General features: G+C 49.0%; 7 protein-coding genes across 10 annotated transcripts in view; 2 read left to right on the plus strand and 5 right to left on the minus strand.

The window, feature by feature from the left end:
• Positions 1-18,817: 18,817 nt before the first annotated feature.
• On the minus strand, positions 18,818-25,956 carry LOC120953190 (rab11 family-interacting protein 1). Its single transcript, XM_040372939.2, has 4 exons — positions 24,827-25,956; positions 21,308-21,452; positions 19,613-21,235; positions 18,818-19,534 (listed from the first exon to the last, which is right to left on the minus strand). The coding sequence occupies exons 1-4, from the start codon at positions 24,855-24,857 to the stop codon at positions 19,528-19,530; spliced, it is 1,806 nt and encodes a 601-aa protein (XP_040228873.2). The 5' UTR covers positions 24,858-25,956; the 3' UTR covers positions 18,818-19,527.
• Positions 25,957-27,465: 1,509 nt separating this feature from the next.
• LOC120947696 (protein shifted-like) lies at positions 27,466-35,846 on the plus strand. 2 transcript variants are annotated; one of them, XM_040363410.2, is made up of 7 exons: positions 27,466-29,541; positions 31,280-32,095; positions 32,294-32,437; positions 34,619-34,819; positions 34,924-35,019; positions 35,096-35,299; positions 35,386-35,846. In XM_040363410.2, the coding sequence occupies exons 2-7, from the start codon at positions 31,672-31,674 to the stop codon at positions 35,475-35,477; spliced, it is 1,161 nt and encodes a 386-aa protein (XP_040219344.1). In that variant the 5' UTR covers positions 27,466-29,541; positions 31,280-31,671; the 3' UTR covers positions 35,478-35,846. The 2 variants fall into 2 exon arrangements, with proteins under 2 accessions (XP_040219344.1, XP_040219254.1); XM_040363320.2 differs by having other exon boundaries at positions 27,469-29,541; positions 32,294-32,479.
• A 1,721-nt stretch (positions 35,847-37,567) lies between these two features.
• LOC120947975 (5-demethoxyubiquinone hydroxylase, mitochondrial) lies at positions 37,568-38,849 on the minus strand. Of its 2 annotated transcripts, none has more exons than XM_040364023.2 (3): positions 38,549-38,849; positions 38,301-38,456; positions 37,568-38,214 (listed from the first exon to the last, which is right to left on the minus strand). In XM_040364023.2, exons 2-3 carry the CDS (start codon positions 38,443-38,445, stop codon positions 37,784-37,786), a joined length of 576 nt encoding a protein of 191 aa, XP_040219957.1. In that variant the 5' UTR covers positions 38,446-38,456; positions 38,549-38,849; the 3' UTR covers positions 37,568-37,783. The 2 variants fall into 2 exon arrangements, with proteins under 2 accessions (XP_040219957.1, XP_040219876.1); XM_040363942.2 differs by having other exon boundaries at positions 38,555-38,848.
• Positions 38,850-40,811: 1,962 nt separating this feature from the next.
• LOC120947857 (Golgi to ER traffic protein 4 homolog) lies at positions 40,812-43,044 on the minus strand. The gene is made up of 3 exons (XM_040363673.2): positions 42,906-43,044; positions 42,452-42,820; positions 40,812-42,352 (listed from the first exon to the last, which is right to left on the minus strand). The coding sequence occupies exons 1-3, from the start codon at positions 42,909-42,911 to the stop codon at positions 41,747-41,749; spliced, it is 981 nt and encodes a 326-aa protein (XP_040219607.1). The 5' UTR covers positions 42,912-43,044; the 3' UTR covers positions 40,812-41,746.
• Positions 43,045-44,278: 1,234 nt separating this feature from the next.
• On the minus strand, positions 44,279-45,662 carry LOC120947927 (tubulin-folding cofactor B). Its single transcript, XM_040363801.2, has 2 exons — positions 45,405-45,662; positions 44,279-45,270 (listed from the first exon to the last, which is right to left on the minus strand). The coding sequence occupies exons 1-2, from the start codon at positions 45,525-45,527 to the stop codon at positions 44,668-44,670; spliced, it is 726 nt and encodes a 241-aa protein (XP_040219735.1). The 5' UTR covers positions 45,528-45,662; the 3' UTR covers positions 44,279-44,667.
• A 1,051-nt stretch (positions 45,663-46,713) lies between these two features.
• Positions 46,714-49,228, plus strand: LOC120947790 (retinol dehydrogenase 13). Its single transcript, XM_040363546.2, has 3 exons — positions 46,714-46,832; positions 46,906-47,727; positions 47,800-49,228. The coding sequence occupies exons 1-3, from the start codon at positions 46,735-46,737 to the stop codon at positions 47,933-47,935; spliced, it is 1,056 nt and encodes a 351-aa protein (XP_040219480.2). The 5' UTR covers positions 46,714-46,734; the 3' UTR covers positions 47,936-49,228.
• Positions 49,229-64,898: 15,670 nt separating this feature from the next.
• The window catches only part of LOC120956030 (patj homolog), a 9,910-nt gene continuing 6,094 nt past the window's right edge, over positions 64,899-68,714 (minus strand). For both annotated transcript variants that reach the window (XM_040377403.2, XM_040377394.2), the window contains exon 3: positions 64,899-68,714. This exon is cut by the window's right edge and continues 875 nt beyond it. In XM_040377403.2, coding sequence (XP_040233337.2) covers positions 66,851-68,714 — 1,864 coding nt within the window. In that variant the 3' untranslated portion in view covers positions 64,899-66,850.

Genomic DNA, 68,714 nt, shown 5'->3' on the forward strand with positions numbered 1-68,714 from the left:
CCCGGCCGCTGGTTCGCCTGCGTGCACTATTGCGCAACCACGCTCGGCACTAGATCCACCTCACAAGCAGGCTCCGCGTTGATCTTAGCGTCGGTCCGGGAGAGAGAGAGAGAGAGAGAGAGGACCCGGGTGGCAGTTCATTACCACAATCGCCGCCGTGGCTGCAGCGATTTTGCTCGCGCGGTCGATGATGAATATGATGGGCCAACTGGTGGGGCCACCGGTGCTGGCAGCCGGAGCGTGAAGCCGTCAAGCCGCGATCGGCTCGGGTTCTTCGCCTGCGCCCGAGAAGCGCCGTTACTGGAATGATGTTTACGTGTGTGTGTGTGTGTGTGTGTATGTGTGGTTTTATTATTTCTGCGCACCTCGCGCTCGGCGTTGCGCGCTTTGGACAGGCTTGGGCAGGCTTCCCTGCTTCATGCCACCCACCTTCCATCCATCGTCCGAGAACCATTCGGATCTGCTTTAATTACACTCCTAATTAAGTGTTGACTTGCCGGTTGCCCTTTTTCGCTCTAGCAGCGCATTTGGCGCGGCGAATGAACAAGTGAGACCGCCGGGCGAACGAGCGATCGGGAGAAAGAGGGAAAAGAAAGAAGCTGGTTTGCAAAAAAAAAAAAAAAGAAAGAAAGATCTACAACAAGCTAGCAAACAATACAGAATGGCTCAAGCTCATGGGAAGGCATGTTTTGCATTTCGCTTCTTTCTTTTTTGTTTTGTTATTCCTGCTGGCTGATAGCGCTTGCAAGGGAACTGTGCATAAACACGCACGCAAACCGTGGCTGTGAACGACAGCAAAAACTTGCTACTTGATAAGCCTGCAGGGTGAAGTTAAAAAAAAAAAAGACAAGTAATGGAATTAAGCACTTTTTCCTAGTTCTATAGCAATAAATGTGAGTCGCTATCGTGTTTTGCTTAAACAAAATCAACATTTTCCAGTTTCCATCTCGTATATGCATGTACAAGGAGAAAATCCTCGAGAGACTTCAATTCGACAAAAAGGTTCGTCGCCTGCCCGAAATGGCATTGAAGTCTTTCGTTTTACATTTATATAAAATATTGGAAAAAAACACATTTTGCGCACGTTTTATGAAGCGTTTCGGTACGTACGGTCACTAGTACATTGCCAAATGATCACTCAACACTCATTTGCCTTGCTACTCTCCGAGTGCCAAATTGTAGTTGATTGCATGCAGATCCACTGCTGGGAAGATTCACTTGATGAGCAGCACCGTGTGCAGGCCAGAATTTGATTCCACCTTCTCTGAAAATCTCCCCACACAAACACACACACACACACACATACACAGACAACGATAGAAGATTACTTTTTTGTCGTGTTTTCACCCCACGGTTTCCTTCGGGGCGAGCTACTGCTGCTGGGCGAAGAAAACACAGAAGAAAGAGTTCTTGCTGACGTCTGGGAGAAGCAACACAAAAAAAAAAAAAAAAAACATAAACGCAAAAGAACAATTGAGCTCACTACATCGGAGCGGCCGCCGACCGCTTCCGCTAGCTTTTCCGCCCCATTCCTAGACGAGCTCGAGCTTGGTTCGTTCTTATTTCCCCCTCGCCCCTGTCTCCATTCTTACCCCGTCCAATTTGCGTTCTAATAGCGTTCTGCGCTCTTCGTGATGATTATCGTCGTCTTCTTGGCTAGCCTTCTTGCTTGCTTCCACTAGCACCAGGCTGGATCTGTAAAGGAGAGCCCGGAGCAAAGGTGCGGAGCGGATGGGAAGAAAAAAGTCGTAATAAAATAATTTACTGTACCGTGGAAGCACCTGAGCCGTGAAAAACGAACCTCAGCTACACGGCCCTCCCTCTCCGCCCTGCCCATACCCTCATACCCCACAGTCCCTATTTTGCACGGTAGAGACTGCTCGCTCGCCGAGATGGAAATGACGAACCGTGGAAAACTATGACTTGCTCGCTTGCCTTTCCTTCCCCTCCCCCTTTTTTTTATTCTACCCTGCTCGGGTTCGCGGAAATCATTGACCGCACTCTCGCGGGCTCTGGCTCCCCCCCACCCCTCACCCCCCTTGCAACCATCAGCCGACACAGCGCGTCCTCTGGTTAGATTATTATTATCAATTTTGTGCAACGAAGGAAAGCGTTCTTGCCTTCCCCACGCACCACCGCTGGCGCTGTGTGCGACCAAGCGAAGTTTTACCCCGTTTTAGGAGAGTTTTTTTTTATTGTTTTGTCTGCCCAAACATTGCCATTTACCGTCTGCCACGGCTAGAATCATGCGCCAAAGGTAAGGTACCACACCAGCCACACAAAATTGATGTCCTTCGAACAGGCTCAGCCAGCCAGCTGCTGAATGGAACCTCTAGCTCTAGAGCAGTGTGCGTCTATCGTGAGCGACCGCGACTGTCTTCCAAATCTTGCCCTACCCGCACCCGCTAGCGTGCATGGTAACGTGATCCTTTCCAGGACAGCCAGGACACAAACCTTTGCCCGCGCGGTAGGTCGTTAGCGGCGGCAGCAACAACAGCGACAGCAAAAAAAAAGGGATACAATCAAGCAAACAGCACACCGCTCCTAGCTGAAACTGTATAGCCCCCCCCCCCCCCCTCGTGTGTTGCCTTGGCTGCTTTGCTTTACCCTTTTTACGATGCACCCTGCGCTAAAACGAAAAAACCCTCACGCCCGAGTACCGTAAAGGGAATGGTTTTTTTTTTCGGCAAGCTTTACGCCGTTCCTTTCAACCCGCCCGCTCGGGTAGCCTGTTGCTCATATATTGCACCTCCCCTCGGTCATAAAAAAAAACAACAGCACAGAAACAGTAAAGGTTAACGCGAGGCAGGTTTAAGGAAAGGATTTTCCTGTAGCAATTATGATAAAATATGGATGGACACACACACATGCATGCATCGACAGTGCGAAAGGATCAACCGAAATCAGCAACACGGACTGAGTGTCCTTAAGTTAGCACCCCCTCCGAGAGGCGACGAACGGCAACGGGTTATGCTGAGGGTAGAAGGTGCTGTTGCAATTCTTTTTTTTTCTTCAATCTTCCTTTCTGTGTGTGTGTTCCTATTTTTTGCATATGCTAATACCGAAGACGTCGTAAAGATTGCCATTTCTTTTTAACGACATGGCTCAATTGGCGTTCAACGGGTTCGTCGCCTATTGCCCGTATGGTGCTGACGGTTTTTGGTTGTGGTGTTTTTTTTATTTTCTTTGCAAAATTGCACATACCTGCACGGTTTGCAGAGCGTTTTACAACCGCTCTTGCCTCACCATGCAGTGAGAGTGTTTGTTGTAGTTTGTGAAGAAAGCTTTCAAAATGCTGAAGATTGGCAAAAGGTTCGTCGTTTGTTCAAACAGCGCACACAGAGAGGGTTGTAGCGTGTAGAATTTTGATTGGTGGCTAGTGATACACGAAAGAATAACGATACTTTAACCAACAATCAGTAAAGCGCGTGCTAAGCACGTATTACGTGTCGGTAGGCGCGGTGTATGACACACTATTGCTTCGATCTTCCAAGAATCGAGGAAGAAAAAAAAAAAACATTGCAATCACTAAGATAAGAAAGAGCGCTTTTTTTGTATTGTTTAAAAGTCAAACGGTAACAGCTTTTTCCTGCGCATTGTTCGCTTGCTTATATAATTCGCCTACGCAGTAGGAAAGTAGCCGGAAGCCGCAGTCGACGGCAGGACGCATCCTTTCGCGCGCAATGTGGCAGAAGGTGGCAGTGCTGAGTCCCTTTCAACACTCCGGAAGCATTCCATTCCCTCCCACATCCCCTCACATTCCTCGCTTTCCGCCGTGCCAACAGCCCGTACCGTACCATCGACATCTGTTGCGCGCCCGAAAGTGGCGTGGCGAAGTGGTTCCGGCCCCGCGGGTTCGCGCGCTCTTCGGGGCAAATTGGGCCGAACACGCCTGCCAGCGAGTTCGTTGACTCACTTCCATAAGGTTCTTGTTACCCCTTGCGTTCTCTCCTATCCCCTTCCCCCCCCCCCGGCCTTTCTTCCTCCTCCCCAGCACCATCTTATTTCTTCCACCTTGAGAAACAACAAACGGTTCCGTTCCGTGCGCTTCGTTTCCATTCCATGCGGATGGCTTGTTGTTGTTGTTCTTGTTGATGGGTTTTTGCTTCATTCTTTTCATTTCTTTTCTTCGCCCGTCGAAGGAAATCGACGTTTCAAGCCACGTCACATAGTTTGGCACATCCATAGATACACACACACGCGCGCGCGCGTAGTGGTATGGCCAGCGATGGGACAAGGAGGAAGGGTATGGTTGCTGCTCGCGCGGACTTCCTGCGCGAACGTGTGCGAGAGAATGCGCGCGGGCAGCCCGCGGCTGGGGGAAGAAATGAAGCGCAAAAAGGGGTTCCCAGCTGGTGCCGGAAAGAGAGTTAAGTGAGCCAAAGCAAGTGGCGGTGGACAGTCAAGGGGGTGTTGACCGAGAGGGGGGGGGGAGGGGGGGGAGGGGGCAGTAAATGGGTAGCAAAGGGTACGACTTTAAAGGGCAGCCCCGAACCGGGCACTGTTGCTTCGCTGCTGGTCGCGAGGCCGAGCGGTGCAGGAAACGGTTAAATGTTTGGTAAGGTAGAAATACATTTTCATCTTCAATAAGTTTTCCTTCTTGTAAATATTGATGAATCAATCGGGCAGGGAGGAGAAAATGAAACACACACACAAAAAGACCAATTAAAGGTACGGGTTCGTCGCTTAAAACAGGCAAACCAAATCTTTCGTTGAAACTAAAGGTGGTTGGTGATTACGCGCTGGCTAACGTTTTAATCGGTTTCCGGGCATATGTTAGTGTAAGAATGCATGGATAAGAAGTACAAAAAGCTAAGAATAATAAAAAAAATAAAAAATAAATATATAAAAACAAATTAAGTTAACAATTGCATTTTTGTAGTAGATTTTCATCGAACAAACATTATACTTTAAGAAGTAAAATAAAACTGCTTCAAATCAACCAAACCGATATTTTAAGAAATGAAATCCTACCACAGAACGGTAAAAAATGCAAAATAAAAATGTAGTTAAAGTTTTCTGTTTTCATCGTCTTAAATCTCTCGGGTCGCTCAACTAAACCGCTGTCTTCCCTATTCCTTGGCACCGTTGCATCTGCCGAGTCCATTGTCACACACACACACACACACACACGCGCGCGCACACGCGCGCACACCGCTTCTTCTCTTTGGCATTTATTACGCCAAAGAACACGAGCCGGGAACCCCGCGACCGCGGTCTGCCTGATTACTGCCAATAAAATTAATTCGTCCACAACTGACGTTCGCAGCTCTAAAAATGAACCAATAAAAAATCGCACACACACACACACACACATACATATACTCACACATGCTGCCATGCAATCACAGCCGTGCAGAACAAGCAATCAAAGTAACAAAATGCGCACCAGCGTACGTGTGTATGTATGCTGATTATTCTTCATGCTGTTCTTCTTCTTCTTCCTTTTCGTCGTTTTCTTCCACTTTCCACATCCGTTACCGCTCACTTGCAGCGCTTTAGTTTGTTGAACTTTTCATTCGCGCGGCCAATTTCGGGTTCGTTTGCCGAAAACCCTTCCTTGCAAATATTACCCTCCCCTGCCGGGTGGTCGGGTACACTACACACACACACATACACAGACACCACAACCAAAAGTTAGTAGCAAATGGAGGGGGTGGGCTGGAAGGATAGCATCAAATGGGGAGAGGAGTGGGTTTTTTTTAATGGATGCGTGCGCCATTACTGTTCCGCCAACCCGGCCGGGCCAGCCATTTGTCGCGGTCTCCACGAGAAAATAGCGGAAATCCAGAGCAACAAACTTTTGCAGACACACACACACACACACACACATGCACGCACACGCCAATTTAAACATGCGCGAGGAGAAAGGGAAGGAGGCGAACAATGAGGTGAGTGGGGGGGAAAATTCTACTCCAAAAACAGTGGAAGTCACGCGTCGCAGAATGCTTGCCACCGTCAGCAAATATTCTCTTGTTTTTTTTTTTTGAGCGCAGGGGGGATATGGTAGCTCATCCTAAGCGAGCGCCATTTTGTGAAATGACATGGCCTTTTGGATACGTAAACTAGCTACTAGAATGTACTATCTGGCTGGAAATTACTTTAATATTGTGTATACGTATAAAAAGTAAATAGTAAAAATAGTATATACGCCTAGTAGCGCATATTACTTACTAGCATGAAGTTGAGTACACGTAGTACGCAATGCATGCCTATTTGAAGGAGCAAACTAAAAAAATCAAATAAAATCGAAAATAATAATCAGATATATGGGTTCGTCGCTTATCCCGAGCACAACAAGTCTTTCGTCTGTATTGAAGGTATTAAAGTGTTTTGATATTCGTTTTCGTTCGTCGACAGTTTAGTTTGTTTGTATCGCGTAAGTAATTGTTTCCTTGTGTAGGAAACATACTAGAAAGGAAATTTTCACAGAAAACGAAAACAATTCGTGTACGACTAATGAAAAATATGGGTTCCTCGCTTATGGCAGCCAGCGGCTGAAGTCTTTTGTTTAAACTTAAAGTAGTCGAGCATTTTCGCTTTCGTTTGTCGCCAGTTGCAATTGGTTGTTCGGAGTTAGTTGCTGCCTAGTACTACCAACGGTACCCATAATATGCTGATTTAGTTTTTCGAATCAAAACAAACGCCCAAACGGTCATCTTCATGCACGAAGCAGCACCAAAAAAAAAGAAGCAAAGCTTCCATCGTGTTTTCCAAAATTTTCCGACACTTGTACGTCTTGTCTTGTGTGGCTTTTACCCCCTGGTATCCTGCACTGCCCTTCTCCTGTTCAGCCGAACCCCACGGCTTGCTGCAATCAACTTGTGCTGGTGCTTTTCCTAACGGTACCATCGCGCTTTTATTACACTCTTACGCTTGTGTGTGAAATTCGAGCTAACCCTTTCTTTCCACCTCTCATTTGCTTTCTGTTTTTTTTTTTTTGGTGTGTTTGTGGGCTCTTCAGCACCATCCCCACGAAGCGATGGGATTGAATTGCAGCACCAGCAGCGGGCTAGAATTTTCTTAGCACTCTTGCCTTCCTTGTACCCTGCCTCTGCAACGTGTGGTGCAAAACTTCTTCATCGATCAAAACTCTGCGCTCCGAGAAAGGCTTCGCCACGCTCGGTGGGAAAATATGATAAGCTTACGTGCAACAATTAACTAACCTTTTTCGCTTTAAATGAACCTCCATTCTTGAGCGTGAGTGCGCACTCTCTCTCTGTCACACTCTCTGCTTCGCCCAAAAAAATAAAAGACCCTTCATTGCCTGGTGCTGTTGCTGCGTGCTTGCTGGGTTGAAAATTAATTTGCACCTTTAATTCAACCACTGTGACGTAGCAGCTTTCCGCCGGGTATGAAATTCTAGCCGGAGTAGATGAAAATCGGTGAAGAATTTCACGAAGCGGCCAACACGAGCGAAGGGAATAACAACGGAGAATAAGAACGGAGAGACGGAAAAAAACCTACCCAGAACAGAAAGATGAAGCGGGATTGAAAAGTGATAAATAAGAAAAGTTTAAGACCCTCCCAAAAAAAAAAAACTATAAGACTACTACCCCTTTTTTTCGGCGCTATGAGCTAAGGCGATGGGTTTTTGATTGATTTTTCCTCCACGTCGTGTGTTCTCTCTGCCTTTTCGCTTCTATTTTTATACCTCCCCCCCCCTGCCCTCCGTCCCGTGATGCGCGCCTCTACTCCAGCTGTTACATCGAGAAAAAAACCCGCAAGAAGCTTATGGAAACAGGCAACGGAACGGATCGACAGAAGCAGCAGCAAGAAGTGGAAGAATTTGTCGGTTTCCTACGCGCTAAGAACGCGCAGATTCGCCACGCAGCAGCCAGAAGAAACAAGAAAACAAGGAAATTGAGCAAAAGAGGGTGGGAGAGGGGGTAGTAGTAATTGCCGTGCATAAAAGCACACACACACACACACATCAGCCACCGGATGTGAGGCACGATGAGGAGCAACAGTCGCGCTTCCGTTAGGCGCGCGAGCGCGCGTGTTGCTCGGGTTCGTGTCTTGTTGCTCCTGTTGTCGTCTCGATTCCGGCTCGAAGGACCAGAGAAAGAGTGGCAGCAGCTCCAGCTCCGAACAGTAATCCGAACTGCTACCGGACGGGTAGCGGGCATTGAGACTCATAAAAAAAGGGGCCACAAATCGATAACGGGCCGCCCAACCTTCTTCGCCGCACACCTCCCGCAGAGACGGGTTGAAATTAATTTTTAAAAATCCCATCCCACCAACAAACCGCCTCCAGCTGACGTAATAAAGTGTCCTCCACAATAGAGCGGGGTAGTTCCCCCGTTGCAGGCGGCACCATTGAGATTCGCCAACTGCTCATCGCGCCCTCACGCCTTTATCCTTCCTCGGCTGTCGGCTGTGTCCTGCCTGGATCGGTTTCGTTCACAGCCTCGAAAGCTACCCCGGGGCCATCCTTTCCATTGGTCTGTTCCATTAAGAAAATGGCAACATTTTTGTTGGCAGGCAGAAAGGGCACCGCATCTACCTGCGCTCCCGCCCCTTCGGTGTCCCATAAAACAATCAATCAACAAGGCCTTGTGTTTAGCTTGCAAATATCAAAGCAAAACAAAACACCCCTGAACACCACCCCCGGAACGGTGCTTCGGGTAGGGAATGGCAAAAAAAAAAAACGGTGCCTAAATTGGTGATAATCAATCGGTGCTCGTGTGTGCACATGTGTGTGTGTGTGTGTCCCCTTTATCCCTTTCGGGGCCCGCAAAAGGACCTAAACCGGGAACGGTTGTGTACATTCACGAAATTCCTGCTCGCCGTGTACCCGTGTGTATGTGTGTAAAAAGCTCCCGAGACGAGAGAAGGGGGTTATAATGGTTTTTTTTTTTTTTTTTTTTTACTTCGGCAAAACACTTTCAACCGTTCACTGTCATAAAACAAGAAGCTGTAAATGGTGTTCGTATATGTTGTTTTGTGGCCATCGTCGTTGTGGCCGTGCATAGCAAACAACAGGGCGAAGCGAAACGTTGCGGGTGAGTGTACGGCCAACATTTATTGCAAAGAACCGTACCGTACAAATCGATTTTGCGAGCAAAAACAAAAAAGGGGTTTTGTTTCGGGGGTGTACCTACCGTTTGCAACAAACCCGAAACGATGCGTTTGGCGACAGAAATTTTCAAATCAAACAATGTGTACAAGCTTTCGGGATTTGAAGGCACAGCTCCGGGATGTGTTGAGCTGTGCTGGAAAAGGTAGTCGCACCCGGTTAGTCTTTGATCTGGTCGCATATTGTGGACAAGATTGTAGCCTTTGCTTTGCTGTCATCCAACTTATTGTAGCAGAGATGAGCAACTTTTTCAGGGCTCAAAAACATCGTCTTGGCGGGCCATAACACTATTAATGTCTATACGATATAACGATGAACCTTGCACGTATGATTTCTTAGTACATTCTGTCTTTACTAATTGAACTTCAATTGTCTGGCAACTATTGAGTTTGTGCTCTTATTCTTGGATCATTTTTCCATTATTTGCCAGCATTTTTTTGTTAGGAATTACTCTGCACTAATTAGAGCTAGGCAGTGTTAATTTCTAAGCTTTATCTTTTATATTTGTCAAACCTTCAAGGCGTTCAAATTATTTGAAATAAATAAATAAATAAAAAACCTTTCTTGACTACAAGTGCGGATTTCGATGGATTGTTCATACTTCCCGGGGATCACATGTGTCGCTCCTTGTTCCCCCAACTGTTTTACATTTGCAGCTTGAGCTCATAAAACCTTGGAACGGATTTAGGACTTTTTCCAGAACTTTCTCACCTTCCCGTTTTTTTGTTTCTGGGGTCGCTTATTGCGCATGGAGCATCAAACTCCAGACTTGTCAAGCACATGTTTACGCTATTCGACAGCCAAGATGTAACACATCAAATACTGGATGGCGATGGCGAATGTCTCGGCTGCGTTTTCTGGGGGTAACCGAACAACGAATTACTTCCTAATCGATCGCCGGGATCGGCACTTTGTAGTGTTTGCAGTGTAAGCGAGATAAGCGAGCGAAGTCTTCGTGGATAGCACCAGCTCAACCTCTGCAATGAATGGTGTGCAAGTTGTGCCTCGAAACGGTATAATCAAGAACCACAAGACTTTAATTCTAACCAATGGCACAGGCCACATGCTGCGCCCTCCAGAGGCTTTAGAACGCGCGCACCAATTATGCTGTTCGGCTTCGGCGACGATGAACAGCACCGCCAAGACGTGGCCACGCTGACGCCTGACTTTGATGGCGACGGTAATGATGATGAGCGTAAGCAATGCGTTGAGGCTCGAGGCCCCCGGCAAGACATAAAAGACCCCCCCCCCCATTTGCGGGACCTGCGATTTCTACACCGGTAGTTGCGCAATACACACTCCCCAAAAAAGGGTCTCCCGAGGGGTGGGTGGTAGCGAATGGAGGGAAGGACAATCGCACAACATTCGAGCCGACGTGCGTAGAATCCCCAAGCGCAATGTAAGCGCATGCGTGGACCGGGTTTAGCGCTAACCTCCTACCCCATACAAGCGACGAACCCCCTTATTTTTTAGGCCACCTCCCAAAGAACTCCAAGTACGCACACACACACACACACACACACACACACACACACACCCACACACACACATGCCGCCCAAGAACTGTCATTTTCGTGCATTCTTCCCCCCGTCCCCCGCAACATAAGCGATGGCCTTTTTTTTCTTCTCCCTTTATTCGGTTGGCTCGGCTGCTTGCGCTCTTGCCCGATCTGTGCCGGACGTTATTTTTAGAATTTTAATCAACACCGCCCCCGCTTTCTCCTCCTTCCTGGATGCGTACGGTTGGAAATGTGGGACAAACCGCCGGCCACCGGGACCACGGGCTGCCCGTTTGCTGAATACGAACACTAAAAAACTTGAATGCGTACGACGGCGACGAACCCGGTCCCCTCTTCGATCGTTCGGTTCGGCAAAGGTTCTCGGGCAACCGGGCAGCCGGCAGTATGAGAATGTTTTGAGCAGCGCAGTTTCTAGCGCAGTTCGGTTTCTTCTTCTCGTTCCCTTTTTCTCCGCTTCCTTCCTTAATTCTTTCGTTTTATGGACCGTCTGCACGTTCCTTCTTTGGTGTTCTTCAAGTGGGGCTTTTATTTATATTTTTTTTTGTGGGAAGATAATAGCTTTTCGGACGATTCGGCTTGGTTAACTTTCTAATTTCATTTCCAGAAGCTATGCGTCATCCGCTCGTGGGGCAGGGATGATGGGCGGGGCACGGCTCCGAGCTCTGCCGTTCTGAAGGAGTGAAGTGGACTAGTGACGTGGGGTCGTGTGACAAACGCATGACAGTAAGCCGAATAATTCGATCAACGATGATGGACAGGAAGGCTGAAGCGACGAACTCCTTGAGTGCTTGATGTTAGGAAGAATTGTTATTATTTAATGCAGTGACTGGCGTACAGGTAGGTGTGGAGAGTGTATTAATAAGTGTATAAATAATGTCTCTATATATGAGAAGTCTAAATGTATTGCTAATACATGCACTTTCCCACACGCAACCATGATTCTGTGACATTTAACGTAAGCTCTTAACATAACACGTAGCACAAAAACATCAGAAAATGCTTGAACCTAGAACAACTTGTACTATTATGAATGAATCTAACTTCTATTCCATCAAATAATGTACTGAAGCGAGCAGCAAAGCACGCCTGTTTGTGTAAGAACTTTTCGATATTCGCCGTCGAGACTGCTTCAAAGTCATCGCAGGCAGACATCGAGGTGAACGGAGCACGAATACGAAAGAACGAACCACACAAAATATAACGCTAGCAGGCTTGCGGCAAAAATCACGGAGCATCAACTGCGGAGAGCTGACGCCGCCTGCCCGTCAGGTCCGCCCATTCAGTCCCCCCATTATGCTCCCGATCCCAGGCACGCAAACACACTGTTACTGTAAAGTCGCGCAGAAGCTAGCCAGAAGAAGTGTTCTTATGGTTACGGGGGGTTCTACCCTTCTTTTTACACTAATTTACACGCGGACACACACACACACATACACACATACCCACTTCCCAATGGGCAGTTCGTGCTATCCCGGCACATCTTCAGCAAAGCGTGGAGCTGCTCGATTTTTGCTTACGTGGAAAGTGGAGGAGCAGGGAACACAGAACAGAAAGCAAATCAACGATTGCCCATGCTGGTGGGATAGAACACGAAAATAAGATAGAGAGATAGAGAGGAGAGAGAGAGAGAGAGAGAATGAGAGAAAGAGAGATAAATAGGACGGGTTGCGAAGGATTAGAGGATCGGTAGAGGACACACGGCTTATTCACTTTACGGCTCCAGGGTTTCCAGCCAGGAAGGAACAAAAATGGAATCTTGCTCCAGGTAGAACGAGAGCTACCTAGGCCCTCGTCCCGCTCCAGCACATAGAAGGCAACAGCAACAGAACGGGGCCGAAGGAAGATACATTGGGGCAGGAAGGACAAGAACGTTCGGTGTCTTGCAGGGGCACGACGTACACAGGTGAGGAGACTACAGTTATACAGCAACAGCAACAGCGGCGATGGAGACGGAAGGTGGAGGCAAACCGGAGGTTCGGACATCTGAGCAGGGTCTTCTTCTTTCTCTTCTTCCTGCGCTTCTTCTCCGCTTGCCACGGTGGATCATCGCCAAGAACCTGCCTAGAACCTGTACCCTGCGTAGTTGCGGCGGGACCGCAGGAGCGGTACCCAAGAACGGGGCCGAGAGAATGCGACCGGATTGATGTGCTGGTGGTTTTGGTGTATGCGTGTTTGCGTGTGTTGGTTCGAGCTTAGCATCAGCATAGGTTTGTTACCTCCACATCCACACACATGCGCCCGGACCCGATCCGGGTGGTTAGGGGAATTACGCTGTGTGTTTGTGGATGGTGGAGGCACTTTCAGACCGTTCTCTAATTTCTCCTCCTCAATGGCCCAAAATGGCTGGAACTTCTGGAACTACGGGTGCGTCTCTGGAGCTCCCCAATTTTGCGATGTTTTGCTGAAGAATGTAGAAAAGTTTGTAAACTATTCGAAGGTTAGCTTCCGAATCATGCAACGTATGCGTCTTCAAACATTTCTGATCCAAAATTCACGCAAATCCCAGTCTGGAGAGCTTTGAGTCTTCAACGATCGTATGTTCAAATGTCCAACTAATCACAAAAATTGTTTGGCCAGAAATTGAAGTTGAGGTAATACTGAGATTGAGCGTAAGTACAGATCCTGGCAAAGATTACAGTAAGATTGAGCAGTATTCTGTTCCGAAATGAATTCAAGTCTGAGTTCAACTGGCATAGATGCATCGACCAGTCTCTAGCAATCTCTAGCAATAAAATAGAATAGCTATTTATAGCGGAGAAGACGACGTTGACTGGAAAGATGCTTGAACAAGACGGCAACTGACATTGGAAATTACATCAACAACAAACAAACTAGCAGCTTGATCAGACATCTTCTCATGGACATCTTTTGCACTAAGAGATACTTCAAGTGGATGCGATCTTCAGCTCAGATCCAATCTTCACAAGGTATCTGATTGAACACATTGTAATTGGATGTTGGATAACATCTTGGAAGTTCCCATTTGATCGGAATCCCACAGAACCCTCGGTCTCAGAGTAACAGGATCTTAAGCTACTTATCGTATATATGCCCCAAGTTGAACGACCCAGAGGGTATAGTGCATCCAGTCATGGTGACTGCTCAGCTAAGGACGATATTGAGCGGAAGTAGGTTACAGCGCCACGCCGAAATCGTCGTCATATGAATCTGTGCCAATTGCGTAGCCTTCGACCAGCTCACTCACCTCAAAGGAAAGGGAATGGTGGTGAAGGGGAGGCGTTAGTCACCACCGAAACAGTTTCTAGTAGTGTTCGTCCAAGAATTCAATTAGACCCCGGGGAGCGGGCGAAACCATTTTGTGCCTGGCCCACGGGGACGCTCAGTCAGTCAGTCGCGCACCTCAGCTTCATCACGCGTGTGTGTGTGCGTTCTACCCGGGCCCGTTCTCTTCCACACATCTCCCAACGCCCACCATCCTCTCCCTACCCCCCCCCCCCCCCCCCACGTCCAAGAAGTTGTTCGGACCGTGCGGCGACGCAGGGCATTCTTCATCAACCAGTTCACCGAGTTCGTTTGAAAATGAAATCATATACCGTTACAATCGAAGAGCGCCGCGAGAGCCCAACTTGTCAATCAAGATTCTTCGCCTCCGTGTGTTTGCGTTTCGTTCTCACTCATCCTCCCGCCACCCCTCGTCATTTCAATATTCCTTACGCACCCTCTGTTCTGCACCTTAGAGTCAACCATTTTATTCGTTTTTTTTACCTGCACGTTTTTGTGTCTCTGTGTGTGTGTGTTCAACAGCAAAACAAAACTAAAGCACTATTATAATGAAGCGAGTCCAAGATTGTCATATTTTAATGTTACTGCGGGCCTACCTTGCAGGAAATTAATTACTTATTTACCATTTTTATTGCCAGCGCCACCATTTTGGCCGTGCGAGTTTTTTTTTTTTTTTTGCACTCAGGGTTCGTCGCTTGCGATGGTTTATTTTGTTGCCCGCCCGCTGTTGTTGCTGGTGCTGCTGTGCGCTTGTGTGAATATTCTAACACAAACACACTCACACGAAGCTTCCCACTTTCCCCCCGGATCGGTTGACTACATTTCTTCAGGTTTATTTCCCAGTTTTTACTTCAAACGGGGGAGTTGGAGGGCGCGAGGGGCGGAAAGGGCAAAACTCAACAGGGGAAGCAGATTCTTCAATTCCGACGAATCTTCCCCCAGGAGGCGCTGATGGTGGAAGTGGACAAGAATTCTCCCCATCTCCCCAGCGCGCAGTTGACTGGATTCTGGTTTTTATTTCCAGTTTTTTTTGTTTGTGTACCTTGTTTTGCTGCCACTTTTTCACATACCCCCCTCCCCCCCCCCCTCTTTCCTCCCCGTCATAGGGGTGAGCCTCCCCTCACTTCCACCAACGGGATTCACACCGCTCCGCTCCGAACTTCCGTTCTGTTCTGTTACTGTTTTATTCCTGTTTTTCGACCGCTCGTCGGCCGCTCGGAACATGTTCGTTTGCTGTTACCTTCTTCTGTTACCTTCTCTCTTTCTCTATCTCTCTCTCTCTTTATCTTTTTCCTCTCTTTCATTGCGTTTTGTTAAGCTTTTCTAGTCTTTTCTGTCCATTTTCTTCGCCTCTTTTAAGCCTTGCTTGTTTTCCCTTCTTCTTCTCCCTTCCCTTTTTTTACTATTTCCACGTTTTGTCTCGCCTTTCCTACATGCCCAAAAGGGGTTTTTTTGTTTGCTTTCAGCCTTCCCCGGGTTGTTGTTGTTTTTCTCTTATGCGCTCAAATTTGTTTACATTACGAGAACACTACGAAAACCTTAAAATGGGCAAGGCGTGGGGCGTGCTGAAAGGAACGGGAGTAAGGCAGGCGGAGTAAGCTTTTATAATTTGCTTACGAAAAAGTGATCCCCCCGGGATAACCTGACCGTGAGCATTTGGGGGCGTATGTTTGCTAGGGGTGGTAGTGGGTTGGGGATGGTGGGTGTTGTTATTTTTGTGAGGATGGAGAAATGCCTGAACCAACCCGTGTGTGTGTGTGTGTGTGTGTGTGCTGGGTGGGGGTTTTATATTTTGATTATTTTATTTTCGGCTCTTCATTTTCCTCTTCGTCGCGCCTGTGGCCCATTTCTTGACAATCTTTTTTTCCCCCTCTTTTACAAACGTCACTGTTATGGCGTTCGGTATGTGGGACAGGCCCGGCCTTTTGGGCCTTCGACCTTCGCTGTCCTGCATCTGTTTCGAGCGATTGTTTGTTGTTGTCCCATCCTGTCACCATTCCGGAACGTTCTGCGCAGTATCCTGGGCTGGACGGCGCAGCGTTACATCCCTTTGCAACACAACAACAACCCCGGTGTGCTCGCTAACTGTTTTCCCATGTTTTTCAACGCAATTTTCTAGGCCCATCTCCAAAACGGCAGGATGGTGGGGCCTTTTTGCGCATTACACTTTCCTTTGCCGAGCTTCTGGATGCAAGAAAGCGATAGAGAGAGAGAGAGAGAGAGAGAGAGAGAGAGAGAGAGAGCAAGAGAGAAAGGTAGCTCTAAGGCCAAAAAGTAACACATCACACCAGCCAAACACTGAGTATCCGTTGGGATAGGTGGCTGGCTGATGGGGGCCTGAAGAATGCGCCATCACACGAGAACGAAAACAGCGCCACTGTTCGCCAGGGTTCGATGACCTGCAGTGCTCGGGAGAGCGGCAGGGGGTGGACGAGCTGGTCCGAACTCCAATTTTAGGGGTGGTGGTGGTGGTTCACGTTCGATTCGATCGGATCAAACGAACGCAAAACCATCCGTCGTTGCTTTGTAATTTGATTTACGCACGTTGATGTTGTGCTATTGCGCAATAAACGTCACGTGTTGGTCTAATCTTGACAAATTCCAACTGGAATCTTTAGCTGAATCTCTGGAGCTCACAGATCACGTGCCTTGCATTGCCTGAAGTGCTCCAATTGCGCAGAGTTTGCCTTTTTTTTAGGGCCTAAACGGTACACGTAGTACACTCCCTAAACTGCTTCTACCAGCAGGCTTGCGGGTACGTTGTGTAGTAAGTTATGAGATTCCACGCAATGTTTATGAGCTCACGGAACACGTATCTAAGTGTTCCGTATCGTACATTGGCACCTTCCCGTCGCGCCCCGCCTTCCCGCTTTTGCCACCAGCGTGGCCGTCTGATGTCACACCAGGGCCATCGTTGCGTTGTTCAGACATTGGCAGGGCACTGCTGGAGAGTGACCTCAACCATCGACCAACGCCGTACCGTAGCCGAGGGATGTGCACACAGGGGAGGATAAACAGAACTCAACCCTCCAAACCACCCCCCCCCTCCCTCCCCAATTGACACCCACCATCACCACCCCGCTAGAAGATTTTGCGCGGATTGATGTCGCGAGCTGATGTTCGTGTGTTGCCAATGTCCCGTTAGTCACCGTTGACGCATGCACATACACACGCACACACACACACCGTCACGTACGCAAAGTGCAAGTGTGCGGAAGGGAGGGGACGGGGGTTGGGAATGTCCAAGTAAGAAAGAAAAAAAAAACATTGTTGTTATTGGTCGTTAGCGCGTTTAAATGCTCGTCTGTTTGGCCGGTAGCTCTCGCGACAAGCCGAACGATTTGCCTCGGTTACGACTGCACGCACTCGTATACAAGCGAGGGGAGAGGGGGGGGGGGAAAGAGGAGTGTTCTTCTTGGGCCGGGGGAGCATCTTCCCTTGCTGAAGGGAGGTTTAGAAGAAAAAAAACTATCGCAGGGGAAAGAGAAGGTTGTTGACGCAACCGGTTGCCTGCCAAGAACAGGCTGCAGCCTGGAAAATGGAATGAAGGGGGGGGGGGGGGGAAGAGCGCAGGACAGAGGGGTTGGGCAGAGTGGCACTGCAAGAACATGCTTGTGTCGCTGCATTGTGTAGCTAAATCTTTGTCCGCGATCGTCCAGAAATTATGTTGCACTAGCGGCTCACAGATGGCGCTGCGATACAGTGCGTCTGAACATGATAGCCGTCAAACAAACCAAAATTCTCGTGCTTTAAACAAACAAAATCAATAAAAAAAATAAAAATCGGTTTTCCTTTTGTTCGGTTTTAATAACATTTTCATTGCACAAACTGTTGGTCTCTAATTCAATATCCATAGCGTTATCCGTGGAAATCTAATCCAACGAAACGACGATAGTATCAAATTGAAGCTTAAAGTTCACTTCTAAAAAGAAATGCAAGTGGTAATGCACAACAAAGTAAGTGCTTCGGTTGAATTTTGCCTACAAAAGTGTGGTATGCTCGGAAAAAAAGATGCACCGATCGACACAAAATACAGGATCAGTCAAACCAATGCTGTAACAAGCGTAAAAACTCTAATTGGGTCTAACGCTTTCAACGCAAGCCATAGGACATAAAACGCCGAGAGTAAATCTTATAGTACCGATTGCCCCTTAAAACCAATAGGATTAAGCATGTGCAAAAGGGAACACGTGTCTAAGGACAAATGAAAACGGCGAAACGAGGTAAAATAAACTCTCGCAATCTGACGACGCATATCAAGTAAGATAGAGTTAAGTTTTTAGTTTGAATAAACACACTTGCAACTCAACATTCAACCCAAACGGTCATGCTGTATTTCGTCCCGGATTGTTTTCCTTCTTCAAGTTTTCAAGTTTTCTTGTCAAAATAATATCAATGGCTAATCCAAGATGCAAAACGAAAGAACTGAAACAAGAAGCTTAATTTTGAAATATACTTTGTTCTAGTTTTCCGCTAGACGCCACCAAAGTAGAGAGAGCCGATCATAACATGACAAAAAAATGGAGAAAAAATGTATAAATTAGGCTGTTTAATTTACACCTAAGCCTTACAGCTTCCAAACTTTCGATTTTAGCTAACATTTTGCACGTGTCAATCGTCCCAATTGATCAAGACAAGAACCATAGCAATCTCGTGTGATAACAGCTTAAATACCAACACCTGTGACCCTCTGATGAATCCAGTCCAACAAGAGCTCTATTTCTTCTCTCTAAGCCTTTTTTCCATTAAACCCGATAAAGTAATTTTCACTTTTTGCTTTAAAAGTTGTTAAGGCTGTGTTATTTAAGTAGTTAATAATTCGCGCAACGTTGTTTGACTTTCACTGGATGCCTTGGACGATTTAAACAGTATTTTTGTGCAATGTAAGGGACGCTTTTTGTGACTTACAAGACTAAGTTTTCTTTCGCTGCATGAAATCATTAGCACATCCACGAAACACACACACGCACGCATGTCTGTATTACACGTCACGTATTTAATAGTAAAAAAAAAATAATATTATTAATAACAATAGATAATATAGTAGATCATTCGCTGTGATTATGCTGTAGAAGACACGTCAAAACAGGTCTCACTGTCGATCGCACCCGCACAAATATCGCGATACGTTGCTCCGCGTTCTGCTGTGTTGAGTTAGTTGGTGTATAAAAATACGCTTTCATATTAATTTAAATACGCCCGCACGGGCGGCTTAAATCCTTCCTAAAGGTTCTATCATCGTTCGGTACCGGCTCTATTTTTTTTTTCGTTTTTATATATATATATTTTTTAAACTAGTCGCGTACAATCGCAATCGGCACATGTGGTGGTGCGTGCGAGACGCGGGAAGGATGGGGAAGGGAGGGGGAGTAGGTGGTATCCGCAAGAGATGGGCCAACTTTGCACGTTGTAACGATGCAAACGAACAAAAAAAATGCTTTCAGAGGGCTTGGTTTGGTGTACATAAGATTGGAATGGATTGGTCCCGGAACTAAAAACAATTCAAACAAACAATTCACACACATACATATACTATTCCCCGTTCGCCCCACGACACCCAACCGGCCACATCGCGCCGTTGCCAGCCCTGCAGCTTGCATGGCGCCGTTTTCCCTTCCGGTGGGACGCAATGGGGGGGGGGGGGGAAACGGTACCTCCTTCAGCTCGACCGGGAAGTCACCTGATTCATCCGCTGTGGGCGTGGGGAGCAAAAACAAACGGCATTAATGCACAGTTATCGAAGGGGAGGGCATCGAAGAGGCTGGCCTACCTTTTCGTCGGTGCCGCCTTCTGGTACGGGTTCTGCAGTATCTTCGGGTGGCACTCCATCACCTTCAGCAGCAGACTGTCGAGGTAGTCCTCGAGCTCCTTCACCTTCTGCTTCTGGTAGTGCACCTCCGTCTCGAGCGTGTGCGCAATCTTGATCACCTCCTCGCGCGACTTGCCCTCGTACTTGGCGAGCGTTTCCGGCGACACCTGGGCCAGCTTGGACTGGCGCTGGGAGGCGGCGGCAGCGGCCGCCGCCGCCGCTATCTGCTCCCCGTTCTCGCCCCCGATGATGATGCGCTGGTCGGCGGTGCCGCCCGACCCGTGCTGCTTCGACCCGTGGTGCTTCTTGTGGCCGCCCGCCATCATCGCACCGCCCGCCGTCGACGACAGATTCTCGAGCGAGTCGGCCCGATGGCCGCCGCCCCGGTGCTCCTTCACGAAGTGTTTCAGCTTCTTGGTGAAGCTCTCCTTCTCCGGCTTGCCGTCCGCGGGCGCGGGCGACTGCCGGCCCACGCTCGCCTGCGAACCGGCCCGGGGCAGCGCTTTCGGCACGGCGGCCGCCGGCGCTGCCACGCTGCCACGGTTCGCTTTGCCCTCCAGCTCGGGCGAGGTCGGTGCCGTCACCGAGCGGCCCTTCGCCGGCTCGACGCTCCCCTGCTGCTGCTGCTGCTGCTCCTGCTCCTGCTCCGGCTGGTCCACCTCCTCCCGGCGGGCCGACAGCATGACGCGCGAGCTTTCCCAGCTGCGCCGCTTCAGCGAGTCGGTGTTGCCAATGTCGAGATGCTTCCCGTACAGCTTCTGCTCCCACTCGTCCACCTTCTCGCCTGCCGGCGTCTCGCCCGCCACACTCTCATCCCGCTCCCGCATCGACCAGTCGGTGGTGCTGGTGTTGGGCGTTGTAAACGGGGCCGCCGCCGCCGCCGCCGTGGTCGTCATCGTCGCTGCCGGCGCGCTTGCCCGCAGATTCAGCGACCCGTTCGAGCTCTTGTGCGACAAGTTGTCCAGCACGAACTCGTCTTCGTCCTCGCTGATGACGCCCGGGTCCGCATCGCCGAACGTTTGCTTCGACTGCCGCCCGCCCGACGACAGATGCAGCGAGGCGGTCGACGGTGTCGCACTGCCGGCACCGCCCACGCCCGCCAGGCTCGAGTAGCTGCCGCTGTACATGGAAGAATCGTCCCCGCCGCCGCCACCGTCCCGCTCGTCCTTTCTGCGGCCCTCCTTCTTGCCGATGCCCGAGATGTGCATCTTCGAGCCGATCGATTTCGCGATCTTCTTCAGCCCTTTCCGCTTCTCGATCGCGCCGATGCTGAGCAGCGAGCCGCCCACGCTCGACGCGAGATTGCTGATCGAGCTCTTGCTCTTCTCCTTCTTGCTCAGGTCGGTCAGCGAGCCCGCCTTCACCGTGAACGAGATGCGCACCTCCAGCTCGCCCCGGTCCTTCTCCTTCTTCTTCTCCCGGTCCTTGCTCTCGAGCTTGTACCAGCGGGCGCGCGGCCGCTCGTACACCTCCATCTCGTTCAGCGGCAGCACGACGCGCCCGAGAAACTCGTCCATGCCGACGCTGTTGTGGTGCAGCGCGGTCAGCACCAGCTGGGCCTGGTTGCCCTGCGTCGGGATTTGCCTGCAAAGCAAGGGAGCATACAGTTTCACATGCTGTTGTACACAAACACGCACACGGGGCCTTATCACTTACAGCTCGCATTCCTCATTCCACATCACCGAGTCGGGCGCCTTCTGTTTGATCGAGGTTTGGTACTTCTCCTTGCCGAGCGCGATGATGACGAAGCAGTTGTTCGTGCCGCCCTTGCCCTTGATCAGCAGCCCTTTGGCGCGTTGCACTGTAAACAAAACAAAGCAAAAAAAAAGGTGGGATGAGAGGTGGGAAATTAATCTTTCTGCGTGCGCTGTTTTTCTTTTCTTTTTTGAGTCTTGAAATTAAATTTCTTCCCCAAAATCTCGCTCTCTTCATTTTAGAGTATTTGCTCTCTCCCCCCTCTTTCCTCTTCTTTCGGACAGGGTTTTCCAGGGGTTCTCATAGTTGTGGGACGCTTCCTTAACTCTTTCTTATGGGAAGTGAACTTCATATGATGGAAATTGGACTCCATGGCGCCTTTTTTGGGCAGACTTCTTGGAAATTCCTATTGGATTTGACAACAAATGTATTATACAGTCCAATTCCCATTACTTTCAGATCTTTTCCCATAAGAAAGAGTCAATAAAGTGTCCCACAACTATGGGAACACCTGGAAACCCCTGTATTTAGCCAAAATCTTAGCTATTATTCACGGCAAATAATCTGTGTGGGAAAAAAAACGATTGTGTGATGTGTTTATTTCTCAAAAAAAAAGCAACTTGAACCACCGAAATGGAATCAAAAAAGCGCTCACGGTGATGGTTGAAGATAGTTTAAGCAACGTAGTGCGAAACAAAAAAAAAAGCAAATTATTGTAACGAAGTGAACGAATTAAAGGAAAAAGAAATAATTTTGCTTCTCATTGATAGAGTTAGTTTTGCATGCGTTTCCCGATCAAAGTGAAGGGGGAAACGTTTTCCCCCATTTTTATTTCCTTCTTCTTCCGCTTCTAGAGAGTTCCCTGATAAATCTTAGCGAGGCAGCGTGCATATAAAACCAACCAGCGGGATGGAGATTCGAGTGGAACGAATTCGTGCGCTTTGAAGCAAGATAAAAATGAGGCCAGTTAAGGTAGATTGGGTACGGCGGGCCGCAACTGTTGTGCTACGATGATGGATCTGCCCGGTATCGCTTCATCGCTATGTGCCGGTGTAGAAGCATTGAAATTTAGTTTAGATGAAGTATAATTTACATTTTTTTGTAATGGATGCATTCAATGAAAGTTCAATGATCCTGTACTATTAAAAACAATATTTGGAAAAAAACAACTCTAACGGCCCTTTTGAAATATGCGAACATTATTGTTACCAAAATAAATTTTATTCCTAAACACATTAAATAAAATATCGATCAAAAATAAACTGCACGCAACAGCTCGAACTTTCGATCGCACCCAATGCACACACACACACAAAAGAACCGTACAATTAAAAATGACGGCACACTGGTTCCGGAGGTTCCGTGAGAGATTCGCCCCCAACCTCCACCACCGCCCTGCGGTGGAAACAAACGACCAATCTCCAGGCGCACCGTTTCCCCGTCGGTGCAAATCATAACCTAAATTAATTAGTAATCGTCCCCCTTTCCCTTTTCCCGCCCCCAATCCCCATCCCCATGTTTCGGCATTACTCTTTCCTTTCCTATTTGTGGCCCGGGAAACCGAACCGAGCCGGCTCGGGGAGAGAGAGAGAGAGAGAGAGGGAGAAAATCAAACAAACTAGAATGGTGGTGCGTTAAAGGCAAAATCTGCTTTACATACAACACCGTGCATAATCGTGTTTAATAAACTGCGTGTACCGTGTAGGCGCAGCAAACAAACAGCAAAAAAAGCTTCCTACTTCCCCCGAGACGGATTTGTGCCACAAGAGATAATTTAGTTTTTTTTTCTTTTTTTTTCGAAAAATATTTTCTCATTCCTTTACTAAAGCGATATCTGCTTTTTACACACAAAAGGTACAAAGGCAAATAATGTTGATAAATACATTTTTGAAACATTTTGTAACCATTTTTTTTCTCTTCAATTTGTCCTACATGTGTTTCACATTTTTGTACGAATTTTTTGAGCCGTTTCAACAGCTACAAAGGTGCGTGTGAGGTGCAAACATTGTGACACGCTCTCCAATATTGGTGCCTTAGCGGGTTAAACTTAGAGGCAACAAATGTATTGTCATCTCCTTAGACATTCTTCAATGCTTAACCATTACCCAGTTTGAACGATGCCACAAAGTAAGCTCGAAAGTTTATCGAACAGGGCGCTGTGCAACTGCTCGAGTACTGCAATTAAATTTACGCAAATCATTCACGACCCGTTGCGCCCAACGCGTGTGCCCAAAAGGGGGCGGGTGAATGCACATTCCTGACCATTGTCGTCCGGAGAGGTGTGGTGCGGAATCGCAGCCACCAAGCATCTCCTACCTACAAACTGTGGCCCCAGCTGGGAGGGTTCAAGTCATAGCGGGCGAACGAACGTTTTTTAAAGTGTTTACTTGCCGTCAGCCCTCGCCTTCTCGCCTTCGAGGCATGACTTCAGGTGCGCAAAGGCGGGATGGTTAGTGCAGGTGAGCGATAATGCCAAAACCCATACGCGAGAGGGTTGTACAAGATAAGGGTGGGCCTTTGAGAAGTGTGGCTGTTGAGATGATTCACACCCAACATCCACCCCGCCCAGCGCATCCGTCCATCGCAGGGCGGGCGCTTTTCGGCTCCAGCCACACTTGTGTATGTGTGTACGTCCCCGCCCGTGCGTGCGTGCGTGCGTGTAGCGGGGCAGGGATGATTCATCCGCAATACAATCGCGCACAGCGGGGATGGAATTTAGTGGTGGGACCTCGGAGCCGATTCCGGAGCCGATTCCGAAGCTGATCCCCAAGTTGAGTCCGGAGTCGATATCGGAGCCAAATCCGAAACTGATTCGAAAGTAAATTCCGAATCCGATTCCAGAGCCGAATCCGGAACTGATTCTGAAGCCGAGTCCGGAACTGATTCCAAAGTCAATTCCGGAACCGATTCCGAAGCCGATTCCGAAATCGATTCCGGAGTCGATCCCGAAGCCGATTCCGGAGCCGAATCCGGAACTGATTCCGGAGCCGATTCCGAAGTAGATTTCGGAGCCGATTCCGGAGCCAATTCTGGAGTCGATTATTTGTATATGTTGTATATTTCTAACTTCATTTTTCCCATCACTAGTTGGTGGAACGGGCTTGGTCACCAATCGGTGGCGAAAGAACGATGTACGAGGTGGAGGGGAGGGAAGGAAAGGGGTTGCAGGCGGTGGATGAGTTGTACCGGCCGTCCACCACATTAACGCATTCCAATACGTCTTCCGAGTGCCGTCCTCTTCCAGCACTCCAACGTCACCCCTTCTCGCATTCCTCCTCTTCTTCCTCATCCTCCTCCCGCAGCTGCTGCTGCTGCTGCTGCTGCTGCTGTGGCAGCTCCACCACTCTAAAAACTGTTGCATTTATTAATGTAGTTTCGCTTCTATTTGTTCAACCACCTCACCCCCCCCCCCCCCCCTCTTCACCACCCCTTTCAATCTCCTACCTTCCACTGGGTTGGCTACCGTTACGCCTGACTTACCTGTCACTTGAATGTGCGTCGGGCTCCACATTTTGGGGGCCTGCAGCGAATATGTTTTTGCTCGAAATTAATGCCAACCGCCTCCGGTCTCCCCTTCCCTGCACACGGTGTACACGACGCGGGTCCTACTACTACCCCGCTGAGGGGGGAGGGACGATATTGTTCGCTCCGGTTTTTCCTTTTTGCCGACGCTCCGGTATGCTGATCGTGGTGAAACAGCTGATTGGTGTGTGTGTGTGTGTGTGTGCGTTTGGGTGCCCCGAGCGGGGTGGTGGTCGGTTGGTGGCTGGCTGGTTGGTTGGCTGCGCACAGAAATCGCGGGCGCAGCGAAGCTCTAGGAGGACGCGGAAGCCGCAGAAAGAAGCACGCAAATTGAAGCACCAACCGACGACGACGACGACGATGACGAAGAGGCAGAAGAAACGGTCACTTTCTTTCCCTTCTCAGCAATGGCTGACCGCCGCAACGCCTGCCGCCACCGCTGTGCCGCCCGTGTACACCCGGGTGCGTATGTGAGTGTGCGACGCGAGCGAACACGTACGGAGACAGGTGCGTGGGGGGAGGCAATAGGCAAATGTGTGTTTGCTCATTCAAGTAGCACAAAGGAGGCGGATGCTATTGTTGCTTTCGGGTTTTGCCTTGACTTTCGACGGTTTACTATCACAGACTCTTCTTCCTTTTGAATATATATATATATATATGTGTGTGTTGTCCCTCTCTCTCTCACTACGGTTCGGGAATGGAAATGATTATCGGTTTCCTTCGCGGCGCCACTGGGACGGCTGGAAGATTGGTCACTTGGAGACACCGTTCGGGATATTGAGGTTTCCTTTGCCCCGTTACTATAAATCACAAATGGGTTAACAACACAGCAATGGAGACACACACACACTCAAAATGCGCGAACACGGGCGTGATGTTAATTCACGCAATGGGCACACACAGTCACACAAACACGCAACGCACTACTCACTACGCGGCCTACGGACACTACACGACACAGGTACGGTGAACCCAACCAAGAAGGCACAACAACAATGTCTCTCTCTCTCGGGCGTTCGGTACAAAAAAACAATGGCCAGCTCCAGGAAATATCTGGCACAGTGTGTGGCCTCGTTTATCCGGGATCATTAATCTGCCCCGGTTGTTCGGGCGGCCCGGTTGACCGGCTACCGACGTTTACGTGCGCTGCTTCAATTCTGCCGCGATTTGGACATATCGAAGCATAAAGGTGCTGCTACACGGAAACGAGTGCAAACAGATCTAATGGAGTGTTGGATTCATTTGGAATGGATCTAATGGACATGTTTGAACCTATTAGAATCGATGCAACGGTAGGTACTGTCGGAATGGTAGGTTTGTTCGGAACGGTGGGCTCGATTGGAACGATAAATTCGGACGGAACGGAAAGTTCGGTTGGAACGGTAACCTCAATTGAAACGGTATGTTTTGTTAGAACGGTAAGTTCGGTCGGAATGATAGGTTTGATTGGAATGGAAAGGTACGATTGGAACGGTAGGTTCGATCGGGGCGGTAGGTTCGGTCGGAACGGCAGATTCGGTCGAAACGATAGGTTCGGTGAAAACGGAAGGTTCGGTCGGAATGGTAGGTACAATTGGAATGGAAGGCTCAATTGGAACGATAGATTTGATCGGTACGATCGGATCGGTAGGGTAAATCGGAACGATAGGTTCCATGGGAACGGTAGTTTCGATCCATTGAAACGGTATGTTTTGTTAGAACGGTAGGCTCGGTCGGAACGATAGGTTCGATGGAAATGGAAAGGTACGATTGAAACGGTAGGTTCGGTCGAAACGGTAGGTTCGCTCGGACCGGTAGGTTCGGTCGAAACGATAGGTTCGGTCGAAACGATAGGTTCGGTAAGAACGGTAGGTTCGGTCGGAATGATAGGTTCGGTCGGAACGGTAGCTTAAATCGGAATGGTAGGTTCGATGGGAACGGTTGGTACGGTTTAGTCGAAATCGTAGATTGGGTTGGAAGAGATGAAAGCAGTATTGCGAACAGTAACATACATTTGGAGCCTGCAAAATTTGCCATCCCTAGTTCGCAGCCCTTGCAGCTAATAAAGGAAAATGTCACCAAAACTTAAAAAGGAACGGGTAGGTTCGGTATGTTTGCTTGATCGTTCCGACCGTTTCGACCGAACCTGCAGTTCTGATCAAGTCTCCCGATTCGACCGAATCTACCGTTCCGACAAACCTACTAGACTGGAAAAGTTGAACCTAGCTCCAAACGTTCTGTTTAAAGTACCGAACGAACCTACTATCGTTATCGTGGATCGTTAGGAAAAAGAGTAGAATTTCGTATTAATATTTAAAACGATAAGTCAAGCAACGTATTTAGGTTTTTTTTTTAATGCACAGTACCGAACAGCTTGCAGCACCATGGAACCGTATTGAAAGCTTTACATCCGCTCAACGAAAGCTTTTCGAAGAATTCCAATCTTACAATGGATGATTTCTTGTAATCTCGTAATCATCATTGTAAGATCAGTATTTAAATTCATTCTTTCACCTGTTGAATAATGAGATACACATTGTTATCCTTTGTTTTAGCAAGCTATTTTCATTTTCTTCTTATTATAGCCACCGTCTGAACATTGATCGAGGAAAAGCTTTAACAAGATTTTATTGCAGTTCTTTTATTGCAGCTCAGACAGCAACCCGGGCGGATACGTGTACGCTTTTGCCAAGGGCAACGGGCCTAATCTCCACGTGTACAGCAATATATCCCAACCCGGCCAGCACGGGATTACTGAAATGGGTAACGGAGAAAATTTAAATTCTTCAAAAGCTTTAACAAACACCACGCCGTGGAAAGCATTGCTCAAAGTGGCGAAATGCTACATTTTGGAAGTCGTTAAACTTTGATGCTTTGATGCTTAGAGCTTGCCAGCAGGAAAGTTTGCATCAGTGACCGGCGGCTGGTAGCGATTCCAGGTAAGCAAGGACACCCTAACGATCACCATCCACGAGCGGGACGGGGTGCTACACAAATTGCTGACCGCACTGTTGAAGATCAACCTTCTTCCTCTTCCCGCTTACGACGGATCGAACGACACGAGCACCGACTCTTGCTCTCTTTGTATTTCTCTCTCTCTCTCTCTCTCTCTCTCTCTCTCTCTATCCGTGTATCTCACTATATCTATTCTCCTGTCTACTCCCGTGTGTTCTCTCGCGCACGTGGTCTCTGTCTCGCGCACGATGCGTTTAAATCCCCGGCGGCACTGCGCATCGCTACTCCGTTCCCTCGTAGTGTCCGGAAAGGTGCTTTCCAGAACGCAGCAAGATATAAATCGCCCGCCCGCCCCGATCCCAGCGCGCACGCGTGTCTGCTCTTGCGCGCACACACACACACACACTCCTCGGCAGAATCGAAAGAAGACACGGGCATAAGAAGACAGCGTTGCGCCTCGGCCCGGAATAAATACTCAACGCAGCGGACGTCACTCGTGCCAGTTTTATAGCGCCCTCAGCAGCCACCGACACACATATCAGCCGGACTGGGGACCCGAAACGCGCCCAGCTTCGATTTCGAAAACCGTGCGATCGTGTAATCGGCCCATGCAGCATCGGCAGCATCGCATCGCAACATAATTCGCTGTGCGTCGCTCGTGTGTCTCCATAAATTTGTGCTACATAAATGCGCTGAAGTGTGCGTACGTGCGTGTGCCTATATTGATTGTGTGTGTGTGTGATAGAGAGAGAGAGAGAGAGAGTGCTTGGAGCGTCCGAGGCTAGACAAATTGGAGCAGTGACAACAAAAATGTAATGCACCTTCACGCCCACCCCCCAACCAGACCGACGGACCCGTGCACTGAAGGGGTTGAAGTGTAAGGTGACGGTTGCAATAAGGCTACCTACCCCTCGCTGATGCTAGCAACTATCCCCACACACACTCACGCAGTACACGCAGTTCAATACGGCAGTGGCCAGGACAGCAGGAGGAGATAACAACAAAAAAATGTTGGAAGTGTTTTAATTTTGGAGGAGCAAACTTTTCATCAACGCTCGTATCACCCCCGCTTGTATAAACCTTCGCGCACTGCACTGCCTCTTTCAAATCGCGAGATTAAAGGAGGACCCAGCGGTTCGCACCAAGCACCGCTAGCGAAGACACACGGTCTCACAATATTTGGTGGGTTCTTGCACACACAGCACACAAACACACACGCGAGAGATAAGGGACCAGTGTGCAGAGGCAATTAAAGAGAGTGGAGAAGCATCCAACAACAACAACAACAACAAAAAAGCGTTTATATCTATACACCCAGAACAAGTCGAGAAGTAACACCTTTTTGGAAGTCCCGTAATACACCTTCTTCCGTCTGGGCGAGAGGAAGTCTGCCAGCCTGTTGTGCCGATTTTATTATTTTCTGTTCGGTTGTTTGGTGGGCTTTGATCGTTGGATTTGGTCGTTTGTGTTGCTGTGTGTCCAGTCGCCAGCCACTTGCAACGGAGGAAAGCCACGACGACCTGCTGGAACGACTCCCCGGAGAACCGATCGTCACGACTGCTGCTGCTGCTGCTCCTGCTCGTCCCTGGAGATCGTCCCTGGGCAGCGGAGATCTGTGGGAGCGACCAGCGGCTATCAAACAACACTGCTGTCTACCTGCCCCGTGAGGCTGCACCGAGGAGGCCTCACCTCTACCTGTGAACCCAAGACCCACGCAGGTTTGCTCTGCCGCTGCAAAAGTAAGTATCCCGAAACGGAGCGGAGGTGTTGCGAAGAATTCGGGTTTTATGTTAGGGGTCGGTTGCTGTCTGCACTTTTCTTACTTTCTCTGCTTCTTTTTTTGTGTGTGTCCTTCTGACGGTTTATTTTCTTATTTACTTATTTTTGTTGTTCTTCGTTTTCAACATCTGACCCTTTTCGCCTTCTATTGCCACTCTTTTGTTTGCCTTTGGCCATTGAAACGGTGTGAAAACTTATGTGTGTAAAAAGTGTTCGCCTCATTTTCTTACCTCGATTCTACCATTGCTTGCGGGCCTCGTTAATGCGATTACGCAAATTGCTGTTTGCGGAATGGTGGGTTCGTCGCTTGCATCACAGTTTTATTTCTTTTATTGCCGAAGGCCACCGGAACTCTCCGGTTGTTTGAAAGTGACAATTTTGCTGTTTGCTCGTGTGTGTGTGTGTGTGTGTGTAAATATATTTGTGTGCGAGTACATGGGAGTATGTGTGTTTGTGTGCAAAGTTTATGATCTTACTGTTATCGATCGCAAACCAGCCAGCATGTGCACGGGATGTCTCTAGGCAAACAGAACCTTCCTGGTTTCCCGTCTCAAACGGGTTTTTCCTTCGCCTCAATCCCACTGCTTTACAAAGTTTCACAACAACAGAACCTGTGTGTGGCTGGCCCAAGTCGCAGCTGCATGGGCGTGCGGTCGTCCGTGTGCGGGCAGTTCCTGCAGCCCTTGCTCCCCCCCCCCCCCCCCCCCCCCTTGCGACTGGGTGACTTGGGAATTAAGCTATTAGGGTAATAAATTCACTCTCTACTGATGCTACCCTGCCCTACGGGTAAATCCCCCCCCCCCCCCCCCCTTTGGTGCAGCGCATTGGGACACCCGCAGCAACAAGCCGCATGGAAGAAGAGCGAAAGTGTGCAAAAGCCATCTCTAACGAGCAATAAAAAGTGGTTGACCGTCGCCGGGTCTCGGTTAGGTCCGAAACCGGCATCGTGACGCAGCCGCTATGCAACGCAAGTGGATCATTGGGCGGGATTGACACCACAAACCCACAAACCGACGCCTCGCTAGAACGCTAGATGCGGTCGAGTGGAATTGAACGCAACCGGAATCGTCGCTTCCGGGCACGGTTGCAGCTGGGAGGAGCGTGCCCGGAACGTATACCGCTCAATGCAATCCAAGAGATTGCCTCCGTTAATGGCTTAATGGTTGTTTTGTAATGATTGCATCACGTCTCGCCACAAGACGCTAAAGATATTTCTTTGCACCGATTCAAGCTGGTCGTAAATTAGGGCCTGTCTTGTGCATGGAGTATGGAGTCGGACGTTATCGTATTGAAGTTGCTTGAAATAACAAACATACGTGGGATTTAAAGAATATTTTCCGAAAAGCTTTCTATGTTTTAGATATTCTTTCCTCAGTTTTTGGCTTATCATGCTAAAGACCTCATTGGACGTCAGCGATATGAAGATATTGACATTGCTCTGTATTCTTCACTGGCTGCCAACGGTAGCAACTGCCAAGAAGCTTGTCTAATATAATTAAACGCATAATTGGACCGGCTTATAGATACGACAATCTATATATGAAAACCTAACATAGCTCCCCTTGTAGGTTCCAATGCATCTGTTATGTGAATATTGGTACTAGTGTAACATCTGTCATCACTATTGAACCTCATTCAAATTACAAACTACTTGATTAATGGATTTCATTTCTTCGTTTTGCTTTTTTTTCGCTACAGCATGTCTTCTAAGAAATCGGCGATGTGTAGAAGAAATTGTTCTCGATGAAGGCGTAAGGTTGTCACTAATGGATATGTAAAGTGCAGACATGAGTTTGAGAGCAAGAGAAGAAGAAAAGCCGTTTAACAGCAAACAAGAAAGCACATCGCCTACCCACTACATCGGTGAACAAGATAAAGCAGTTAAAAATAGCTAAGTCAAAGCAAAAGGAAAGCAAACTTGATCTTGACAGCAGCTGAAAGTTCGGGAGAAACAAAACAAAAGATAAGAAATATTGCCAGAGAGCACTAGAGCGCTAGTAGCCAACGAGCAGCAGAGCGACAGAACGAGATAAGCAGCAATCACCCGCTTAGTCTGCAGGCGACGAACCCCCGGCGCAATCCGAAACCAAATGATTGACACAGCGACCGGTCAGGCGCATCAGCAGGCGCTGCTGCTGCTGGTCGCGCTGGTCTGCACGCTGCTGCTGCCGGTGGTGCAGACACGCCAGGAGTACTACTACACCTACCAGGACCCGTACGAGGACGACCTGTCGCTCTGGATCAACGAGCAGCAGGTGAAGATCTTCAGCGGCGTCGCGATGAAGATCTACGCGATCGACAACGGGCGGGTGTCGCCGCACATACGCGACCCGAACTTCAGCCAGTATCTGCCGGTCATCCCGTCCGAGGTGAGCAGCGTCAACTTCACGTGGAAGGCGGGCTCGAAGAAGTACTACTACAACTTCGACCGGCTGATGTCGGTGGACGAGAGCATCCTCAAGCCACCGACAATCTCGATCAAAACGTCCGGGCGCGTGCCGAAGAACGCCAAGGGTAAGGCTACCACGCCAGGGCGCAAGGTAGCGTCAATGAACCCCCCCCTTTGCACACAAACACACATACACCTAAGACAGTAACTAATCGTGCTCATTTGTGCTTCTCTCTCTCTCTCTTTCTTCCTACTTTTTTCATCCTATCTTCTTGATCTCCAACTCCGTCAACCTCCACGAAAAACCCATCCCACGCGCGCAGAGTTCAGTGTGATCCTGCCATGCTCCGGTAATGTATCGGGCATCGCAATGTTCAGCATTGGACTCCTGATCCAAACGCGGAAAGGCAAACCGGTCCCCGGCACGCCTCTCCGCATCAAACTACGTAAGGAATGTGCACATAGAGGTGTGTATGAAAGATCTTCTACTCTAACATCTTCTTCGCAAGGTAGCGTATGCCTTTTTCTCGTATTTGCCTTTGTATTTGTATTTGTTATCTATTATGTTTGTTTCCCCGCCATCCCGACCCGCTCACTATCATACCCCTCCTCCCCCCCCCCCCACCCCGTTTTCCCACCTTACTCTACTGGTTCCATGTCCCTTCCTTGCTTGTCGCTTTTTATCAATTGTGGCCTGCTAACTACTGCGCTCTTCACATCACAATGCGATGATCGCCTGCGTTTCCATGCTGATCACGAAATACTACCCCGGGTTACTTGGTTGATCTGTGTGCTCCCGTCCCATTCCCAAATCGTGGGAACATACCAGTTAGAATCGGTAAAGTCCCTAAAGTCCAACATTCCAATGTCTGGGAAACGTGTTGCACATCCTGAATTGGGATGGAATCATTTGAACCATTCCAGAGTTTCCAGCGAGTTTCTAGACAACTGTCCAGACCTATTCCTGTCCGTTTTATGCACGCCCAACATCCTTCAGGTTCTTGATGAACCAGTGTTTGAGCCTTATCCCATTCCTTCCGGTTCTTCCTTCATTTCCGCAGCAGATCAACCGCTTCTACCCTCTGAGTTAGTGCATGATGGTGGTACACACACACACACACACGCTTTCAGGCTACCCTTTTGCATCCCTCGCTTGCATTCCCTTTCCTTAAATCCAACTTCCAAGTGTGGGGTTCTGTGGGGTCTAAGCTTGAGCTCTTCACCATAAGCTCCATTGCCTGTTTGGAGCATTCCGCTATATCCCACCGACTTTTATTGCAAATTTATTGCCGACCCCATAAACCCTTTCACTTGTGTGACTTTGCAGCATTACTTTAATGACGCTTTTATGACGAGTCGACCTAAAAAACCGGTCAGCGATGATTGTTTGATCGTTAAATTTGACAACAGCAAAGACATAAATTTTATTGGCTCAAAATATCCAACACCAAATGCTGCAAATTGATCCTGCCTGCTTGATCCTCCTACCTCACCCTCCCTTCCTATGCTGACTGGGACCTGTTTTTGGAAGATCGGACTTTCCATATCCAGACTCGGATTTGTGCGCCATTTATAAACAGCATGTTTAGTTTTTTGTTCGGCAATTGTGATACCGGCCATTCGATCGGATGCAAAATTTACCAGGGAACTATTTTTCTTTAAAAAAAAAAAGTAGCACACACACCCACACACTCGAAAGGATTTTGGAAAGTTCGAGTACGGAAATACCCGGAAGCACGTGCTTGCCTCTATTTTCCAACACGCTTTGTTCAGGGGACTTTTTGTTTTGTACAAAAGCAAGCTTTGCATGGTTGTTGGGGGTGGAAGACGTAGTAACAACAGAAGAAGAAGAAGAAGAAGAAGTATTTTTTCACCCAGCTCGTAGCAAAGGGCTGCGATGCTACCGTTGCTTTTTTTTCGCTTACGACGCAACTCAAAATAACAACCCGCGCAATCAGCCGCCACAACAATCCCACAGTCACAGCTTCCAATAGCTTTTTGCTTTTTTTTTCTCTCTCTCTCTCTCTCTATCTCTCTGTTGTTTTTTTGTTCTTTTGTTTTTTTTCTGTGTTTTATTATTTTTATTCTGTTTCCAACGTTGTGTGTTTTGCCGAGTTTATTTGAAAAATACTTTCTTAATTTTTATTCCCGCTTCTTTTTCGGAACACTGTGGGCTCTCTCACTCGGTGGGCGTAACAATCGTGCCCTCCCAACCCTATTGTTGGTTGCAATTTACTGGCTGGATTTCCGGGATTTTTTTTTCTTACATCTTCTGGGTTTTGTTTTTGGTGCGCGCCAATTGTGTCCTTTCTCCGCGTATGCCTGTATGCGTGTATGCGATCGTGTGGCTGTTTCGACCAATCATGTCCCTTCGTTTATCGTTCCACCTCCATTGCCTCCCACTTCCGGATCCCTTCCCAAACTCCCATTCCATCATGAAACAAAAAAAAAATGAAATTTAAATGAAAATTTTAAACCGAAACCGATACACACACGCACACAAAACGTATGTGCCCCCTTCCCTTCGATATAAACTATGCAACAACAAAAAAAACTCCGAAAACAAATACCCAAAAAATGGTAAAAACCAACGTCGGGACGATCCTGCGCCTACGATCAACGTTCAAACAACACACACACACCTAAAGGACCCGACCCGGAGTGTGACAAGAAGTGTGCAAACAAGGGCGTCTGCAACGAGGACAAGATCTGCCAGTGTCCGGAGGGCTACATGGGCCAGTACTGCCAGACGGCGCTCTGCTACCCGCAGTGCATGAACGGCGGCAACTGTACCGCACCGGGCACCTGCTCCTGTCCGCCCGGCTACCAGGGCCGGCACTGCGAGGGAGGTAATGTACCCAAACTGGCACACACACTCTCTCTCTCTCTCTCTGTCTCTCTGGACGCATCCGTCACAAACCTACCCATTTCCCAAACCCTCTTTCTTCGCCAGGCATCTGTGCCGAAAAGTGTCAGAACGGGGGCAAATGCATCCAGAAGGACAAGTGCGAATGCACCAAGGGCTACTACGGGCTGCGCTGCGAGTACTGTAAGTGTGGCGAGCTGCCGGGGGGGGGGGGTTGTTGGGAGCGAAGAATTAATCCAGCTGCATGCATCCAATTTAGCGAAGTGCGTCATACCGTGCCTGCACGATGGCAAGTGCCGGGGAGTGAACAAGTGCCGGTGCAAGCCGGGCCTGAGCGGTGACCACTGCCAGATCGGGCGCCGGCAGCGCTCGACCTGCAAGCGACCGTGCAAGCATGGACTCTGCCAGCCCAACCATACGTGCGCCTGCGACAGTGGCTGGTACGGGCGGCTGTGCAATCAGCGTAAGTATGCTCCCAGGCCGAACAGTGGAACCGCTAGCTAACCGATTTCACCTTCATTTTTCCAACTGTTTCCCTGCGCAAAATAGGCGAAAAGAAGCGCCGCAACACCAACGGAGCCGGCGGTGGTGGTGATACGGGCGGTGGCGGGGGTGGTCCAGCAAGACTTCCAAAGAAATAGAGCAAACATCCCTTTTGGGCTCGACGTCGCAAAGGGTTTCACGTGACAGCGAGATTAGTAGTGTGCACTTTGGCACAAGTCATTCAAGTCACTCGCGACTACTCACCTCAGTCAGGCCAGGTGTACAAAATGTCGAAGCAGGAGGAAGCCATACGGGGCGTCGCCGCCGCCGCCGCCACAGTGTCACTGGGTTGCTCCACCATATCTTGCCAGCGGGAGAAGCGCAACAGAAGCCACAAGGGCACAATTTACTAGTTGGATACGATATGCGAAACAAATGGTGATATAATAAAGTAATTTGCTGCATTCCTGTCTGGGTAGGGCGCGACGCCGGGACGCGCGCCCTGCTCGGTAATGTGTATACATCTACATTTGGTTTTTTTTTATATGCTCTCGGACTAGAATTTTGGAGAAAAGTTATGAACCTGACCACGTCCTTAGCAGTCCTATTACTAGCCGATGAGGCTCTGGATATGCTATCATTGACATTGGAACCTTCTTCTTTGTAAATTGGAATGGCTGAAATCATTTACGAATCGTTGTGCTTCCCGGCATATTAGGTTTTAAGGTATCGGAAGATTCGTAGGACTCGTTTAAATTAAATTTTCCGAAATATCTTTGCTTTCGACTCATAACAAACATCTAAAAATGTTCTCCCAGGCAATTCCATAACAATTTCGTTCTATAGTGCCTATGAACGACGCTCCAAATTATCGTTCTTAAGATCCAGAGATCTTCTCTTGCTCTTATTTGAGATTTGAGTTCTAAAGCAGCATAGTCCCACGGCGTATTGTTTTAGGGGTCATTTGTGTAGACCGTGGGTCTCCACAACTGATGAATAAAGTTGGCAAAAATCCGGTGTCAACTCCGTTCCGAATTCGAAAATTTCAGAACCGACTCCGGAACGTACACCATAATTATCCGTAGCCGTCCGGAATCTTCCGGAGTTGTCTGGGGTTGGAGTCGTTCGAATTCTTCGTTGGTCAGAGTCGTCTGGAGTCGTCTGGAGTCGGAGTCATACGAGATCGGAGTTATCCAGAGTCGGTGTCGACTAGAATCAGATTCGTCCGGAGTTGGAATCGACCGGAAATAACGGGAGTCGGAGTAAACCGATGTCAATCAGTCTCAGACGGTCGGCCCAAGGATGCTGTCGCAAATCATTATTGTCGTCGTTAAGCGCTATTCTTAGCAACAAAGGCCTGTTTACCAAGCGCATGCGAAAAGCGAAAGGCGAAAAATCCAAAGGAAATGAAATGCTGGTTCCAACTAGACACTAACTCTGGTCGATTACAGCTCCGCGACTTTGGTAAATTTTAGTCGTCTCTTATAAGTCTCATAAGAATTATATAACAACGTGGAGTAGGTGCTACGATTCCAGTAGCGAGTTCGGGTTGGGCCAGGTTCAATACCTGACGAGTAGGTTTAATCCAAGCTAAACTGATTTACCATGCATGCGTTTCCATAGCAACTGTTCAATTATAGGAATATATTGCTATATCTCAGTACATCTGGAAACTTGCTGAAAAGTATATCTGGAATACTGAATCTCCGATTCGTCGAATCTCAAACGAATCAAATCAAACTATGAAAAATAATGAAGCAAGGCATATGAGTGAATTCTATAATTAGACCAACCGTAAACGTTGAACATTATATTTGAATCACCAACCACAAACTCGAATATTGACAACAGTTAAGTCTCTCTAAGGTGAATCCTCAAGGAACTTGCAGTACAGAGAGCTATCCAACTTAGGATAAATAAATCAGCTCATTGCTCTGAATGTATTGCTCTGGGGTATCCGAGAAAGCAACTATGGGTATGATATGGCCTACTTTCACCACTGCGTAAAATCTGGTTTGAATTGCCATCCTATTTTCACCATCGAGAATTTAGGCAGTCTCATCGTATATGATTGATCATATCGCATAAATGATATTCACCCCCTGGTAACACATTCAGCTTGCAGAGTCAAAAATGTTCTTATTAAAGAAATAATCCATATTGAAGAGACTAGATCTTAGAGACATTTCACTGTATTCCCATTCTATACTTGTTAGCAAATGCAATTCAAATGTTTAAAGCTCGAAAATGCTTTTCTTACAACAACATATTTATTATAAACAACTAAAACCCTCTACACGAACGGTGCGCAATGGGGTTCACTGCACCGTACGAAACTATTCCGACGAAGAAAAGTACATAAAGCATTCTCGAATTCAAAGGGATGAAGTGCCTGCCTTCAGCTGCTCGCCCATTATTAAACGCTAAAACAAAGATCAACTCCGCCCTCCCGGGACCGCTTGTTTTACACCTTTTCCGCAATCTTGATCGCGGTGCGGCATCCGAACTTGATCACGTCCGTGAGGGCGCGGTAGAACGGGGCCTGTTCCGCCCCGTGCTCCAGCCCGGTGTCGTGATGTTCCTGCTCCTCGTCCCGGAAGCGCTGGATCTTGTCGAGCAGCTCCTTGTCGGTGAAGGTCGGATCGTCCATCAGCTTGCGCAGCTGGTCGTTGTAGTGCTCGACAATCACGGACTCGACCGCGACCGTGCACGCCATGGCGGCCTTCTCGCCGAGCAGCGCGGTACCGGCGCCGAGCGCAAAGCCGGCCACATTCCAGAACGGCAGCAGGGCGGTCGGGCGCACCCGGTACTTGTTGATCAGCCGGTCGAACTCTTCCTTGTGCGCCTTCTCCTGCTCCCACATGTGCTGGATCGTTTTGCCCGCCTTGGTGTGTCCTGCCAATACGGCAAAGGAGAGAGGGTTCGATAAATGCTGCTTCGGATGTGGTGTGCCTGTGTCTTGTTTCATTTAAGCCGCTTACCAAGGATGGCCATCTGTCCGCGGTAGATTTGGTTCGCTCCCAGCTCACCGGCATGGTCCACACGGATCACGCTGTCGACCAGCTTCGAGCAGCGCTGGGCCAGCAGTTCGCGGCCGGTATGAACACCTCGCGTGATTTGCAACATGTCTGTAAGTGCTGTGAAACGAGCCGGAAAAACACATTGCGTAATGTTTATCACACATCATCATCATAACTATATTAAAAGGACCTTTTTGCATTTTAACTACCCTTACCTTGCTGCTGCTGTTGTGTATATTACCACCACCAACGCTGGAGAGGATGCACCAGGGAAAAACACGCGTTTCCTTACGCTTTTTTAGGGCCGCGCCAGTTCGCAGGTGAATGAGGTGGAAAATTCCAGACCTTTTGCTGCTCCGATTACGGAAAAGCTGCTTCACAAAGACGAAATCGGAACCACTTCAGGGGTACAGTCGCGTAGTTTTTTTTCTTTATTTCAGGGGGTTTCTATGCAAAGAGCCGCCAGCGAGCGTCCGTGTGTGGAGACGAATTTCATAACAACAACAAATAGCAGCTGTCACGCGCTGTCACCGTGCGTCAGCTGTTGGCGGTTACCTACCGTGCGGCACGGTGTGCTATAAAATACGATATACAGACGCGTTTGCTGGAAAGCATTTCCGCGCAGGACACATTTGCCCACGTTTTTACATTGTGGGATTGTGACCAGTAGACTTGAAGCGTCTGGGCTTAAAGAAATTTGAATGGGTCGACTGGGTACATTTTTACTAGGGAAAAAAACAGATTCGCTCTAGTTTTATTCAGTTAAACATAAACAATGGCAATAAAAAACAATTCTGAAAAAAAATATTTAGACTTTGTTATTCTATTCCGGTGCAATATTGTTATGAGCATAAAATTAAATTCAGTTGGAATTTTAATACGATTTAAAAAGAACGTAAAGATGTTTGGTTAAAAACCTATCGGCTACCCAGAACCGACCAAAGTAAGCATCGAAAACCTTTTAACGAGACGATTGCCGAGGAATGTGGTTAAATATTCCTACCAAATGCGCTCGCGTTGGGCTCCCCTTCGATGAAACGATCTGAAATCCATCAAAAGTAGTCTTTATTTTTTCGCAAACAGTTTATGACTGTAGAAGACTTCCATCAGAGGACTGCACCAATGGAGGAGGTATGGGCTAAAAATCGCCATGCAGTGGAAAGCTCAGCCTCCGGCAGTCTGGGTGCTAGAATGAGGTCACGAACATCAGACAGGTTTGACTAGAAGGACTTTGCCTGTGGTTCATGAATAGGAGCATGGATGCAGGAGTACCACTCGGGGCACCAGGGCATAATGGTGGTTAAAAGTAACCAAGCTGCGGGTGATGATCAGCTTGGTGGCGTGCTCTTCCAGCACGGAGGGGAGAGCCTAACTCGAGTGTTTCATTTGGTGGTAGGCAAGGTTTGGGAGATGGAAGAACTGCCCAAGGACTGGATGACCGGTGTCGTTGTACCAGTCTTCAAAAAAGGCGACAGGTTGCCGTCTACAATATCTTCTTTCAACTTCCAACGGTTGCTTCCCCCTGGCCGAAAACTTTGTAGGGGAGTATCAAGCCGGCTTCATGGAGGGACGCTGTTCAGCTGTTCACACCTTGCAGATCTTGCAGAAAGGCCGTGAGTACAACTGCAGAACACATCACGTCTTCATTGACTTCAAGGCGGCCTATGACAGCCGCCGTATACCTTGGATCCCAAGTCACATGTGACTCTCCTTGGAAGTTCGGAGACGCAACCTCGTTCGAAAATCGCTCCTTCTGTAGTCTAAGTGGCTGCGAACTGGTCGAGTCTCCAGACGAACAAAACTGGCGCTCTACCGGACTCTAATAAGGCCCGTTGTGCTCTACGGACATGAGACATGGACCTTACTGGAAGACGATCTACGCGCACTTGATGTTTTTGAACGCAAGGTGCTATGGAAGGATGAGCTGTACGAGCTGGTGAAAATCGGGAGACTGAAATGGCTGGGGCATATAGCGAGGAGGCGTGTTAGCTATCCAGCCAGGGAGGTCTTCGAAAGGGACCCAACAGGCACGCGTGGGAGAGGGCGCAGCGAGTACAGTGGCTTGACCAGGTCGAGGCAGACTTGCGGAGGATCGATGTCTCGAGTTGGAGATCTGCAGCACAGGACCGGGCGTTATGGCGCCACATTCTGAGTCGACCGACGGCTCTAGTCCGTTATATATATATGCTTCAATTTATCTTGGTTATAATTTCTCAATTTATTCACTCCAAAACAAGAGCCTTACTCAGGGCAACAGCTAAAGCGACTGTGCGTGCGTAAGTACGAAGGTGAGTGAAAAGTGGTCCAGGTTCCAGCAAACGTGTCTCCCCATCCATGCTGTGTGTTTGCAATGCAGTTAAATTATATATTGCAATTAAATAGTTTCAAACGATACCATCATTCCCCGTCCAGGAATTTGCAGGAAAAAAGCTAAGCAAAAGTGATGCATACAAAAAGTAAAGCCGGGTACAGTAAGATGGATGGCGCTAACTCAAGCCGTAAATTCCTTCAGTTCAGCTCAATCGTCTTTCGTTATTTTTCTTCAGTTACAATTCAGTTACAATATCGTACACCTCCGTAACACGTGCTCTGGCGGGGAATGCCGCGATTCCCAGTGTATTATTGATTGTTTGAAAGCACGTGCACGCTGCGGATCCATTTTCCTTCGCTGGTCTCAGATTGAGTCTACAATAATTGTCTGTTCGTGCGGGTATGTGTGGTCTTATTAATCTTGTTTAAACAGTGCTATTGGTTATCTGATTCTGCCTCATTATTACAATTAGTGGCCCCTTCTATAATTTAAACCAGAATTGCCGACATTGCAGCCTATTAGGTGAATTATGACCGTTCGTGTACAAACCACGAGTCATTTAAAAATCGTTTTCTTTTCGTTTCGTGTCTGTTAGAAATGGGTTAAAGTACATTCTTGACCAAATATTTATAGTTCAGGCAAAACAAAATCAATCATTCGTGAGCTGATCGTGCCTGCGATATATCGGCGTTTGCCTATATTTGTTTCAGGCTGAATTAATCCTGGTTTGGCGTTCGGTTTTGTATTGGGTGTTGACGTGTGGGTTCAAGCCTAGAATGGACCGTCCCCCGCTACCAAGGACTGACATGAGTTCAGTCACCAACTGCCCACAAAAAAGATGGCTAGAACCGTACCCCCCCCCCCCCACCTCCAGTATTCGTAAGCTAACAATATCACCTCCACCACCAGCAAATTCGCACACGTTTCGCTCCTCCTCGCAAACATAAAATTCATATTCCCTAATCCACAATCACCCCTGCTTCTCTGTGCCTACGCTCCTCTCACATATTGTAACGACTTTCTGCGCGCCCTCAGATAGCGACACGTCCCGTCCGTGATCACAACAACAGCAACAACAAAAAAAAGAACCCCCAAACTAGTCCACCTCGCCGTGCATGGTCGTGCCCTCCTCGAGCTCGTCCTCCTCCAGATCGATGAAGAACTGCTGCAGCAGATCGCTGAACATGAAGTTGCGCTGCTCGTACCGGCTGCCGTCGAAGAACTTGACGCCAATCTTCTGCAGATACTTCTCGTAGGACGGGTCGCGATCGAGCGACGGTTTGTACAGCTCGCACAGCGCCCGGAACGTGGCGTACATGCGATTGTTCTGCTCGACCAGCGCCAGCAGGAAGTGGAGAAAGTTGAGCAGCGGCATCGCGAACGGCGGCTCCGTGCAGGCGATGCTAGCGTGAAACTTGCAGTAGGTGGCGAACGTGCTCGCGGCCGTTGCCGGTTCCTTCAGGGCGAGCTGCTGCAGCACGGTATGCCCGACGAACAGGTCCACCTCGCCGGGGAACCCCTTGGCGCAGCTGATCTCGATCAGCAGGAAGCCGCAGCTGACGCCGTCCTTGGCGAGCGCGAAGTGGCGCCGGGCCAGCGTCAGGTCCCCTTCGCGGTACAGGATCTGGGCGAACAGCTTGTGCATCAGCGGGTGGCCCGTCGGGGACGACACGAGCGAGCCGCTCCACTTCATGGCCCGGTCCTGGAGCGTTTGCATTGGAGGATCGTTAGAAGGGCACGAATTTAGATACAGAGAAATGGCCGGAAGGGGGGGGGGGATAAGGTACTGGGTTATACTCACAAGCAACGCTTCCCGATCGACGACGGTCGGCTTGATCTTGCTGACCAGCTCCGCCAGCCGCTTGATCCACTGCTCGGGCGTCTCGACCGTGCTGCCCGCCTTCTCGAGCGTTTGTATGATCAGCAGCCCGAGATCGGCCCCGCTGCTGTACTGTTCGTGCTCCAGCATCGTCAGCGCACCGTCGTACAGCAGCTCCAGCACGTCCGCGTACTTCCCCTGGGACACGTACCGGAAGTAGAGCGTGCGGTACATCTGATGCGCCTCGTAGAAGTTCTTCGACTCGACCGAGGCGCGCAGCTTGCCCAGCACCCGCGACACTCCCCGGGACGACGAGCCCGGTTTGCCCGGGTGCGATTTCTCCTGCGTTTCCTGCGAATGAGAGGGAGGAGGGGGGGGGGGGGAAGGCGATTGTAGCGCGCTCTGTTTGGCTCGTTGCGCGGTGCGAAATATTTACCTCCATTAACAGAATTACACCATAAAGTTACCTAAATATGATACACAATTTCTAGCAAACTTCTAGTGCGGCAGCACTACCCTGCCAATCGTTCAGCGAGAGAGATATCTGTGGCCACTTTGTCAAATCGTCAGCAATAACAAAGCAGCGGCAAGGTCAGCTCATCCAGCCCGTCTGACAGCACTGTCATCGGTTGACGTTTGACGAACGGCGCTGCAATGGGTTTATTTTCATTGAGAAACGATTGCTGCTTTAAATTTTAATAAAACATCATGATTTACGCTTAGCTTGGTGTCAATGAACAGTTTAGGAAATCACTATACAATTTCTACTGCGTTTCCTACGCTATTTTTTATGCTAATTTCAACGCTACACACTTACTACCGAGTATGGTTTGTCGACTGGAGCTGGAATTATATCGGATACATACCCAAAACCAGGTCCAAATATCGTTCCGAATCCGGAACAGTTTCAAGTACATCTGTTACTGGAGATATATGAGATCGGAAGGTGTTTCTGGATCAGTATGAGTTTATGATCGGTTCTAGGACTGCTATAGGTTCAGCATCAATTAAAGATCTTTAATGGATCTACTTTCAGTTCCAGGACTGATATGAATTCGTGCGTAGTTCTAGGATCGGTATAGGGTCATTTTCAGTTCCTAGTCCGGTATGGATTCAGTATAAGTTTCACGGTCGGTACACGTTCATGATAGGTTCGAGGACCGGCATGGGTTCATGATTGATTCCAGGACCAGTGTGGATTCATGGTAGGTTCCAGGACCGGTATGGGATCATGATAGGTTCCAGGATCGGTATGGGTTTATGATAGATCCCAGGACCAATTTCGGTTCATGATACGTTCCAGAACCAATTTCGGTTCATGATAGGTTTCAGTATGGGTTCAGTATCATTTGCATAACAGGTTCCAGGACCAGTGTGGGTTCATGATAAGTTCCAGGATCGGTATGAGTACATGAGAGGTTCAGTATCAGTACTAGTACCGTGATGGATTCATGATAGGTTCCAGGGCAGGTTGATGGTGTACCTATATCAATTCGAGAACCGGTATGATCAGTATTGGTTCCTGCATCGGTTCCTGGATGCAGCATAGATTCAGTGCTGAAGGCATTAGGTCTACGGGGTAAAATGCATCCGGCCACTCTGGACCACGGGGTAATATGAGGAGTAGACGGTCTTTTATTCGTTCTACGTGTGGTTGTCTTCATGAATGTTGAAGCTTTGAACTCATGAATAAACCACATTTTATCTGTTGGCGACACTGTTGGCCTACTGTACCGGAAATATGTTGTCTTTGCAGCTTCCGCGTAAACGAAATATTGCCACGAACGGCTAATTGTGTTATGATACAGCTTATCGATCCACTGCGAACGCTGACGCGTTCGGTCGGATTATGTTTTTATTTCTAAAAAAACAATTTGCACAATCTTTGCAGCGACAATATCAAAAGAAGTGTCTCAGATTACGCCTTACTAGATCTTAGTTAATGTTAGTTGCATACGGGTTAGCTTCGAAAGAGAGACAGCTTAATAAATAGACGAGACGTTGTGCCCAGCTGGGAGACAGTCGCCAGTACAACCCGCCCACCGCGGATGATTATCGGCCATCCTGCTCCCTTTCGCTCATATCACTCTGGCAAAGCGTGCAAAAAGGCGCACACACACACACACACACGCACACCCACTCCGTTGGAATGCCCAAAAGCCTACATCCGGATCGTCCCGGGGGGAGGAGGGGTCCCTTTACAGCTCATCGTCCAGGGAAAACTCTTCCGGCGGAAAGTCGCCCACCTCGACCGCCTTCGGTGCGACGAAGCTGCCGTACTTGGGACCGCAGTCGAAGTAGCGCTTCCCGTTCATCGTGCCATCGTTTACGCCGAGCGGTTCATCGAACTTGACGCCGAAGAACAGGCCCGGCTTCCCGTCCAGCGGGCCCTTGTACAGGACCGTGCCGAGCCGGACGGGATTGTTCTTCGCCGTCACCCGGCACCGGGCCCCGATCGCCGTCCCGTCCACCTTCTGGCGGTCTTCCTCCTCCTGGCGCTTGCGCTCCTCCTCCTGCTTGGCCATCTCCTCCGCGTTGTACTTGCCGAGCTTGTTCTTCTTCAGGAAGCTGCGCAGGCTGTCCTCCTTCTTGTCGTACTCCTCCAGCGACAGCTCGAACTTGGGCACGTTCTCCTGCAGGCACGGGAACTGGTCGATCACGTGCACCCGCATGCCGTCCTCGATCGGGTAGCTGCCGAGCGGCTGGCTGTCCCCGTCCAGCCGGCACACCAGCCGCTCCCCGCTGTACAGCTCGAGCCGCATCGTGCCCGCACTGCCACCGGTGATGGGTTCCAGCTTCGCCTGCAAGGAAAGCGGAGATTTGGTAACGAAATTTTTTGGGCAGACCGCCCGTGCGTGGGTGCAGATGGGCACTCCAAGGTGAATGTGGGGGGGTGGGTGGAGAACTCTTTATTCCGTTGCACCGCATGACTCACCTTAAACTCGTAAATCTTTAACGAGCGGCTGTACTTCCGCTCGAACGAAATGGTATCATTCTGTGAGTTGGAAATGTTGATCGTGACCGTATCGGGGACCTCCACACTGATCATCGGTGACATGGTGAGATAGCGTTTCTTTCGCGTTTTTCCGCACAGCTGCCGACCGGTCCCGTTCCGTGCTCTTCTTCGGGGCGAACTTTTATTTTGCTGTCGAGCGCTCGGGAGTTTTTCTTGTATTTTTCTTCCCCACTGTTTTATGGCAGTACGAGACGACGACCACACGAAACAGCGGATTGGCGCCGTGACGTGAGCTGTCAGGCGGAGTCGAGCAGTAAATTCGAGCAACTTTCAAATCCACACCGTTTGGCGGTTATTTGTTGTGATGGTTTGTAATTTTTTTCAATAATTTACATTAAGAATCAATTTATTCTCTATCAATTGTTTAATTATGTGCTTCCATACACTAAAACGTTTTTAAGTTGCTAGAAGCAGCGGTACCACTTCCCTGGGAAGGTGATCTGGCTGATTAAGTTGATTATGTTTAGTTTTTTAATCAATCTTCATAAATAAATTGTTTTAAACATGCGCTTGAGCATCGAGTAGAGCTGTACAATGTTTGCAAAATGTCCACATAACTCAGGAGTAACAATTCTCGATAACAGATTCTCCATGGAAGTATCAAAGTATGGAGTGACGCTACAGAGTGCCGCTCTGAGCTCCCGTCGCCGGGATACACTCAGCACAATTTGTTTAAGGCCACCTTTTAAGTTCAACTACAGTTAAATAAGCGATTCTGGGTCTTTTCAACTCTTCATGTTATTTGAAATTTTAACAAAAACTACATAATTTATTTTAAAGACGGGTGAGAGCTTAATTACAGTACAAAACTCAAAACTGATCCAAAAGCAAGACTAAGAAAGTAAAATACTTTATTTTTTTTATATTTATTATAGTTTATTTTCCAAAACTGGATGAATCATACACTCAATAAAACAAAACTCGGAAAGACCATGTGATATTATGTGCAACTGAAGGGGGAAACCACACACGTACGAATCACTGTGTCCGTTAACCCGCATCTCACTGGGTTCGCTGTTCTGAGTCGACAGTGTATCAGTGAGCTCCAAATTAATCCCTTCCGGTAGGAGCAATTGACCCCCGAAACCCTCGACACTGGTCCGTCGTCTGGTCGCTCGCTCTGGTTAATCATCGCGCGATTCATTCCGCTGGCCAACCGTTGACGACCGGACGTTCGGGACGTTGGTTGGTGCGCAATCAGTTCCGTTCCGGCTCGGGTGTGAGGTGAGCGTCGCAAAAGGTTCGCGCAATGGAAGAGATCAAAAAGGCACTGGCCGAGGCGGACCCGTTCGCCAGCTGGTGGCCATTCATCGTGGCCGGCATCGTGTTCGTGATCGGCACTGTCAGGTGAGTCAGGTCGGCGTTCGCGGCCCAACCACACCCGCTGCTACAATCAACCCCCCCCCCCCCCCATCTGCAGGACGTACATGGGCGGACAGCCCTGCCCGAACGGAAACACCATCCCGGGCCGGGTGATCGTGGTCACCGGTGCGACCGGTGGCATCGGGCGCGAGGTGTGCCGTGAGCTGGCCCGCCGACAGGCGCGCTGTTTGATACTGGCGTGCCGTACCGTGGAGCAGGGCGACGCTCTGAAGGAGCAGCTGCGCCGTGAAGCTCCGGACTGTGTGTGTGAGGTGTCCGTGGTCGATCTGCGTTCGTTCGACAGCGTGCGCCGGTTCGTGCGTCAGCTGCAGGCGCAGCATCCGGCGGTGGACGCACTGGTGAACTGTGCCGGCGTGATCTTCCAGCCCGGCGGACACACGGCCGACGGTTACGAGCAGCACCTGCAGTGCAATTATCTGTCCCACTTCCTGCTGACGCAGCTGCTGCGGCCCCAGCTGGCCCGGTCGGCACACGGCGGACGGATCGTGCACGTGTCGGCCCACGGGTACACGGCGGCCAAGATTGCCGACCGCGACGATCCGCTCAATCTGCGCCAACCGGCCCAAAGTGGACGGGACGCGTTCGCGCACTCGAAGCTGGCCATCGTGCTGGGCAGCAGAGCGCTGGCAGGGAAGCTTACTGCGGAGGGGTGCAGCACCACCGTCAACTGCTGCTCGCCGGGGCTGGTTCGCGGCACGGGCCATCTGCGCCACTCGCCGATCATGAAGGCACTGTTCGCGAAGGTGCTCACCTTCCCTTGGATGTGGCTGTTCATGAAGAGTCCGGCACAGGGCGCCCACACGATCGTACGGCTCGTGACGGATCCGGCACTGGCCGGCTGTACGGGGGACTTTTTCAAGTAAGTGTTGGCGATGGTGGATGACGAGAACGAACCTGTTTGTGCGTAACGCTTTACATCCTTCTCGACTAGCGACTGTGAACGGGTGGAGGTGTCCGAGTTGGCCAGGGACGACGAGCTGGCCGACCGTCTGTACCGGGCCTCCCTCAGTGCGGTTGGTTTAACCGAGGACGCGGCCAGGGGGACCGTGCGACCGAAGAAAGAGTAGCGACTTTGGAGATGGTGCTTTGTATGCCGGTACTGGTAAATTAAACGATTTTAGTGAACACATCAGGTGGAAATGCTGCTTTTGCTTAGTCCGGATCTGCTTAGTACCGTATGACTCATGTCATGTATTGCATACCTTCAGGCGCTTAGCAAGTTCGAAACGGAGTAGTATTTATTTAGAGACTATCCATAGTATTTCGAACCAATCAGGGCAGGAGGAATGTACCTTTCTTGCGTTACGAACATGATTTGTTACATTAATCTACAAATAAATTAACATTTTCACAAAACTGGATGCGTAGAAAATGACCTTGGTAGTAATATATTCCATTTATTTTATAAAACTAGTGAGACTTTAATAAGGCTAAGAAGATTAGTAATTGGTCAGTAAACTCCTCCTGGCAGTGGTTTCATATTAAGCTATGCTTCGTATCAAAACTCTCCTTTACCTGGGCGATCATGTGTTCTTTATGCCATTTTAAATATAAGTGTATCCTCTGTTTAGTTATTTTCTTTCTCAAATAATATTTACAAGTAAAAGAATATTTTTCAAATAAAAACGTGTTTGTCAGCACGTGATACTTGGGTCCCGGCATCCAGGTAGAGTCAACATGAAGGCAAATACGTGTCCAACAGATTCGCTGGCGTCGTCGAGCAGAATGCATCCGGTGAAATGAAATGCGTGTAGAGTAAAGCTCACCGTTTATTCGTCAATAAAGCTGTTAACTGGAGCGGAAATATTTAAAGGACTAAGCCTTGCCTTACCGCTTTGAAACAACAAAGATAAATTGACACAGCACAGCATTGGTCTGCTGTTGCTCGGCTCCGAAAGCATCCACGTGCTGTGCTGTCCTCCGCCTGCCGAATCCATATTTAATGCCTTGTTCTTACCTCGTTTTACCACCGCTGGTCGCATTCTCCGTGCTGTGTGTACCCATGCCCGCGGGCGCAGAAGCTACCCGTAGCCAGAGTGTCATCTTACCTGATTACCATGTATCGTTCGGTGTTTTTCGGCCAACTTTTTACTCCGACCTTCTGGTCGGGTGCGATAAGGATGCGATTAAACTTCTGTGCGGCTGCCGTGGAGAAGGAAGTAAAAATAAACAGGGCGTGGGAATGAATCTGCCCAACCTAGCTCAAAACCAGACTCAGAGAGAGAGAGGGACACACACACACAAGCTGAGGAGGAGCAAAATGTCATAAAAGATAATTTAACACTGCTGCTATTTGAAAGGCAGACTGCAATACGTCACTGCCATGGTTACGCAAAGGGGCATGGAACTAGCGAGGGTCGGACCGGATGAAATCGGTCGCGGTGTAGTGCCCTACCTGACACGATGCAAGGTCTTCATTCGAAAGTCACGACGAATCTTACTTACCAGTGTCTATGATGTGGCGAAGGGTGGAGTGTTTTGCTTTCTGGCAAAGCCATTGTCTGAGGCATGGATCTGGGAACGCGTAAAGGATGCTACTGGCTTCCAATTTTATTCGCAACATTGTAACGACACAATGTGGCTTTGGGGCATTGGAGTTAGTGATGTGCAGTGGCTGCTTTAATCATTGCTTTTTGCTTATTAAAAGATACTTTTATTAAAAGAAGTGAAATATTACTTTTTCCAGTTACTAGTTGCTAGCTAAAAGTATTGCCAGTTACTTTTCGATCTATTATAGTAACATAACACAATTGCAAGGTACATAACCCTACCTCCAGGGCGTAGTAGGTTCATGTCTTATATGGACTGTCCCCCCTAGTTAGCAAGGACTGACTATCCGAAACTAATTCCAGTCCTAACCCTAATTCTGAACTGATATCAGTCCTGATCCCGAAACCCTGTACCTATACTGGAACTGATTCCAAATCAGGTTGAGTCAAGAACTGATTCGGAACTCAAACCGGTCAAGAAACGGATCTCGAACTCAAACTTATATGGACTGTCCCCCCTAGTTAGCAAGGACTGACTATCCGAAACTGATGATGATCTAGGAACTGATCTGGGACTCATTTCGATCATAGAACTAAGTCAGAAGTCATACCAGTCCTAACCCTAATTCTGAACTAATATCAGTCCTCATCCTTAACCCTGTACCTATACTAGAACTGATCCCAAACCCAGATTGATTTAAGAACTGATTCCGAACTCAAACCGGTCAAGAAACGGATCTCGAACTCAAACTAGTAACTCAAACTTATATGGACTGTCCCCCCTAGTTAGCAAGGACTAACTATCCGAAACTGATGATGATCTAGGAACTGATCCGGGACTCATTTCGACTCTAGAACTAAGTCAGAAGTCATACCAGTCCTAACCCTAATTCTGAACTAATATCAGTCCTAATCCTGAACCCTGTACCTATACTGGAACTGATCCCAAAACCAGGTTGATTCAAGAACTGATTCCGAACTCAAACCGGTCAAGATACGGATCTCGAACACGTACCGGTACTGAAAATAATTCGGAATCCAAATCGGTTCTAGAACTATTTACTTTCCAATGCTAAGCCAGGAACTATGCTATTCTTGTTATACCACAATCACAAAGTACTTATATCTTGTATCTAGCTACACGACAAAAGCAAGCAGTTGTTTTGCGCATCTATTTTGCTAGTTCTTCAAAATTACCCAACTCCTCTTGAAATCTTAAAAAAACAGGGCCTTGGATGCTGCGACACACATTTCGCGCCCAGCTGCTACATTCGAACGGCCATTATGGTCGACATGGCCACGACAGAGGCACCCATCCATCCTGCACTGCATACTGTAGCTTCCCGTGCCCGTTTCCCTCAATTGACACGTTTCCTCTCATTACATCGTTCTACAAAGTGGGCTCCATTGGCGAACGCCTTTGCGCAATTGAACACCCAGACGTAAATGCCGACGGCCCCCGGGGGGGGGCGCGGGCTGATAGGCGTGAGAATCATTTAGCGACCAGCGGCCTTGTACGGGCCCTGCCGAAAGGGCGCGGGGTGCGTCCCGATGTGTCACTCAGCTCACGTCCCAGCCAAGCCGCACGTCCCCGTTGATGGGCATTTCATGCTGACGCCGGCGTTTGCAACGATGCTCCCTACCAAAGAGCGTTAGTAAAAATTCAACACATTTTTTCGGAAAGCAAAAGGGAAACACTAGGCCAGCGGACACGGTTTGATCGGTTTGATTTGGTTTTGATCCATTTAATTAAATTCTTATTTTCATCTATTTTTATAATTTTCCTCATGCGTACCTTCGCTCGCGCAACGCGTTCCGCGTGCTAGGACAAAATTGCGCATAGAATTGTTGATGTCTTTTTGTTTCCTCTTGTTGCGTTTTGGTTGTTACTGTGTGTTGTGGGTGTGTAGGTGTGTGATTTTTTTTTTCTCTGTTTAGGTTACTGTATGTTGCTGTTGGCTTAACGGGGGTAGGAGGACAAAGTGCTAGTGTTACATCATCTTCGGTGCCGAGACCTATAAGTGTCTTGTATATGTAGGTGTGTGTGTGTGTGTAAGTATGTATATGTAATATATCTTAGTAAGAAAGAGAGATAGAGAGCGGGGTGTGGTTTACATCGTTGTGAGGGTATTAGAGATGAATAGAATTTAATGAAGTGTTAACACTGGCCGCCTTTCTTCCTACCATTTTCTACAGGACCTCTACCCCTTTTTCATCACTCTTTCTCTCTCGCTCGCTCTCCTCTCTCTCTCTCTCTCTCTCTCTCTATCTTTCTCTTTATTATTCTCTCTTTCGTTTATTTTTTCATCGCCTTTAAAGTTTGGTTGCTAACGTTTTATCTATGGTGATTATCAACTCTTATTATCAACTTTATTTTCTCTTACAAGAGTGTGTGAGCGAGAGAGCGCGTGTTTGTGTTTGTGTGGATGTGTGAATTTTCTTCCTAAGCGACTTTTATGTGTTTTTTTTTTTTGTTTTCGTTATTCTGCATTGTCACTTTTTATCTTGCATTTTTCTTTCTTCTCTTGTGTTCGTGACGTTTGTTTGTTAATAACTTTGTTTATTCTGTTCGTTCTCTATTTTTCACTATTCATTCTTTTTCAAAGTGCCTTAAGGTATGATATATCTGTGTATCCTACGCCTTTAATGATCACCTTCCACTTCTTTCTCTTCTTTTTCTCCCTATTGGTTCCGGCGACAGCTACTTGGTTCGAATGTGTTTGGTGCTAAAAACTCGTCAGTGCGATACTGGGAGAATTTGTTGTGTATGTGTGTGTGTGTGTGTCTTTGTGTGTGCTTCCTCTGCTTCGTTCACAAGCGCACACATTCTGCCACCTGCCGCTGGTGGGTGGAAGGGAAAAGGAAGTAACATTTGTATATAGATATATATATATATATTCTGTTCAAAAAACACGGTACGCTCGCCAAACTGAAACTGGAACGGCAAACTGGAAACAAACAAACCGGTGCCCTAACTAAGCAACAAGCATTCGACGAGATTCACTCATTTTTGCTATCCACATTGTTTTTGTTTTGTTTGTTTTGTCTTGCTTTCGAAATTGGTTTCCTCCCCCCCTCCTGTCCTGTGGAAATTTTGCTCCACTTTAGTGTTTTATTTTGCATCTTGTTTTTTTTCTTCTTCTTTCTCTTCACTTTATATAGCAACACAGATTCGCTCGTTTTCGGACCATTTTCTATTATTTTACAAAGTATGAGTAAGGATTATTATTGTTAGGAATAATGTACGCGCTGCTGCTGTTTGCACCGAGCCGTGCAAATGGTAATAGCGATTTGTTCCACTTTGATTTGTTTTTGTTTCTTCTGTTTTGCCATGCTACCGGTGCCGGTGTGTATCATTGTGTACAAATTTCTGCATAAAATTAGCACTTAGCTATAGTATTTATTTTTAATATTTTGCAGCAAGCAACTGAAACAGCAACCTTTCTGTTTTACTTCAGTGTTTGATAAATAAAGGGTAGCGAAACGAATGAACGTTTTTCTTCCTCCCTACTGCACCTGCATTGCTGCCCGTCGCTGTGCTAAGCAGCTTAATTCATTTTTCCACAAACTCGATTTAAGTTTGCACAACAAAAAGGCTTCACTTCCATTATGAAATTGGTTCGTTTCGTTTGTTAGCTTCATGTTGCTTACGGTCGCTTCGTGTCGGTTTCTTTCTTTTCCTTTTTTTCATCATGCGTCATTTATTAAATTGGTACTCGTAATGTAGGCTGTATTTGTGTATGCACGTTGCATTAGTTCGTTAGTTTGAGAATGAGCTTGTGTGCTGCATTGGTTATTCCCTTTTTGCATGGCTGCCTTTCTTTCCTTTCTTACCTCAGCCCCTGACGTCACCTGTCACTCGCACTCTGTCGCAGTAGAGTTTGTAGTAGCTTGGCGTAGATGTATGTATGTGTGTATGTGTGTGTGTGTGTGTGTGTGTCTGCGTGTTTTTGCTTCTTTAGTTAGATGTGATATGTCAATCCGATTTCTGCCCACCGCGTACACCCACACTACCTACACCGTGCGATGGATCACTTCGCTTAGTATTAGTATCCCGTGCGGTCCTATCTTAGTGTCCTGCCCAGCGGTACCACCCTGAACTGAGTGTGCTGATGTGCTGATAAGAGTATGAGCAGTAGCATCGCATACGAAGCAACTAGAACTCTCGCTTTACGCAATCCCTCCCCATCCCGTCATATGTATATATGTATATGATGTATATATATATATATATATATATTTCTACAACAACTAAACGGCAAAGCAAAAGCTAACAGAAACGTTATACTCAGGCTAGTCGTACCGTTCATTCGATTACTATACTTCTCGCGTTAAAAAATAAAACCTAACAAAACAATCCTAACGAACACTCACTGATTATCACAAGATTGTTGTGTGTTTTGTGCACTGATTTACTGGTCTCTGAGATTTTATTTAATGTGTATGTGTGTGTGTGTGTTTGTGTGTGTGTTTAGCTAGTGTCTATGTATGCATTCACTAGAAGCGTTTGTGCGTGTTTCGTCGCACCATCTTAGTGAGGTTAGCTCCTCGGTAGAAAGTGATTAAATGACTAGTGTTTTACCGGATCGCACTTACAATTTCGCACTCGTACAGTGGCAATATGTGTATGTGTGTGTGTGTGTGTGTGGATTTGTTTTGTTTTATCGTTACCACTACATATCATTTTCCTTTTCGCTACACATTCACAGTAAAGTTTGCGACATCCTTTCACTGTCACCTGATGGTCTCTAGCTGATACTGTTTCCATTTCAACCCTCTGCCGGCGGAAGCTGCAGTTGCCCATATGACACTCGACCTCGGTACAGAGCGGAATGTTCGTAAGCAATGTTCACTAGCAGAAAAAGGCCTTTTCGGGAGCAGTTTTCCTCACATACCAGCTTTATGCGCACGGTTGCAATATATTTAGGATGTTACAAAATGAAGCACGCAACTAGCAGGAACAGAAACAGAAGGTGGAGTTACCTCACTGTTAGTGTACACCATCTGACAGATAAGTGCACGGTCCACTATTGTACAGGGGCTGCTCAATGCTCTTCTCTGTGGTTGAGCGACAGCAGTAACAGGCGGCAAGTGCGAGCCACACAGCGGGACAACGCACCGGAAGGTACTAAACAGCAAACTGGGCTTGGTTATAACCTATCCTAAAACGACGTAGTTAGTAGTTTTGCACTGCACAAATCACAACAAAAGCGTACACAAAGATGCTCCAAGAGCACTCGGTTGGATACAAAACGGGGCAAAGACTTTAACAGAGTGGCTAAGCTTGTGCTTATCGGGTTACTATTTCACTATTCACACTGCTGCTGCTGCTGCTGCTGAACTTCCATTTCTTTTCCCTCTTCTACTCGCTAAGCAAGCTGTGCGGCAGCCAGCAAAATTAGACTGTTTTGCTACGCAGATTGCATAACTTTCGGCGCTTTGTCGAGCACCTTTCACACGCAGTTCGCCTTTCAGAAGCGTCCTTCAACTATTCAGCTAGTGTTATTAGTGGTTCATATTTAACGCTGCTCTCTCATCATGCCTTTTTTGTTCCCTCTTTGCGATATTTTCCTCTCTCCATCTCTCTCTCGCTATTTCTCTATTTTTCTGATCTTTCCTGCAGGAAGCAAAGCCTTTGGATCTCTCGTCTGACCTCCCCAGCACCCGGTTTCGATTTGTTTCCTAATAATTTCGATAAAACAGTTACTTACACACACACTTACCCATCACGCACGTGATTAGTTTGCAAATGCTTAATCCTTAGTCCTACTTACTTAAGATCGTCACAGTGTAGTTGGGAGAGTAGTAGTATCTACGAATACAGAACGGTTCCCAAGTGTTGTGCCCATTGGTGCCGAGAAAGCAAAACTGCTACTTGCGTTCTCCATTTTTTTTTGCTAATAACGCCCTCTATCGCACTCTACCTTCCCCCCTGTGCGCTTTGACTTTGTACCTTTCCATCGAGGGAAAGCCTTTCCCTAAACTTTTGCATTAACGTTTTGCTTTATGTTCTCTGTGTGTGTTTTATTTTTCTTTTCCTTTTTGTATCTGCCAAAGGCCGCTGCTAGTCTCGTTTTAGGAAGATATAAATATGATATTATGAAAACAAACAAAAAAACAACGGATGCTTTAACATCTATTACACCTTGGTTAGGAATTGGTTTCACTATTCGCCTAGACTGGTGGAAAACTTTCGGTTGTTTTTCTTCTTCTTTTTCATTTCGATTGTTCCAACTTGCTTCAGGATTTGCACCTTTGAACTACTTTGTTTATGCACGGTTAGTTTGGTTTAATTTTGCAATTTTATTTTCAATCTAGTTTTGTTTGTTTTTTTTTAAGTCCGTTTCAACTTTTAAATGTTCACGGGGCGTTTGCCCTGAGAGAACATCTTTCTGTTTTGCTTTACTTTCCCTTGCAGCGTGCATGAACCCGACACCAAGGCTCGATCATTATTGTTCTCTAATTATTATTTATCCATCCTAACGCTCTCGCAACGTGGGTCGTGCGTTCAATCAAGCTGCTTGATTTGCTGTACAAACAACACTAAATCAGGGACAGAAAATAACAACAAAAAATCAGGGGAAAATGGAGTGGAGACTCACAGAAGGAGTACGCCTGTAGGGAAATTTCCTTCAGACGGGGGGCCCAAAACCAAGGGGGCGAAAACCAGGTCAACATGCGAGGGAATTACGGCACAGGGACTCATCTACCGCGCTGCCTTCTACCAGCCATCTTCATCTATGTGCGCGGTGTGCGAATGTCAAGGGCCGGGCGCCGTAGCGCGGAAAATCGATGGCAAATTTTAATTGGCAGCAGTTTGCCAGCAACAACGGCGCGTTGACTGCCAAAACAACATGGGAACACCATAATTTCATTTCGATGAGCTGAGGACAAACCAAACCATACAACAAAAATGGATCCTCCGTGCCGGGAAAAGGTGTGCCAAGTGTGAGCAAAATGGTGCCGAGCACCGTTTTTCGATTTCATGGCTGAGCGGCTAAATGATTCGTTTATTTTTTTTTCTATTTTGCGTTAGTGCCCAGGCGATGAAACAAGAATGAGTATTAAGAAAACATTAAACTTGCCAGTAAAAACGGAGCGTATAAAGGAAAAAAAAACCCAGCACGGTGACACAATGTATTTCAGTGCACTGAAATGTCTTTCTCGCTGCGTGAGTTTTGAGTTTTACCGCCCCGCAAGATGAGAAAAGAATACGCAAAGAAAGCAAAAAAAAAAAAGGAAAACGATCACAAAACAATAAACATTTCGCATGCCATTACGCAGCCCAAAAGGAATTTTGGTTTATGTGTGTATTGATCTTTCACCCGTTCACGCTCTGCGCGGCTACGAGCCCGCTTGCGTACTGCGAATCCGGTTCGAAGGACCAAACGCGTAATAGTTTTGCTGGTGCTGTTTCTTATGTTTCGCTTCTCGTGGCACTTTCGTACTGACCGATTCGTCAAGCAATCGGATGAAGAAAGATTAACCAATTCTATGGAGGCGGAGGGGGGGGGGGGTGTGAGGGGTATAGAAAGGAGGGTGCAAAAAGCGTACGAAATAACGACGGCCGATGCTGACAATAAAAATCGAAAATAAACATCTCGCGTATCGATTACTTCTGCAGCCCGGGTGCGGCCAGACGATAAGGGGCAGGTGAGTTTGGGAGGAAGCAAAAAGGGACACGGTGGTCGAAAAAAAAAAAGAAAGAAATCACACACCCACGCACAAACTAGGACAGCTCCAGTAAGCAAGCGGATGAAACTGCGAATGGATATCGCTAAAGGGGAAGGGTAGCGAAGGGAAAGGGGGGGGGGGGGGGGGATGGGTAATGTGTTCCATCCCGCGGTTCCATTTAGGCGGTTCCCTGCTCTGTTTTCGCAAATCGGCCAGATGCTTTCTGATTGATCAATATCAGCATCGGTGGTGCGAGGCAGCGCAACAGGGGCGAAAGCGAAGCAAAAAAACGCGCCTGTATCGCGGCAATCGCGGTGCGTTTCAGGCAGTGGCGTTGCGTAGTCCCGCCCGTTTGCCTCGCGCACCTGGCCGCCCTCCCCCACCAAAAATATCATGTTCGCAGCCTTTCGGGCTATGTTGCGCCGTGTGTTTCACTGCCACAAGGTACAAAGGAACGTTCGTGAATTTTATTCAAATTTTGCATCTTCTCGGTATGAGTGAGTGTACAAAGCAGCAACAACAAAAAATGGTTGCATGACGTTGAAGTCAATTTAAGCGATTCCCAGTTTTTCGTTCCAATCAATGAAGGGGCGGGGAGGAGTATTGTAGAGTAATGGTGGCACTCTTTATCTCTGTCTCTCTCACTACTTTCTGCGGACTAGCCCTTCCCGGAATGCCTATTTCTATCCGTTCTAGTGGATTTCGCTTGAATGACGTCAATAAGGAGTTTGCAAAACCAGTAGCTACCGCGTGGAAGGCAACCAGATGGCGAAAGAAAACACAAACACACACACACACACAGCCTTCAAATTGCAGGAATTTGAAGTATGCATAAGCAATTAAGCTAAACAGGGGGTGTCTTGCATTCGGCACGATTTGCAGGATTCTCAGCAAGCCTCCGCCGATCGATTTACATTCGCCACTTCTGTTTCGCTCCAGCTGGAAGATGCTGTTTGGTCCTTCGAGCCGGATTCGTGAGCGGCACACGCTTGCAAGCACCATTAGCCGACATTTGCCTGCCGTTTTCTCTTGTGTAAGCTTTCACTTAGTGAAAAATTCGTGACTCAGCACACGACCCTCCAGCTGCCTACCGTTTCCCCTGCAGTTCTGCTGAAGCTCCTGCTCCTAGGAACCCTTTCAACTCCAGCGCCGGACATTCTTGGCCCATCTGGTTCGAGCGTTTCTGAGGATTATCCACCATTGTATCACCATTGTTCCGAGTCATGCCCTGCAGACCATCCATTGCCGGTGTGAGCGGTGAACCGTGAGCCAACCCCGGGCGCGGCAAGGCGTGTGGCGTGCGTTAATAATAAAAACACACACACAAACATACAGCAGCGGAAGGCTTCCCAGCAGCCGCCAAAAGCGATTGTTTGCGAATGTTGGCGGCGTGCTATTTGCGCTGGTCATGGACTTGGTGTGTGCCTTTGTACCGGGGGTGTAGGCGGGCATGGCTTTTACCCGGCGGCTGACGGCTGGCTGACAGGACGAATGTCGGTTTGCTCGGTTGGCTTGGAACACACACACACACACACACGCGTACAAAACGCACGGGTAGGCGCGTGGTGCACAACAAAAGGATGGCGAAACTCAATGGCGGAAGCCACCGGAACGAGCTCGCGGTTAATGGTGGGCGCAAAGGACGCGATTTTGTTTCGTCTTGTCTATCGCAAAGCGTTGGCAACGGAAAACAACAAAGAAGTAGACGGCGAGCAATACGCCGAATGATCGGCGGAGGCGTTGATTTGTTAGGCGTAACAGTAAGTTCGCAGCTTTGTGTTTAGTCAGAAAGGAACACTCGTCGCTCCAACGCTAATGTACCATTTTTTTTGGCTTTGTTTGCCACACCACTATCGTTGTGCAACAATGAATACAACATTACAAGCTCCAAACACAGGGCAACATTCGTGACGAATAGTTTGTTTTTTTTTGCCAAAGAATTCTGCTTCATTATTGACATTAATATGAGTAATCATATCCTAGTTGAAGTCCGTTCGTACGGCTTAAAAGAGGCAATTTCGTTTTGAAGAAAACGCAGTACCTTCCAGGCCGTAGACAGCAAAGCTTCCAGAGCATCACAGAAATTGCAGGACAACAAGAGGCAAATTCTGAAGGCGATCCTGTACAAATACATCTCTCCAAGACACCTGGAGTAGCTCAGAAATCAATTCCCATCGATTACAATTCCATGTGATCTGACGTCTACAGACGAATGTGAAGTTCTTTCCCGCTTGCTGCGAAGCCCAGACATTCGGCTTCTTCGGACTAGTGCTTGTTCCGGTTGTTCGAGCATCCTTCTGCATAATCAGCAGTTCCCAAATTACAAAGAAGTCAAAAAAGGATAGGGAATAGGGAATAGTGAAAAAACGATGGAAAATAGTTTCAAACCATTCAAACCAATTCTAACCCAACTCGTTAATCACTGAACACGTCCAAGCTGGATAAAAAAAAAACGCTACAAACTTTTTGATACTCCCAATACTATTCGTATATGTTTCACCCATTGCGCACAGATGGAACATCGGAGAAAGGACTGATAGTGAGGTTTTTCCCCCCTTTTTTGCTGGTTCTACATTGGACTGCTTTGTTGTTACTCTGTTACTCTGTCTCCACCTGGCCCTTTTTATACCACGCTCGCTCCGCTCCACCAGCAAACTATGAGTGTTTGTGTGTGTTTTTTTTTGTTGTTTGTATATTTTTCCGGACGGTTGTTGAATTTTTTAACACCTTTGCCACAAATGATGGAGCAGGTTTTTCGGGAAAATGAGCACGAATGTGTGCCGTTGTCTGTGGGTGTGTGTGTGTGTTTGTGTGTCAGTTTTTGGGATTATATTATGTCACGGGCGGGTGGAGTTGGAGCTAGCAGCTTCCCTAGCTGCCCTAGGTAATAGTGAGCCCGGGCGCCGGGGTCGGGAAAGGAGACACGGGATTGTTTCTGCTACATTGCCACCGCTCGAAACAAAGGGCCCGCTACTGCTTCGGTAGGATTTCATCACAGCATAATGCGATGCATGGTTTTGTGTGTGTGTGTGTGTGTGTGTGTGTGTGTATGTGTTTGATTTCATTCCAGATCCCTCGACACCCACCGAGATCCGGATGCGAGAATGGACCGTTGGCGCTGTCGTTTTGTTTTGTTTGTTTGTTTTCTATTTCCCCATCGGTTGCCGTTTTCTTGTTGCTTCGCTGTAATCATTCCATCCGGAATACGCGCAATGCGAAATAATTGATACGATTTGCCCGTGCCCCACTGCAGAAGCATTTTTGGCAAGCTCTATACATGTGTGTGAGTGTGTGGGTGTGTGTGAAATAAACCGTCGACAGCTTGCGAGCCTGATGATGGCGCAGTTTGCTCCACCGTGCACGCAACCCACGCGCAGATGGCGCCCTTCCCGTGTTCAAATGGAGGATCTTGTGCATTCCGCTTCTACTCACCTCCCCCCCCCCCCCAATTCCCCTTCCCGCACTCGCTCAGTAACATATTCTACGTAATGTGATTGCGAACAGCCAATACGATCGTTAAAAAACGGTACCACGGTACCACTCCAAAAAACCACCAGGCTGCTCCATCCACGAAATTCGCGCCTGCCCGTGCGGGAAATTTATTGCGCCAGAATAAATGCTGACTTGCCCACAAATTGCTGCCTCCCCTCCCAAAGCCCTCCCTTCTCCCTTCGCACAGCGTCCAACAAGTTGCGGTACAGCGCAGTGGCAAAGCCAGTGGCCTTCGCCAGTTGTAAAGTGTGGAAGTCCTTTTTTTCTTCTTTTGGCGTTGTTTGCCTGCCAGTGCCGGTTGTACTGGGCGAATGTACGTCAGTTGGGTGCGGGTGCGCTAGGCTCCCTCCAGCAGCCAAAATTGCAAACAAACGACCCTGCCCCGTGGACGTTTACACCGAAAAACAACGAGCAACAGTGGGCTGCCGCGTGCGGCTGCCAGGCACCGGCCAGACAAGACAGTGGCACCGAACCGTTGGAAACCTTCCGCCACCTCTGTGTGTGTGTGTGTGTGTGTGTGTTTGTGTGTCTCCCCAAAATGAAAAGTTAGTGTAAACTGTTGCGTAATGCCGTGTTCCGGCAAGGGACGACAGTACACACGCGGCTGGTTGCGCGCGGCACTGTTCTCTGTGGCGTATAAAATAAATATGTCAATTCCCGCACACCCGCCATCGTCGGTGACGTGCCAAGCGGCTTCCCCTCACCCACCGAGGGGAGTGTCCCCGAAGTAGCTTAATCCTGGAGCAGTGGCGGGCGCTCTAACAGACTCCCCGCACCGAAAGCGGGCTGATGATGTGCATCATGCTCATCCATAATGGTACATATCTCAGTCAAACCACACGCCTTCGGGGAAGGGCTGAGGCACGCTGTGCGGGGAAGGGGGTTGTTTGTGGACGTGAGGCAGCCGGCAGTGGCCCACAGCATGAGGCTTTGTTGCGTTATTTTAAAAGTTGTTTAAAGAGTTTCACCACATCTTCCGGGCGAGTGTACACGCTTCTAGCGATGCTTACCTTACGAGATGTGAGGGATGAGGGTGGAGTTTCTTGAGAACAAACGGAAGCCTCCACACACCCACACAGAAGACGTCCTTTTTGAGGGGGGGAGGGGGGGAAACCCACCCCATTTGGAGACATTTAAAGTCCGAATGCAAGCCCGTGTGCTGCGGTAGCCGCTTGCTGTAGACTGTAGAGCGGTCACCGCCAAAGACCAAAGTGCCACCAGAAAAAGGGTGTGGAGGGGGGAGGGGGGGGGGAGACGCACGACTTACGACTGTTTGCTTATTTGCTTCCCTCGGGGCGGGGTGGCCCTTTTGTCAGCTTTTTGTGTTGGGTTTGGAACTTTACCCGGTTGCAAGGAGCGCTGCTTGCTGCCCTGTAGGAGCTTCATGTTCTTGGGAGGGGGTAGGATATCACGCAAAGGAGCGGCTTTACAGGGGCTTCCGGGGGTTCTCATAGTAGTGGGACAATTCCTGAACTCTTATGGGAAGTGAACTTGATATGATGGAAATTGGACTCTATAGCACTCTTGTTGGACAAATCCAATAGGAATTTCCAAGGAGCCTGTCCAAAAAGGTTGCCATAGAGTCCAATTTCCAACATATCAAGTTCACTTCTAATAAGAAAGAGTCAATAATGTGTCCCACAGCTATGAGAACTCCTGGAAAACTCTGTAAACGAAGGACACCGATCGCCACCTTTAACTGCACTGCTCCAGCCATCGCCCAGCCTCATGGAACAGTTGAAGTTTTACTTTTGGGACGTTGGAGTAATGTTCGCGCGTGCAGTTTGCAAACCTGCCAGCAGCAACTTGTCACTTTGCCGTGTGCGAGTTTTCCTACCTCCTCCTGATGGACTTACACACAGGCACAGACATACAGACACATTGATGAGCTTACTGTCGAACACGTTTGTTCTTCCACAGCGCACCCGGCAAATGCGAGTGTGTGTGTGTGTGCAAAGTTTTTGGCAACTTTTACCCGAATGTGCTACCACCCTACCCGCTCCCGGGGATCTCCAAACCTCATCCAATCCGCTACAGCTCCAACACTGCGACGCCCCAAACACCCCTTGGCATGGGGATGTAATCGGAGCTGGGAAATACTCAGCTTTTCGTTTATCCGAACAAACAGGTGCACGTGCGTGTGGTTGTGTGTGTTTGTGTGTTGAATTACCTTTTTTTGTCTTCTCCCTCATGCCCAAACTCCCAAAAACCCACCTTTCAACGCTTTCCGCCCGGGTAGGTTCTAGGGCGCCCAATACCTTCTTGGCGGGCGCATTCAGTTTTTAGGGCCCAACATCTTCCGGGGGGAGAGTGAAAGCGGCATCTCTGGATGTTGGTGTATCACTGTTTTTTTTCTCCAAACCCCCTCCAACGGCCTGTAGTTGCTCTACCGCTAAGAAACGCAAGCGGCGATGCCTGGTCCAGGGTGCGTCCGATAAAAACGGAGGGACTGGCAGAAAAAGGTCTACACTTTCACTTCCACTAATGGGCTGCAAAGCGTCCAACCCAGAGGTGCCCCTTTCAGTTTGTGGGCCTAGCATTATTACCGAAACCTGAAGCGGGCGGGACAGGAAGAGGCATTTCCGCTACACCCTATCTGCGTGCGTGCGTGTGTGTGTGAAGGGGCAGTTTTGCGATGGGTTTTCGGATCAGGTTGATAGGAAGGGAAGGCACAATTCTGCCCACTTTGTTCCGCACGCAACGGCACGGAAATTGGTGCGGAATTTATGCACACAAGCACACACTCCACACTTCCTGAAGTCTTGTTTTTTTTTTGTGTGTGTGTTCAACTCCACTACCCCACTGTGTGCGTGTGCTAGCGGTAAATACACACGGGAGCAGTCGGACAACTCCAGCGAGACGCGAACGCCCAGCGAAGATATGGATGTGCATGCGATCTGGAGGTTGTTGCACGGCGGGCCACCATTGCCGAGCTGTCAAATGACACACGCATTGGCACTACGTAGGTTCGGGTCTTTTCGGCTAGCAACATCCGTGTGGGTTTGCCTTAATTTGGTGCGCTCCCAAAGGCAAGAGCAGCAAATGTTCTTTAAAAAGAACCAGGCTCTCAACCCTGCCTACCTGACGGGGGCAGGTGCTTCCTGCGCACTTGAACCGTCGGTGCCCCGATGCTCCACTTCGAAGTTGTGCAATCTTCCCTCTTTTTTTTATGCACGTCGAACATCCAACATTCTTGAGCACGTTATGCAAGCACGCAAGTCTCCGGGCCCGCTGCTGGCGCGCTGGAGCGTTTGCGTAACGAATTTCCGCCACCTCGACAACACTCATCGATCACCGTGCATGCTTGTGGGGAAAAGTGCGAGGGAAGTTTTCATCACACCGCGAGCTACGGACGAGTGTACCTTACGAAGATGTAAAGAGAAGGCTCCGTGTGGCGCGCGCGCGCGCGTGTGTGTGTTCGAGGGCTGTACAAGTACGTGCAGTATGACTTAATTTACAACCTTCCGCAGTGGGGAGGGGCACGGACACTGGCGTGGAGGCGGCAGCGACACGGATTCTGCGACAGTTTTGCCGCCCGCTGACCGTGCCGCACTGCCGCACACAACAATGGGCCGGGCGTGTTTGGAAGCTGTCGCAGCAAAGCATCAGAACTCCCCACTATCTTTACCCTATCTAATTTCGTACCAGCACGCTCTCATCACTCATCGCGCACAATGAGGTGTTGCCCTCCAGCATCCTGCAGCAGTTGTCAAGGGATGGGGGGAAGCACAAACACCGGCGCTTGATGGATGGCGTATGATTGAGCGTGTCCTGGGCGGATCGTGGCAATGGGACAGGACAGGGGCTGGGCTCAAGTTTCGAAGACGCGGAACACATTACCAGGGGTTGATGTTTATCTTCGTCGATGACCCGAAGCATTAAAGCACGTCACAATAGCGGGCTTCCGTGGCAGGGCCGGTAGATGCGAGGGGATTTGTTTTTGGGAAGAATTTACAGGGTGATGCAGAGAATTTGCTTCAAATCCTAGTTTTCATTGCTCAAGGTAATAATAGCATCTTTCTAACATCAATTTAGTTGATATCTTCACTCACAGTAGCCTCGAGAGGACGTCAGGAGCTAGAACATGCCGTGAAACGAAGCTCTCAGGGTAGTATGTATTACAGGACCCATATCTTTAAAATATGTCCTAAACATCCTAACATTATAGGCATCCTAAAGGCATCATCATCTACCAGAGGACATCAAAACCCATCATGTATTTGAATTTGATGTTGATTTGGATGCTACATCCAATGTCATATGTACTTGGATGCTCCATCCAATAGTAGGACAACGTTTTGGTCAAGACTTAACTATATAATACTCACAGAATCATTTGGATATTCTGAACATTGATAAGTACGTTGATATATTTCGTTGGAAATGCTATACCTCATCTTGTCCGGAACCAAATAAACTATTTCCAATTCAATAAAAAGATTTTTTTGGTATAGAGCCTAACATTGAGGTTGACCTGTAATATATCCGAACAATAGTATAACCATGTGTACTTTCTCCAAAGGTATTTTTTGAAGTTTGTTTCGAAAAACCTTAGAATTAGATCAAGAACAAAGTCCGTTGGGAGTGTCTTGATGGAATACTTTGAATTGAATTGGCCCACTTGCAACGGGCGTTCCAATGAATCGTAGTTTCTCCCCTTAAGGACTATCCAGAAGAACACTTTTTGGGTCTAAACACATTTCAGCTTCTCACAAAACTTCAAACAAAATCTTTTGGACATAAAGCAAACTAGTAGTGGCTTCTTTGGCGCATACTTTAACCAAAATGGAGTAAAAAAAAATCACTGTTTTGTATCATGTTTGCTATCTTTTCAAGTAATCAAACACAGTGACAACATTCTCCAAACCTGTCCCAAGCGGTTGACGGTTAAAGCTTTCCAAACTTTTTCACCTCCACACCCTGTAGAGGGCCGCAGCGAGCTACGGTTCTACGGTATGATGTGCGAAACCCGCCCAGGGGAATGGAAGAACAACCCAGCACGGCTCGTGCAATAGTTTCGGCGCTTTCCCCATCTGCGGGGTGGAGGTTGTTTTTTTTTTTTTCTTTGGAAGCGCCACAGCTCGGTGCGCCTTCCCATGCCCCCAAAAAAGGTGAAAGCGCGTCACTAGATAGTGAAGGTTATTTATTGTTGACATTAGATGATAATTGAATTTCATTTTCCTTCCCAAAAGCCAGCCCAGCGCAGGAACGAGCGCTGACCCGGGGCAAAGCGGGAAAGTTTGTGCGGCTGTAGTTGGCGGTGGGGGGAGAACCCTGCGACGGTTCGATTTATCGCACAAATCCCCCGGACCACAATGTCACCCCCACGGTCCAGAAGGGCTGTAAATTTAATACCGCTTAAATTAATGACCTTCCGGTGTGGGGGAAAGCAGGCAACCACGGGTCCTTTTTACCTTCGCCAAAAATACTCCCAACCTAGCCCCAATGCCGTACCTCGCCGTAACCGTCACGGGTCATGGGATGTGTCCTTTCGCAGCTGGGAAAGCGCCGGGTTTTTGTTCTGTGTCAACAAATTATTGCGCCCTAAACGGCGGAGTGGAAGCTTCCACTTGATTTATAATCGGATCGGAGCGGCACCGGGCAGCATTCAGGTTCCGCCAGGTCTTTTCGGGACCGGTTTGGCTTTGGAGTCCGCTAGCTTTGTACTTCGATCATGTTACGCCATCGTTCTTTGGGACAACCAATTCGGAAAGCTTTTTCGTTCGCGTTCCTTGGCAGCAGACACACTGGCAATAGTTTAATGTTTTCCACCGCTGGGCTGCATCGCAGGGCTGCCCAAAGTCCTGCGCGACCTTCAAACCAACGCTTGGAGCGTGGCGGCGAAAAATGTCGCATACCGAACGATGGACGCGCCCGCTGGATGTTAAAAGTCGTGACGTTGCTCGCATAAATCATCCCAATCAGCCCCCCGACGGCCGCCCCGGGAGGTGGGCGAACTTTGTGAAAGGATGGAAGGGGGGGGGCGGGGGGGGTGAGAGGGGAAAATGAATATTGATGGAGACATAAATTAGCATCGGCGAACGAGCAGGACTTGGTGCGGAGGCCTACCTAAGGCAAAACCAAGATGGCACGATGAAGTAGTCACTGTACAGCGGTTGCCGCCCCTGCACAATGTCGAAGGCTTTCTTTTGCCCACCGAAAAGGCACGCTTGATTGAACACACACACGCACACGCTACGCACACGCTCATGGCCGCTACGCCTCCGACCCGGGGACGGGGTGGTCACCATGAAGCTAATGGAAGAATGTGGGCGTCTGCGGCCAGCTGTCTCCGTACGGGCGGCCGCACTCGCGCCACTGCCCGCGCTAGGTGGTCGGCGTTTCCGGCGTGGAGGAAAGGTTGTTGTCGGAGGTGGAGAGCGGCCGGCACAGCCCGATCCGGGCCGGCCCGAGCGGTATGCCCTTGAGTATGCTGACCGCCTGGTCGAGCGTCGCGTTCTGCAGGCTGTGCCCGTTGACCGAGACGAGCCGGTCGCCGGGAAAGATGAAGTTGGTCGTCTCGGCCGACCCGCCCGGTATGAGCCCGCGCACCACAATCACCGTGCCGTCCGTGTCGAGCGGATCCTGGTAGTCCAGTATGGAGAAGCCGAAGCCCCGCTCCGTCTTCTCGATGTCGCAGTAGAGCACCTCGTGCGTCCAGAGCGCCAGCCCGGACACCTGCTCGACCGATTTCGACCGCTGCTGGTCGGTGAGCGTGGCCGTGCTGGACGTGTAGAGCGAGCTCTCCGACTGCGCCTTCGTGAGGATGCCCTGCAGGCTCTGCAGGCTCTGCAGCCCGCCCGCCAGCAGGCTGCGCGCCTCGAACGCTTCCGCGTTGCGCGACGTGTTGATCACAGTCGGGGGCGAGCTGCCCCGCGCACAGATGACGCGGACCTGGGCCGGCAGCTCCTTCAGTATCTTCACCACCTCGATGTGCTTCAGCCCCTGCAGCCGGTGCTCGTTCACCTGCAGCAGCTCGTCGCCCGGCTTCAGCTGGCCGTCCCGCCCGACCGGCCCGTCCTCCAGGATCGAGCGGATGTAGTGGTGCGGCCGCACCTCGACCCCGCCCTCCACCTCGACCGTGCCCTCCAGGCTGATGCCGAGCCCGGCCAGCTTGCGGATGTCCGCCACCACGATCTGGCTGTGCGGGACCTCGCGCGACCACCGCTGCACGGTCGGGTCGCCGGGTTCGTCGCCTGCGCTGCGGCCGCGCGCCGTTCGCGTATCACAGCTGTCACTGTCGCCGGTCGGGGGTGAGGTGCGGATCGGCGGCGGCGGCGGCGGCGCCGGCGGCAAACCCATCGTCCCGTTCGCGTACCGCGCTCCTGGCAGCTCCTCCCCATCCTCCTCCTCCTCCTCCTCCTCCTCCTCCTGCTCCAGCTCGGCGTGCGGTTCGTCGTCTAGCAGGAGCAGCTCGTCGCCGGACGCCACCTCGGTCCCGTTTTCCAGCGCGAACACGCTCGAATCGAACGTCGTGCCCGACTCGAGCTCCGGCTCGATGCCGCCACACTCGTACCCCCCGCACTCGGTCAGTATCGAGTCGGCGTCGGACCGGGCCGGACAGATGGAGAGCGTCGTCGCCGACGGCGACTGGACGATCGAGCAGCGCTGCGACTGGCACTGGGACGCACAGTGCGACAGGGTCTGCGAGTGGGACAGCACCATGCCCACCAGGTCGCCCCCGCTGCCCGTCCGGCCCGCTTGGTGCGCCGTTCCGTTGCTGCGGCCCGGCCGCTCGCCGTGGCACGCCGCCGCAACGCCACCGCCGGGCGGCCCGCCGCACTGCCCGCTGCCCGGCGCCATCGGCACCATCGGGTCGATGAGGGCCACCTGCAGATGCTCGTACTTGCGGCCGCGCAGAAACCGCTCCAGCGTCAGCCGCACCGCAATGTCCGTGTTGCGCAGTATCTCGACCGCCTGGTGGTTGGTGACGCCCGCCAGCGACCGATGGTCGACCGCCACGATCCGGTCGTTGATGGCGATCTTGCCGCTCATCTCGGCCGCGCTGCCCTCGATGATGCTCTTCACGAAGATGCCGGACAGGTCCTCCTCCTCGCAGACGTACCCCGCGACCGTGATGCCGAGCCCGTACACGTTCTTGCGCAGCTCCACCTCGTACGTTTCCGTTTCGGGCGTGTCGGGCGGGCCGCCGCCGCCGCCGCCGCACACCGACTGGGGCGACTGGGGCGTA

The sequence above is a fragment of the Anopheles coluzzii genome, chromosome X (genome assembly GCF_943734685.1).
Source record: "Anopheles coluzzii chromosome X, AcolN3, whole genome shotgun sequence".
NCBI lineage: Eukaryota > Metazoa > Arthropoda > Insecta > Diptera > Culicidae > Anopheles > Anopheles coluzzii.

What these genes read in the sequence shown, in the direction of transcription:
- LOC120953190 (XM_040372939.2), bottom strand. Translation starts at nt 24,857, where the DNA reads ATGTGGAGCCCGACGCACATTCAAGTGACAG. An exon ending in GACGCACATTCAAGTGACAG is followed by an intron (nt 21,453 to 24,826) that starts GTAAGTCAGGCG and finishes TTTTGTTTACAG; the next exon opens with TGCAACGCGCCAAAGGGCTG. An exon ending in TGGAATGAGGAATGCGAGCT is followed by an intron (nt 21,236 to 21,307) that starts GTAAGTGATAAG and finishes CTTGCTTTGCAG; the next exon opens with GCAAATCCCGACGCAGGGCA.
- LOC120947696 (XM_040363320.2), top strand. Translation starts at nt 31,672, where the DNA reads ATGATTGACACAGCGACCGGTCAGGCGCATCAGCAGGCGCTGCTGCTG. An exon ending in GGGCCGGCACTGCGAGGGAG is followed by an intron (nt 34,820 to 34,923) that starts GTAATGTACCCA and finishes TTTCTTCGCCAG; the next exon opens with GCATCTGTGCCGAAAAGTGT. An exon ending in CGGGCGGCTGTGCAATCAGC is followed by an intron (nt 35,300 to 35,385) that starts GTAAGTATGCTC and finishes TGCGCAAAATAG; the next exon opens with GCGAAAAGAAGCGCCGCAAC.
- LOC120947975 (XM_040364023.2), bottom strand. Translation starts at nt 38,445, where the DNA reads ATGTTGCAAATCACGCGAGGTGTTCATACCGGCCGCGAACTGCTGGCC. An exon ending in CGGACAGATGGCCATCCTTG is followed by an intron (nt 38,215 to 38,300) that starts GTAAGCGGCTTA and finishes CCGTATTGGCAG; the next exon opens with GACACACCAAGGCGGGCAAA.
- LOC120947857 (XM_040363673.2), bottom strand. An exon ending in TCGATCGGGAAGCGTTGCTT is followed by an intron (nt 42,353 to 42,451) that starts GTGAGTATAACC and finishes CAAACGCTCCAG; the next exon opens with GACCGGGCCATGAAGTGGAG.
- LOC120947927 (XM_040363801.2), bottom strand. Translation starts at nt 45,527, where the DNA reads ATGTCACCGATGATCAGTGTGGAGGTCCCCGATACGGTCACGATCAAC. An exon ending in TAAAGATTTACGAGTTTAAG is followed by an intron (nt 45,271 to 45,404) that starts GTGAGTCATGCG and finishes CTTTCCTTGCAG; the next exon opens with GCGAAGCTGGAACCCATCAC.
- LOC120947790 (XM_040363546.2), top strand. Translation starts at nt 46,735, where the DNA reads ATGGAAGAGATCAAAAAGGCACTGGCCGAGGCGGACCCGTTCGCCAGC. An exon ending in TTCGTGATCGGCACTGTCAG is followed by an intron (nt 46,833 to 46,905) that starts GTGAGTCAGGTC and finishes CCCCATCTGCAG; the next exon opens with GACGTACATGGGCGGACAGC. An exon ending in TGTACGGGGGACTTTTTCAA is followed by an intron (nt 47,728 to 47,799) that starts GTAAGTGTTGGC and finishes CTTCTCGACTAG; the next exon opens with CGACTGTGAACGGGTGGAGG.